This window comes from Delphinus delphis, chromosome 17 (genome assembly GCF_949987515.2).
Source record: "Delphinus delphis chromosome 17, mDelDel1.2, whole genome shotgun sequence".
Classification (NCBI taxonomy): domain Eukaryota; kingdom Metazoa; phylum Chordata; class Mammalia; order Artiodactyla; family Delphinidae; genus Delphinus; species Delphinus delphis.
In genome coordinates this window covers 14,397,789-14,469,877 of record NC_082699.1, presented here as the reverse complement: position 1 = coordinate 14,469,877, position 72,089 = coordinate 14,397,789, and positions in this window count along the sequence as shown.

Here is a 72,089-nt window from a genome sequence, read left to right as displayed (position 1 = left end):
GGTGGACCCAGCCTTAGGAACTGCATAGCTATTGTGCTGCAGACAAACAACACGTTATACAGAGAGAACTGGGCCAAGGCTTTCTGAGGACTGAAGCCAAGTTGGCTTATAGCAGGTGTAGAGGAGACAGCTACAAACCCTCTGAAGACCAGGAAGAGAATATTTCAGGTTTCCATAGGAAAGGTCCAGTAGACCTGGGTAGGGACTGAAAATGTACGTTAAGCACGTAATAGGAAATCAATAAGTTTAAAACAAAAATGGATGAATGGTTGTTTTAGTGACTATTGTTACTTTATGAATGCCCCTAAAACTCAGGGGTATAAAACAATCATTTTATTACATTTCTGGGTTGTGAGGATTACCAATCTGGACAGGCCGCAGTGGGGATGGCTCATCAAAGGCTGGGTAGATCAAGATGAAGAGCCTGGAATCATCTGAAAGTGTTTTCACTTACATATCTAGAAATGGCTGTTGGCTGGGACCTCACCTGGGGCTGTCCACTGGAACGTTCCATCTGGCCTCTCCAGGTGATCTGTCCAAGGGGGCCACTTTGGGCTGCCCCATGGCATGGCTCCTAAGAGCATGGAACCCAAACACCCAAGCAAAGCTCTATCGCCTCTTATGACCTAGCCCCCGAAGTCACATGACATTACTTCTACCATAATCACAAATTCAAGGGAACGGATCACAGACCCCTCCTGGCACAAGAGTCAGACTCGTATTGTAAGAAGAACGTGTAGGATAGGAAGTATTGCTGCAGCCGTTGTTGGAGAATAACAATGGTCATAATTCCAAGTGCTAGGGAGGCGTGAGACAGGAGTCTCTAAAGTTGGTCTGGAAAGGTCTGAAGCACAAGGGAAGAATCTTTGGAGTGAGGAAAGAGAGTACTTTCTTTTTCCAGGTTATCATTGCCGGTCTTAACATTACCCTTCTATGCTCCGGGCTGGAGATGAGTCTAAGCAACTCAGCCCCAGATCCAGCCTCCATGGAGAGAAGGTTCTAGCTGAGAGGGGCTACTGGGTAGCAGCTAATAAATGAAGTTTCAGGTATTAGCAAATAGAGACAATGCTGAAGCAAACTTATTAAGAACCTAGAAAATTGTCATTTTTCTCTTGCTCTAATGATAAGGGGCACTAATCTTTGAAAGATTAGTTTGTCTAGTTTTGGGGATGGCAAGGAAATGTCAGGTTGGGGAGAGTGTTCTACTCATTCGTTCATTCATCAACAAACATTTGGGTGCCATTATGTGCCAGTCTCAGGGGAGGAGAGAACTTAAAGAAAAAGTGTTGCTAGTGCCTAAACTGACAGGTGAAGGGAAGCAGCTGAATCGGGAGATCAATGGGAATAAGAAGAGAGGGCCAAGACTCGTCTAAGGAAAGAACCTGGGGGCTCAACTAGCAGGAGGCCTAACACCTGCCATATTTATACTCTGGTCGAAATGACCAGTCAAGGGACTTCCCTGGTGGTCCAGTGGTTAAGACTTCACGCTTCCAGTGCAGGGGGCTTAGATTCGATCCCTGGTCAGGGAACTAAGATCCCACATGCGGTATGGCCAGGAAAAAACCCACAAAAAACAAAGCCAGTCAGGACTCCCAGAAAAGCAGAGCTAGGCTAGATCCCAGTTGGCGTATGCTTCGAGCTGGAACTCCAATTAGTTCCACTGCAAGCATTTTTGACCCAATGTTGTGACTCAGATTCAAATATCCCTTCATGGCCCTTTGTCCCTCTTTTTTTCTTTATGCTTTAAAATGTCTATTGAGAAATCTATTTTAAACTATTTTACTCAAAAGCCTCAACATTTTTTATGCTTTGGGCGTCTTTTTCCATTTTCTTAACTATTTTATTGTTGATGGAAACATCACAGTACGGAAACCGTCAGCCAATGCTCAGTTTTTCCCTGGCTGGTTATCCAATAAATGAGTGACTAAGTGTTTTGTTTTTCTCCCTGAAAGCTGTCTTCCTTTCAGCTCTTTTACTACTTATTAGGGCACTATGGGCAAAGGCATGCAGAAACAAAAATGAAACTCAAAACACTTTGCCAGTCATTGAATACCATCTCCGCTAAAATGATCAAAGAAAGGAGGTAAGTTCTAGTTACAATATTTTCCCCCAATTACCTACAGACTTCAGTTATCCATGCCACCTTGTTTGAGCTCTCCACACAAATAAATGAGATTCTTTTGTGATCGATGTCAATTTGCAAGTCATATCTTTTACATAGGATTTCTCATTTTATATAGTCCAACCTCCTTCCGGATGCTCTTCAGCTAGGATTCTGGGTGGCATTTAGGTTTATCAATCAGATGCTCAGATGCCCTTAAGTTAGAAGCAAGGCAACACCTATATGTCCCCTGCTTCTGCTATTTTCCCTTAGTTGACCTTGAATGACATTGATCTTTGGCAGCTTTACGATTGTGGCAGTAGTGGCGTGATTCTAGAGTTTTCCAGTCTTTCACATGCCTTCTTGATCGTAGAGAACAGCTTCTCCCTTTGTGGTGTGATTCTGAGGAACATCTGTCTGTCTAGACCCATGTTTCTTTAGCCTTTCCAGAAATTCCATAAACCATTAAATAACCATTAATCAACCTTTCAGTAAGCCTTTAATAAACTAGCTAGAATAGATTCTGTTCTCTGAAATAGGTGGGAAGTTTGGCTGGCTGACGTAGGGAAATCAACTTCCTACAGTGTCCTGGATATACAATAGTATTAACGTAGGCTTACATCTGGTATTCAGAAAATGGATTTTAATGCTAGTTTTCTAGAAAATATCAGCCTACCCATCATTCTATAGAGGTTCATCATTTAGAATCTGTGATGGGGTTGACTCCAAGGACTTGTTCTCCTCCAGAGTGAAAAAGCCTGACTTGTTTTCAGGTAACCATGTAGCCTGCATTTCCTGGTCTCCCCTTGGAGCTAGGCATGGACATGTGACTAAGTGTCATACAGTGAGATGTAAATAGAAGTTATTTTGTGTGTCCTCTGGGAAATTAATTTTAAAAGATGGCTTTCTTACAGCTGCCTGTAAGAATAGAGCCAACAGGATGTGCTAACAGATTCGTTGTCAGGTGTGAGAAAGAGAGAACCAAGGAAAACCGTGTGGATTTGGGTCAGGGCTACTGCAGGGATAGATATGTTATCAGCTGAAATGCCTTAGGAACTGAAGGCTGTGGATGGAGGTTTGGAGAAGCATCAGTTCAGTTTTGGACACGTTGAGTTAGAGATGTATACTGAGATCCGGGTGGATATAGCAAGTAGGCAATTTGATATATAAGCCTGGATGGAGTTCAAGAGAGAGGTCTGGGCGAGGCCGGGGATATTTTTGAGAGTCTTTGACATTTAGATGGTATTTAAAGTGAAGAAATCACATGAGATCATCATGGGATTGAGCATAAAGACAGTAGAGAAAAACAAGGACTGAGCCCTGGGAGCTAGACATTAGAGGCAGGGAGAGGAGGGGAAACTAGCTAAGGAGACACACAGCAGAGAAAATAGTGACCTCAGAGGAAAGCCTAGAGAATACGGTGTCCTGAAAGCCAAGTGGAGAGAGAAAGAAGGAGTGATGATCTGGGTCAGATGTTGCTGATATGTCTCTAAGGTGAATACTGAGCATTGGCTGCTGGATTTCCCAGTGTCGAGGGAGTGGTGAAATGACAAGAACAATTTAGGTAGAATGGTGGGGATAAAATCCTGTTTGGAATGAGATTACAAGGATTCCCATCCTTGCCTCATGGGTTTTCTACTGACTTGTGTCTATCTAAAATGTGGGAGGATGTCATGGGTCAATAATTCCTGTGCTCCCCTTTTTTGTGTGTTCATTGTATTTGTCTGTTATGGTTGTTTTTCTATGAGACTCTGCTATTGCGTAGGACACTCTGTTTCACAGGGTTTACTTTCTTTTTGTCCAACCCAACCCTACTAGATAAGCACTTCTGTTATCTCCATTTAAAATGGAGAATCTAGGATGCAAAGCCTTGTCCAAGCTCATACAGCTCAGAAGGGGCAGAGCTAACATTTGAACCCAGGCAGTTCGGCTGCTGAACCCAGGATGAAAAACTCCACTCTCAGAGGCACCTCTGATGATGAATATGACACATTCCCAACAACCAGAGGAGAGGAGACGTAAACAGATAACTACCATGTGGCTGGAAAGAGAATTTCGGCAGGAGCCTCTAAATCAGCCCTGGATGTTCTAAGTAGTCTTTCTCTAGAAGGATGGGCTGACCTGGGTTCTGAAGAGCAAATAAGAATTAGATGAAGAAGGGACCATGAAGGAAGTCCCTTCCAGTAGGGGCAGCCAGTGATGCAAATGTCCAGGCGTATCAGAGAGCAGGGCACATTCAAACAAGGGTCTTATCAGCAAAGGTCTCATAAGCTCTTTTAAAGATTCTAGATTTTATCTTGAGACAAATGGAAAATCATTAAAGGATTTAAGTAGGAGAATGATATGTTCAGATTTGTAGACCAAAAGATCACTCTCAAATGCTTTTGGGTAGAAGATAGCTGTTTACTGCAGTTTCTCCTACAACTAGAGGAATCAAACAAATATAAAAACAGTTTCAAAGACAGCAGAGAGATGAAGAAGCAACAGGTAATGGATGAATTGGCATTCCTGAGGGAGGGGTCCCACTGCAATTGGCTGAAGATGGCCGGGCATTTTCTTTCCCGGAGACATTTGCTAGTTCTAGGTTCATGTAGGAGAATGCTACAAAGGGTAAGAAGAGGCATTTCAGCTTTTACATCTCATCGATACGACAGACTGGAAATTTAGAGTCCCAAATGCATGGGGATACACACAAGAGGCCAGGAACTTGGCAAAGGGCTTCCAAGAGATAGAGTGAAATCTTCCATAATCTGGTGGAGTTTAAGAAACAAAGCCAAACTCATGGGAGTGGGCCTGCCTCAAACACACGTAAGGGTCTTCCTTTAAAAAATTTGCCTGAACCTGAAGCTGTAGGACTAGGAGGCTACAGAGATGTGCTGGGTAAAGGCAGCAGGAGGGCGGGGGCTGCAGGGTGTGTGATCAACTTGTGCACAAGTCCCAGATTGGTTGGCGTCAAGGTGAAGTTTTGAGCGTCACCAGTCTTCTGGTTTGTCTCCGTGCTTGCGGTTGGCAGTTTTCATCTGGTGGGTCGGCTTCCTGTAAAAACAACTTAGGAATGCGGGTCAGACCTTTATCTATATCCTTCAGGGAACTGGGAGTTCGGGGACTCTGCTGCATGCTTGGGTGGTTTATAGTCTAAATTGTTACCAGTCTCCCGGCCCAACAGCTATTTGTTTCTGTATCTTCACATTTCCTAATCATTAACTCTTGAGCCAGCCTTTGGAGACTCCAGGGAGGCCTGGGAGATGAAAGCAAAAGCCTTCTACTTCAAAGGACAGGGCACAGGGGCTTGTATGCCTGTTCAGCTATCTGCAGAAGATGTCAGGGCTTTGCTCCGAAATCCTAAAGGTCTGCGCTGTGGTTCACCACTAGGGGCTTGTCAACACCTTCATGTAGCTTTCCTCTCTGCCACTGCCCCTTCAAGCCCCACTGGGTCTGCTGGGTCACGTGGCCCGAGTGGCAGGGTGGCTGGAACACCAGCCAGGACCTGTTGCAGAGCCCTCTCTTGCTCTGGACTCCACTCAAAACTAGCAACTTTGGGGGTCACTCGGTCAATGGGTCAGAGCAACACATCGAATGAGGAATATGTTCCCTCCGCAAATCCCAAGAGGCCCCCTAGGTGTTCCTCTTCCTTGGCTGTAGGAGGGACCAGAGGCAAAAGCTGATCGTTTACTGTAAAAAGACCACCTTGACAAATCCCACACCGTCGGACCCCTAGAAATTTAACCGAGGTAGAAGGCCTCTGAATTTTAGCTTGATTTGTTTCTCACCCTCTGACACACAAACGTTTTACCAGTAAGTCTAGAGTACTCGCTGCTTCTCGCTCCCTGGGCCCAATCAGCACCACGCCATCGGTATAATGAAGCACCGTGACATCTTGTGGAAGGGAAAGGCGATCGAGAGCGCTGTGATCTCAGTTTTGCCGCAGGGCAGGAGAGTTGATATGTCCCTGAGGTGGGACAGTGAACAGGTATTTTTGGCCTTGTCAGCTGAGAGCAAACTGCTTCTGGTGGCCTTTTCTACAAGTATGGGGAGAAGTGGTCTGCATCTTTCAAATGTCTGCCATCACTCCAGGGATGCAGAATTGCTTTTGATTTGCTATTTCCTAGGTAAAGGCAGGTCCAGTGGCTTCCACTTGGCATTTCCCACTCTAATAGCCCGTACTACACAGGTCAGGAAACCAATGTGGGGATTCTGCCAGCAGCTAAGTATGTCTGTTCCAATTACACATCCTGGAGCTGGGGAAATAGCCACAGGACGGGCTTAGGGACCACTGGACCCACTGTGAGACGGACCTGAATGAACTCCATTGATCACCTGACCTCCATAAGCCCCTATTCCGACTGAAGAGCTACCGTAATGTTTTGAGTCTCCTGGAATAAGTGTCGGTTCAGAGCCAGTGTCCAGTAATCCAATAAAGGTCTGATTATTTTCATTTTCCCAAAGTACCGTGGCAAAAGGCTGCAGGTCTCTTTGGGGAAAACTAGGAGAAAGATTAACATTGTAAACTCTGGGTAGTATACTGGGGTCCTTCCTCAAGGGGACCCAGCCTTCTCGATTCAACGGGTTCTGGGTCTGTAAACTGGCTCACGTCTGGGAATTGACGGAGGAGCTGTTGACTCTTTGTTTTTATGAATCAAGTTAGATTTTTTTCACTTACTCTTGACATTTTATGTTTATACAGATCAAGTAAGAATTTAGTAAGCTTCCTGTCTATTTCACTTTTAGGAACACCATAGGTCTGTAGGAGTCAGACAATTCTGACTGCCGCTTTGACTCAGGTGTTCATTATAGTAACCACATCCACCCATCCCTTACTTTTGGAAGTTGACTCCAAATTGAGGAACCAGCTCATAGTTTTGTATACAATCCCTTTCATTACTCCAGAAAAAACTCATGCTCATCATCTTACATCCAGTGTCCAGTAGAAGCATTTGTGGGCTAAATGAATACAAGGATTTACAGAGAGTGAGGTCAACACAGAGGAAAGTGGAGATGAGAGAGAGAGACAGAGAGAGAAGGAACATAATTGTTGATATTTGAATCCTCGCATCTAGCCCCAAACTCTGGGGAGTGATTTCTGCGAACCAGTAAACTCCATCTTGGTCTAAACCAGGTTGGTTTGGGATTTTGCCCCTTGAAGCTAAGGAGTCTTAAATGATATAGTCAGATTTGTGTTTTAGACACAATTCTCTTCCAGCTTGAAGAGAGGATAGATTTGAGGAGGGAAAAACTGGAGCCAGGTTGACGGTGCAGCGCTCCGAGTGAAGGGTCATGAAGATTCAAGAATCAGCTCTGATGCTAACAAGGTGATTTTGACTTGTTACTTAACCTCTCTGAGTTTGCTTCCTCTTAAGTAAGTGAGAAGTAATAATATCTTGCTGGATGGGAGTATGGTAAGGATGAAATGAGATCACATATGTGAACGCCAGAAAGTGCCTGGTGCTCCGCAGCTGCTCAGGAAACACCTTGCCTGTCCCTCGTTTGACATCAGGAGGAACTAGGTTTTCTCTTCAGGCTCCTTTTTTTTTTGCAGTACGCGGGCCTCTCACCGTTGTGGCCTCTCCCGTTGAGGAGCACAGGCTCCGGACGCACAGGCTCAGCGGCTGTGGCTCACGGGCCCAGCCGCTCCGCGGCATGTGGGATCTTCCCGGACTGGGGCAGGAACCCGTGTCCCCTGCATCGGCAGGCGGACTCTCAACCACTGCGCCACCAGGGAAGCCCCACTGTTAATTCTTAATTTGGGCCTGTGTGGTGTTGCTCTGATTCTTAGAAAATACTCTTGGTTTTTATAAAGGCTTTTGAAAATCCAAGCAAGATGTAGGTTTTCACAATAAATAAAATACCCTCCACATACAAAGCTCACTTAAAAACTGCATCAGAAGGTAAGACTTCCTGTCCACAGGTCCAAGTGTTGGACATCCCCTTCGGTTTATCGTTAAGGCTAATACGAAGTCAGAACTGATAGTGTTTATAGCAAATATTTTAAAAATGGTAGACATAAAGACCATTTAGATTTGGATTCATTTCAAACTCGCTGATTTTAAACCAAAAGAAATGGAAGATGTTATCATCTTAGGTAAGAATGATTCATTTAATTAACCTCCATTTGTTCATTAAATTCCTACTTGGTTAAGTTCTGTGGAAGTGCAAAAATATAGTTTATGTAAGAATCTAACATAGAGGAGTTTACAATCTAATGGGAGGGGTATATGTGAAAACATGTAACCTCCGATTTTTTAAAAAATTAAAGTATAATTGATATACAATGTTGTGGTAGTTTCTGGTACAGCAAAGTGATTCAGTTATATATATATATACATATATATATACATACACACAAATATATATGTACATATATTGATATATATAACTGAATATATTCAGATTCTTTTCCATTTAACTTATTACAAGATATTGACTATAGTTCCCTGTGTTATATAGTAGGTCCTTGTCGTTTTCTATTTTATATAGAGTAGTTTGTATCTGCTAATCCCAAACCCTTAATTCCACTTCCCCCTTCCTCTTTGGTGACTGTAAGTTTGTTTCCTATGTCTGTGAGTCTGTTACTGTTTTGTAAATAAGTTCATTTGTATTTTTTTTTTAGATTCCACATATAAGTGATATCATATGATATTTGTCTTTCTCTGTCTGACCTACTTCACTCAGTACGATAATCTCTAGGTCCATCCATGTTGCTGCAAATGGCATTATTTCATTCCTTTTCATGGCTGAGTAATATTTCATTGTGTATATGTACCACATCTTCTTTATCCATGCGTCTGCCAATGGACATTATTTTGCGTCCATGTCTTGGCATCTGTAAACAATGCTGCTCTGAACACTGGGGAGCATGTATCTTTTCCAATTAGAGTTTTCTCCAGATATATGCCCAGGAGTGGGATTATTGGATCATATGGTAGCTCTACTTTTAGTTTTTCAAGAAACCTCCATACTGTTCTTTATAGTGACTGTACCAATTTACATTCCCACCAACAGTGTAGGAGGGTTCCCTTTGTAACCTCTGCTTTTGATCCAGTACTAATCCATTTATCTCCTCCAAGGATTTTGTTGCATAAATTAACACCCCCGCAGCCCTTCTGTGTCTTTAACCTCTCACACTTTACTAGCATCTTACCCCAGGTCTGTCAGCTTGTCTTTATCATCTAAAAATGGACTCTCTTTTCTGCGTCCACTCTAGCTGTAGTCCAGTCTCTTTTCCTCCCTTCCTAGGCATGTTTCTTGCAAGAATTGTCTCCAATCCTTTCTCCTACCCCAGCTGTCCTGCATCTGACTCTACCATTCAACAAAGAATGGTTTCTGTATGTGTTGCCTTGACCACGCACAACATGGTCACTTCTTAATCCTTACCTCACTGGTGGGTTTTGACACTACGGGCCAATAAGCCCTTGAAATGCTACTTCACTGGCTTCTCCGACCCTACCTGGTTCTTTGCTTACCTCTCAGATCATTCACTTCTAGTCTTGTGCATGCGACCATTTATGTTTATTGATGTTTTGGAGGATTTTATTCTGCTCTTGTTTCTCAATGTATTTGTTTTAGGCAATCTGATTCGCTCTCTTGGTGTGACCCATGATACAAAATAATTTATTCCAGAGTCCAAATACCAGAGGCATCCAAGCAGGAGCAATGGTCTAAAAGAATTGTTTAATGATTTCCCACTTTTTGATTATACCTTTTTAATGAACAAAGGACAGTTGACAATGTGGTAACAATGTGATCCGATTGGCCTGGATGCAGATGGACTGCTGGTCATGACAATTTTCTCTGATCCACACGATATAGACAAGTGGCACAGATAATAAAGGACAATCACAGCGGCAAGAAGGCAGTCTCATTGGAAACTTACAAGTAGTAATGATTTAGTCTGGTAACAACAATCCAAAGTATTGAGTTACAGTTGTGTATACTACATAGATCACAGCCCTAAATCCGTGTAATGGAAACAGAACTCTAGTGTCTACAACCAAAAGACGTGGGGGCTGAATCAGATCCTGTTTGTTTTTGTTGTTATTATAGTCTTTCAGAGTTAAGGTATTTAAAACTATGTCCTCTGCTTGGAGTGACGTCTTCAGTCATTCAAGCTGTTTCGGACTCAGAGATGACGGTGAACAACAGAGGGTTGCTGTTAGCTCAACATGACCGAGGAACAATGCCAAGGGAAAGGTCTCAGATCTCTTTTATACTTTTTCCAAGACAGCCATTGAGTAACTGTAGTATAATCTAATCCCTACTCTCATCTTATTTTGGGATGCTGAGGCAGGTTTCTCTCTCTTTTTTAAAGATATAATTTACATACAGTACAGTTTACCTGTTTTAGGTGTACAGTTTGATGAGTTTTGACAAACATATACAGTTTTTACGTAACCAACCCCGGAATCAAGATATAGAAAATTCCATGACCTCCATTCCTGGCAACCACGGATCGATTTCTGTCCCTATATATCGCTTCTTCTAGAATGTCATATAAATAGAATCATACAGTAGAAAGCCTTTTATGTCCGTCCTCTTTCACTTAGCATAATACTTTTGAGATTTGTCCATGTTATATGTATCAGTAATTTGCTCCTTTATATTGCTGAGATGTAGGCCGTTGTATGGATGTGCAATTTGTTTATTCCTTCACTGATTGATGTACATTTGTGTTGTTCCCAGTTTTCGGCAGTTCTGAATAAAGCTACTGTAAACATTGGTTTGCAGATCTTTATCTGGGCATGTGTTTTCATATCCCCTGTGGCTAAATATCTATTGATAGAAATGAGATTGCTGAGTTGCATGGTAACTGATATTCAACTTTTTAAGAAACTCTCAGTCTTTTCCCAAAATAACTATACCATTTTGTATTTTCACGAGAAATTGTTCTGCTTCCTTGCCAGTACTTAATAAAGAGAGTTTTTTAAAAAAATTATCCGTTCCAGTAGGTGTTTAGTGGTATCTCACTGTCATTTTGATTTGCATTTTCCTAATGACTAATGGTGTTGCGCATCTTTTCATGTATATAGTTTATATTTGCATATTTTCAATAGTAAAGTATCCATTCAAACTCATGGTTTTCATTTTGTTTATTTATTTATTTGTAATTGGGTTGTTTGTTTTCTCCTCTTAGATTTTGAGAGTTCTTTATATATTCTGGGCACAAGTCCTGTGTTATATCTATGATTGCAAACATTTTATCCTGGTTTGTGGAATGTATTTTCATTTTCTTAACAGTATATTTTGATGAGCAGAAGTTTTAAATTTTGATCAAGTCCAATTTGTCATTTTTTTCTTTTATAGGTTTATGAGTTTTTTTTTTTTGTCTTATTAAGAAATCTTTGTCTAAGCCCAGGTCATAAGTATTTTTTCCTGTTCTCTTCTAGAAACTGTATAGTTTTAGATTTAACTGTTAGGTTTGTGATTCATTTTGAATTAAATTTTGTATATGATGTTAGGCAAGCTAGTTTATTTGTTTTAATATGTGTATCTAATGAGTCTAGCATCATTTGTTGAAATGACTATCTTTTCTCCACTGAATTACTATGACACTTTTGTCAAGAAATCAATTGGCCATATATGTGGGTCTATATCTGTACTCCATTCTGTTCCATTGATTTATATACATTTTGTTTGTTTGCTTATTTTTTCCACTATCAGATTGTCTCGATTATTGTAATTTTATAGTAAAACTTGGAATCAGGTATTGTAAACTCTCCAACTCTGTTCTTTTTCAAAATTGTTTCAGCTACTTCTATTTTAAAAAAAGCGTAAATAGGGCTTCCCTGGTGGCGCAGTGGTTGAGAGTCCGCCTGCCGATGCAGGGGACACGGGTTCGTGCCCCGGTCCGGGAAGATCCCACGTGCCGCGGAGCAGCTGTGCCGTGAGCCATGGCCGCTGAGCCTGCGCGTCCAGAGCCTGTGCTCCGCAACGGGAGAGGCCACAACAGTGGGAGGCCCGCGTACCCCACCCCCCCCAAAAAAAAGCATAAATAAGCACACTTTGTAAAGTAAGATGGACTTTTACACGGGCACCTGTAGACGGTATACGCTTCCTCTTTTTAGTAGGTAAGCAGGTTATGTCTGAAAAGGGAGACAAAGATCTTAGAACTCTCTTAAGAACAAAAGCTGCAATCTTTTGAAGTCCTGGGAAGGAAGGTTGTTAAGGGTGGTGTCTGAGTGCTGAAGCCCCAGTAGGGGTGGGGTGAATCTTTCCTGAAGAGCTCCTGGAGCTGTTTTGACTGTTTGATGTTCCCTGAATACACCTGACTTTGTCACCTTCTATGTCTTTGCACATGGCCCTTCTACTTAGAACGTCTTCTCCCCTTACCTACTTGGTAAACTCCAAGTAGGTAATCATTTATTGATTGATCATTATTATTATCAATAATCATTTATTATTGATCATTTATGACAAAGTTCAAGCATCATATTAAATTGAATCGTCTCTGTTCCAGATGACGTCCCGTGGGTCCTCATAGCTCTCTATGAAGCCCTTTCTTCTTTTTTTTTTTTAATAAATTTATTTATTTATTTTTGGCTGCGTTGGTTCTTCGTTGCTGCGTGTGGGCTTTCTCTAGTTGCGGCGAGCAGGGGCTACTCTTCGTTGTGGTGCGCGGGCTTCTCATTGCGGTGGCTTCTCCTGTTGTGGAGCACGGGCTCTAGGCACGTGGGCTTTAGTAGTTGTGGCACGCCGGCTCAGTAGTTGTGGCTCGCGGGCTCTAGAGCGCAGGCTCAGTAGTTGTGGTGCACGGGCTTAGTTGCTCCGTGGTGTGTGGGATCTTCCTGGACTAGTGCTCAAAGCTGTGTCGCCTGCATTGGCAGGTGGATTCTTAACCACTGCACCACCAGGGAGTCCCATATGAAGCCCTTTCTTAGAGCAGCTCCCACCTGGGATTATATTTAGTTGCATGTCCCATTCCTTGATTGATTGACTCAACATTAAGCATCTACTATGTATCCAACAGGTCTCAGTGTGGTGCTGGAGACATGAAACTAATAGGTCAGATTCTCTGCTCCCAAAGCAATGGAGTCTAATGCAGGAAGCCCACCATATAGATGAACATGGATATGCAATAAAGGCTTACAGACTGGGGCTAGAGGGTGCAATTCTGGTAAAAGAAGGGAATGATGAGGAGAGTCAAGAAAGCCACATGTGGACTTCCAAGTGGACAGCTCCTCGCACTTGCTTAGTCTGAATTACAGTATAAAGGATTTCATTTATCTAAAATATTTTATAATTTAAATGTCTTAGTTATTAGATTCACTTTCTCTTCTCCCTCCATTGTTTTAAATTGTTAATATTTTTACAATACTGGTATATTAGTGGGGGATGTGCAGTTAGGACTTCAGTAACTGTCAGTTTTAATTGAGGCCATAAAAAAGACTTGCAATTATATGAGAGATCTATTAAGCACCTAATACTTTTGAGGCAATGTACAAGGCAATATAGGAAAAACAGTAAACAGTGTAATAAAGAAAGCTTGCTGGGTACTTGATGTGATAAGCCACAAATATAGACAAATGCTTAAGAATTTATAACATAAACATTTCAATGACAAAGGGATCTCATAAGGCAATGCATTATTATTCATCAGTTAAATTGCCTAATAAATAATTACTGCAGGAGTTCAGAGGATAGAGGTGGTCAGCAAGTTTTTTTTTTTAAATAATTTTTTTTTATACAGCAGGTTCTTATTAGTATCTATTTTATACATATAAATGTATATATGTCAAGTTTTTATGAAGGTGGAGGAATCAGCTTCGTGCTGAAGGACAGGTAACATTTTGGATAGACGGAGAGGATGAGGAATTTATGACAGTGAATGGTGCAAACAGCTTTGACTTTGGATTCAGAAAACTGGTTTTTCTCCTCATTTTCAGAGTTCATCTCTTTATGAAGACTTTAAAATTTTTAAAAAACAATTTTAAAAGTTTTTATACAATTTTTTAAAATTAATTTTTGTTGGCGTATAGTTGCTTTACAATGTTGTATTAGTTTCTGCTGTACAGCAAAGGGAATCAGCCATATATATATATATATATATATATATATATATATATATATATATATACCCTCTTTCGGATTTCCTTCCCATTTAGGCCACCACAGAACACTGAGTAGGGTTCCCTGTGCTCTATAGTAGGTTCCCATTAGTTATCTGTTTTATACATAGTTGTGCTTTTTACACAATTTTTAAAGGTTACCTTCCATTTACAGTTATTACAAAATATTGGCTATATTCCCCATGTTACATCTTTGTAGCCTATCTTATGCTGGATAGTTTGTACCTCTCACTCTGCCACCCCTGTATTCCCCCCCACGCCCCTACTGGTAACCACTAGCTTGTATCTGTGGATCTGCTCTATGAAGTCTTTATTAACACTTCCCTCCCTCTTCCTCCCACAGGGAAGAAGGGACTCCTTCCCACCCCCTTGCATTCTCACCATGCAGTGTATGCACATCAGCTACAACACTTTGTAGCATTTCAAAAACTTGTCATTCTGTTACTTCTTTGCTCTGTCACTTTGAGCAAGTAACCATACCTTTCAGCCTTAGTTTCTTTTTAAATTTTTTATTTATTTTTATATTTTTTAACTTTATTAGAGTATAATTGCTTTACAATGGTGTGTCAGTTTCTGCTTTATAACAAAGTGAATCAGTTATACATATATATATATGTCTCCATATCTCTTCCCTCTTGCATCTCCCTCCCTCCAACCCTCCCTATCCCACCCCTCTAGGTGGTCACAGAGCACCGAGCTGATCTCCCTGTGCTATGCGGCTGCTTCTCACTAGCTATCTATTTTACGTTTGGTAGTGTATATATGTCCATGCCTCTCTCTCATTTTGTCCCAGCTTACCCTTCCCCCTCCCTGTATCCTCGAGTCCATACTCTAGTAGGTCTGCATCTTTATTCCCATCTTGCCCCTAGGTTCTTCTGACCATTTTCTTTTTTTTTTCTTTTTTTTTAGATTCCATATATATGTGTTAGTATACGGTATTTATTTTTCTCTTTCTGACTTACTTCACTCTGTATGACAGTCTCTAGGTCCATCCACCTCACTACAGATAACTCAGTTTTGTTCCTTTTTATGGCTGAGTAATTCCATTGTATATATGTGCCACATCTTCTTTATCCATTCATCTGTCGATGGACACTTAGGTTGTTTCCATCTCCTGGCTATTGTAAATAGAGCTGCAATGAACATTTTGGTACATGGCTCTTTTTGAATTATGGTTTTCTCAGGGTATATGCCCAGTAGTGGGATTGCTGGGTCATATGGTAGTTCTATTTGTAGTTTTTTAAGGAACCTCCATACTGTTCTCCATAGTGGCTGTATCAGTTTACATTCCCACTAAGAGTGCAACAGGGTTCCCTTTTCTCCACACCCTCTCCAGCATTTATTGTTTGTAGATTTTTTGATCATGTCATTCTGACCAGTATGAGATGATATCTCATTGTAGTTTTGATTTGCATTTCTCTACTGATTAATGATGTTGAGCATTCTTTCATGTATTTGTTGGCAATCTGTATATCTTCTTTGGAGAAATGTCTATTTAGGTCTTCTGCCCATTTTTGGATTGGGTTGTTTGTTTTCTTGATATTGAGCTGCATGAGTTGCTTGTATGTTTTTGAGATTAATCCTTTGTCAGTTGCTTCATTTGCAAATATTTTCTCCCATTCTGAGGGTTGTCTTTTCATCTTGTTTATGGTTGCCTTTGCTGTGCAAAAGCTTTTAAGTTTCATTAGGTCCCATTTGTTTATTTTTGTTTTTATTTCCCTTTCTCTAGGAGGTGGGTCAAAAAGGATCTTGCTGTGATTTATGTCATAGAGTGTTCTGCCTATGTTTTCCTCTAAGAGTTTGATGGTATCTTGCCTTACATTTAGGTCTTTAATCCATTTTGAGTTTATTTTTGTGTATGGTGTTAGGGAGTGTTCTAATTTCATTCTTTTACATGTAGCTGTCCAGTTTTGCCAGCACCACTTATTGAAGAGGCTGTCTTTTCTCCACTGTATATTCTTGCCTCCTTTATCAAAGATAAGGTGACCAAATGTGCGTGGGTTTATCTCTGGGCTTTCTATCCTGTTCCATTGATCTATATTTCTGTTTTTGTGCCAGTACTATCTTGATTACAGTAGCTTTGTAGTATAGTCTGAAGTCAGGGAGCCTGATTCTTCCAGCTCTGTTTTTCTTTCTCAAGATTGCTTTGGCTATTCATGGTCTTTTGTGTTTCCATACAAATTGTGAAACTTTTTGTTCTAGTTTTGTGAAAAATGCCAAAGTAGTTTGGTAGTTTGATAGGGATTGCATTGAATCTGTAGATTGCTTTGGGTAGTAGAGTCCATTTTCACAATGTTGATTCTTCCAATCCAAAAACATGGTATATCTCTCCATCTGTTTGTATCATCTTTAATTTCTTTCATCAGTGTCTTATGGTTTTCTGCATACAGGTCTTTTGTCTCCTTAGGTAGGTTTATTCCCAGGCATTTTATTCTTTGTGTTGCAGTGGTAAATGGGAGTGTTTTCTTAATTTCTCTTTCAGATTTTTCATCATTAGTGTGTAGGAATGCAAGAGATTTCCGTGCATTAATTTTGTATCCTGCTACTTTACCAGATTCATTGATTAGCTCTAGTAGTTTTCTGGTAGCATCTTTAGGATTCTCTATGTATAGTATCATGTCATCTGCAAACAGTGACAGCTTTACTTCTTCTTTTCCAATTTGGAATCCTTTTATTTCTTTTTCTTCTCTGATTGCTGTGACTAAAACTTCCAAAACTGTGTTGAATAATAGTGGTGAGAGTGGGCAACCTTGTCTTGTTCCTGATCTCAGTGGAAATGGTTTCAGTTTGTCACCATTGAGGACAATGTTGGCTGTGGGTTTGTCATATATGGCCTTTATTATGTTGAGGAAAGTTCCCTCTATGTCTGCTTTCTGGAGGGTTTTTATCATAGATGTGTGTTGAATTTTGTCAAAAGCTTTCTCCACATCTATTGAGATGATCATATGGTTTTTCTCCTTCAATTTGTTAATATGGTTTATCACATTGATTGATTGGCGTATATTGGAGAATCCTTGCATTCCTGGGATAAACCCCACTTGATCATAGTGTATGATCCTTTTAATGTGCTGTTAGATTCTGTTTGTTAGTATTTTGTTGACAGCCTTACTTTCTTTATTTGTAAAATAGAGATTCCTACGTCTGGGGGTTGTTCTGAAAGTTAAATCGGATGGTGTGTACAAAGTGACTCAGATAGTGTGAAGTCCACACAAAATCTCCACAAATGTTATATTTCTGTCCATTGATATGACCACAGGCTTGGAGAGGGAAAGACAATAGCGTATGTTAGGAGCAAGGGAGAGGAACAAACAGACACCCCAGGGCTCTGTGGAGGACGATGGGGGTAAGCGGAAGTCCTTGCCCGTATGACACATTTCTAATCCTTAAAATCAGTGTCTTCCTAACATCAAAAAAATTGTAAAGTTACACCAAACAGATGAGGCTTATATCAGCCTTTAAAAAAATCCTGTTCAACCTATCAGCATTAAAAAAAAAAAAAGAGTTATTATTACTCTTTTCTATGTGAATACTTCCTATTGAAAATCTACAACTGATTTATTTTTAAGGTTAAAAGAATCAGATGCTCATTTTTTGACCGTAAGTTTCACCATTTGTAAATGTAATCATGGAAAAAAGAAAATAAAATGTTGTAGTTTGGGAATCTGAAAACATTGAGAAAAAAAATGTTTATGTTTAGAAGAGTGTCCAGAAATGTTTAAAATTAACTTATTACTGATTTTGATCATCTCATTTCAAATCATTTAAATTTCATGTGTAGCTTCATCGAACTCTGTGCAAAAATTTTGTTTCCAGCCAGAGATGCTCATGAATGAAAAATAGTTAATATATACATTTATAGGTATGAAAACCATAAAGTAGCAAAAGGAATGTTCTGTTGAGGTCTGGTCAATGTAGACATTGTAATGGAGGGAATATGCAGTAAGTAAGAGAAATTTCAATTGCTTGGAGCCCACAGACATCCTGTAGTCAGAAGAATGTCAGTTGATATCTGTGCAGCAGCTACTGTATACTTGAAACTTTACTTGTTGTTTTCACTATTTATCCAAAAAAGCAAAAATAAGAAGAGCAGCGAAAAGAAAAGAAGAAAACAAATTGCCCTTTTTTCCATGCTAGAAGCTCAGAGGACAGTTCATGCTCTCAGCCTGCAAAGATGGTGGGCACAACCTCTTGAAGAGAGATTGTGTATTAAAGGACCTAAAACTGAGCAGAATGACACAGTTGGGCTACCTCCGAATCTCTTAACCATCTTCTTTAGATGGAAATCTAGCCCTTTCCTCAAAGACCAAGCTGTTGTGCTATAGTTTGACCCACCATCATTAAATACACGTGCTTATACACAAAACAGACAAGGAATCTTTTTCCTTATCCTTCATGAAACCGTCCTGCATTGAAATAAAAAGGAATCATTCAAGAAAGCAGAGCTTTATTAAGACCTATTGTTCCCACTTGGAGAGTCTAAGCCAGGGCCCCTGCCTTTTTAATTTCCCTAAAGAGGATCACAGTAGAGGTTCTAACTCTGCAACGGGATTAATCTGTAAACTCCGCACAGGCTGGAGAAAGGCAGGAGTTTGATTTAGGTGTTAATTATAGGAACATATTCACACATGGTACACGTCAATCAACGTTCCTAGTGGGTTTAAAACATCCACAAGAAAATGCACTCCAGAGAACTCCCAGTTCTTGCCTTAAAGTATGTATATCAAAAAACTTAAAAAAAAAAAATCAGTTTCTCGTGGGATTGATACACGCTTGAAGCAGCTGGCTGGGACCTATAGCATTGCCCTGTGATGGTGTTTCTTTCAGGGAGGGAGAGAAAATGGGGAGTTTTTCATGCTTTTCTGAATTTACAACATCCGATTCAGGGCGGTCATGGCCCAGTTAGGGTCTTGAAAAGCAAATGGTGCCCTGACAGCTGAGGAAATTTCTGGAGAAGAGGGGAAAAAATCTCTGTGAGGACTCAGCGTTTGAGAGCAGCAGCCTCTAGAATCCCAAAAGTGCAGTAATATTTTTCAGCAAGAAAACCAGAAAAATAGATTCATTAAGTTACGGTGATGTCTCTTTTACTGTATCAACAGTCTTTTAATCTGACAAAGGACTCAAGGCAAGAAAAGTGGTACCTGAGTGTTTTGATCTATTGCAGCTAGAGTTGTAATTAGTAGTTCTCTTTGCTCGAAGTTCCCTAAAAAGGCGAGGAAAAAGGATGGGCAAAGATAGTGGTAGAGAGAAGACGGTATGTGGAGCTGTCTCTTCTTTGTAAACCTGTTGCTGTCGTACAACCAAGAATGGCTGGTAGAGAAATGCTGATTTATCAGAGGCTGCACACTTCCTCCCATGATGACTGAATACTGAGCTGGAAAAAGAATTAGCCTAATTATTAAGTCCTAAGTAGTAAGCTAACTCAAAACAGCTAGCTTCAGGAAAATTGTTGATATACTGACCAAGTCTCTTTCTCAAAGTACTGATGAAAATGTGAAGGAAAAAGCAGACCAAGTTTTACTTTTAAAAGAATTTCAATGTATGTGGAGGAGTGGGGATGGGTGAGTGAAATAGGTGACGGAGATTAAGAGGTACAAACCTCCAGTATATAATAAATGTCACGGGGAGGTAATATACAGCATAAAGAATATGGTCAATGATCATCATAATAACTTCATGTGGAGACAGATGGTTACTAGACTGATCATTTCATAATGTCTGCAAATATCAATCACTAGGTAGTACACCTGAAACTAACGTAATCTTGTACGACAACTATATTTCAATTTGAAAAATTTTAAGCAGTAACTAAATATATGTGGGTCACATAGTTTACAGAAGGGTGAAAAATCCAACTGGAATCTGAAAAATGCATTCTCCCCTTATCTCCTTACAGTTTTAATAAGCCCCTAAATGTTAATAAAACATGGTTATCTCAAAATATACTTTTCAGAAGACATATTCTGTGTCAGTTAAAGAGTTTAGCCCATGAGCACTTTAAAGAGATTTATCTGAATTTTATAGTTAAAAAAAAAAAAGGCCACGCTTATCAGTTCTGCACCTGTGATGAGAAAGGCCTTTGTTCTACGAAAACCCACAGTCTCAGGCGCAGAGAGAGATGGGCCACAGCCAAGGATGCTGTGCTTCCAGCCACTTTTGCTTGCCGCCAGGTACCCAGAAGCTCCATGTGGAAATGGCAGGACAGACCCTTTCCCTATGTGGGAACTCCAGAAAATGTGAAACCTACCTCAAGTTAATACCGGGATTTTTTTTTTTTTAAACTAATCATGACAAGATTAATACAGAAAATTCAAACAAGAAAAAACAGGGTCTAGCTCATTCCCCTGAGGTAATAGAGGGGAAATTTCTAGGGAGATCGGGTTTCGTTTTTGTATAATTACACACTCCATTGAATTTAATTATTTCATAGTTAAATGCCTAAAAGACAAATGTCTCCGCAGTATCTACCTTCATTTTCTTTCTGGTGTAATCACATTTTTCTAGATTGTTTGGATGAGAAAGTGGGTTTTAGGTAACGTTCGAAGTCTGGCATGAAATGAGAGCTCTATTTGCAAAGTGTTTTCATCATCTATTATTTAGCTAAGCTCATTTTATGTGAAAAATTAAAAATTGGTTAAGGCTCTTTATTTGAAGGCCACAGGTCCTTATTCTCAATCCAGCTTCCCGAGGCTACTGTTGGACTTTTCCAGGTCTGATCGTTAGACCATTTAAAAGGTCAGCTCCTGCCTGAGCCACCCCACTGGGCTGGTCACATACTGGAAAGAGGATGAGGTTTTGAAAGATTTATCTCAGAGGCCAGAGATTTCAACCCAGCGTCAGACATTCTGTAACTTTTCTCCATGTGAGTTAGACAACGTCGTCTGTCTAAATTAGGTCCAGAGTAGATTTTTGCCAAGTGTGGTCATGGGAAGAATGTTGGTGGAAAGACCTGCTTTCTTTCTAAGTCTAGCTCTGCCACTCACTTGCCACTGGACTCATACTTTCATTCTACGTTTATTCAACCTCTGTGAATGCCTGTCACATGGCCGACTGATGGCGCGTGGTTGGTTTTCTTCTTACATGTCAGAAAGGACTATAGCTGACGAGCTATGAGCAGGTCTCTGGACTCAGATAGTCCCCGCTTTGTGACTAATGCGTCCTTGTGTATTTGCCTCCTCTCTCCAGGCCTCAGTTTCCTCATTTACAAAAGGGGGATCATAATTTATATTTCACAGATTTGACTGGGATTCAGAAGAGCCACTGAAGGCAAAGTGTGTGGTACAACACCAGGCCAACTGCAGGTGTCCTTCAAAGAGCAGCTGTTGCTGTCATCACGAGAAGCAGAAGCCAGTAGGGGCCAGTGGATTCTCACTGGAATGAGAATCAGAAGATCTGGTTAGAGTCCTTGGTTTACCACTTGGCCTTGGGCAAGTAATTTAAACTTTTTCAGCCTGAGGCCATATCTGTACAGAGAAGACAAGGGAGTCATGCCTACTTCAGGGTCCTCTAGTGGATTAAAATAGATGAGTGTGAAAACAGTTGCCTTTCGTCTACCTCTACTGCCCATCCCTCAGCATCTAGAAAGAATGTTGTACAACACAATTTTGGTCTCACTGAACATTTGTCAGGACTCCCAACTTCCTCCAGAATTAAGTCCATATTTATGAGCATGGTGTGCTAAGCTGTGCACCCCAGTCTCTTGCTTAGGCTACAACTGCTATTCCAACCCACCTTTCTATTATCTCTAACTAATTTCTTTTTTTTCTTTTTAATTGATTTTTTAAATTGGAGTATAGTTCATTTACAATGTTGTGTTAGTTTTTGCTGTACAGCAAAGTGAGTCAGTTTTACATACACATATATCCACTCTTTTTTAGATTCTGTTCCCATATAGGTCATTGCAGAGTATTGAATAGAGTTCCCTGTGCTATTCAGCAGTTTCTTTTATTAGTTATCTATTTTATATATAGTAGTGTGTATATGTCAGCCCCAATCTCCCAATTTACCGCCCCCCCTCCGCTTTCCCCCCTGGTAACACAAGTTTGTTTTCTACATCTGTGATTCAATTTCTGTTTTGTAAGTAGGTTCATTTGTACCATTTCTTTAGATTCCACATATAAGCGATATCATATGATATTTGTCTTTCTCTGCCTGAATTCACGCAGTATGATAATCTCTAGGTCCATCCATGTCACTGCAAATGGCATTATTTCATTCTTTTTCATGGCTGAGTAATATTCCATTGTATATATGTACCACATCTTCTTTATCCATTCCTCCGTGGATGGACACTTAGGTTGCTTCTATGTCCTGGCTATTGTAAATAGTGCTGCAATGAACATTTGGGTGCATTCTAACTAATTTCTAATCCCATGGAACCAACACACATTTCCTCCAGCACGCTTTGCCTTTGCACAGAATATTCCTCCTACTTAAATGTCCTTTTCCTTTTTTACGTAGCAAACCCCCCTCATCATTTAGGGTTACGCTCTCGTGTATTTTCTGCCGACTTTCCTGACTACTCAGTGGGGAGTGAGTTCATCCTTCTCTCCTCTGATCTAGCAATTTGTCAATGCCTTCATTCTGGAACAAACAGATGGCCTTGGGTTTTTATCAACATATATATTTTCTTAAGAATAAGAATAGTGTTTTATTCATCTTTGCATCCCAAGAGGCTAGGACAATGCCTGACATGTCTTTGGCATTCGGTAAATTATTTTTAAAGAAAGGAAAGGAGGAAAGAAAGAAAGAGTTAAAGTTATTATTGTTTAATTCATTTTTACCGTAACAGGCAAACCCATAGTTTTTTAAGTTAAAAAAGGAAAAGGCCGTAGGCACTTGGAACACATTACTCCAAAGCGCCATTCTGAGCTGAGCTGGCCCTCCAGGCAAGAGGAATCTCTCAACTACTTTTAACAATTGTAATTTCAATATTTTTTGGTATTAAAACAACAAAGGGGTCAACCTTTTCTTTCTTCTAGTACATATCAATAATACAGAGGTATTCCTAAGGAAAAATTATTAACTAATTTTAAAATGAATTACATGTGCCTATGTAATCAATGCAAGGATTTTTCTTGGTTTGGGTCTTCCTAGAAAAATTATAACTGGTCATAATAAGAATTGGAAATAAATCCTAGTCAGGTGTCATAAAATTTCAACATAAATGACTAAGAAGTAATTACCAACCCAAGACAGAAAAAAGAAATGGTAGGAGGGGAGGGAAATAGATAGAAGAAAAAAACACGATTTGGAGGCTTTGAAGCTTCCTTAATATGGTGGTCAGCTGGGTCTAGTCTGACTTCCTGACTCCTTCACAAGATATAACTAAGTTTAGGGGTAAGATTCAGTTTGCATTGGGACTATGTCCAGTTCCCTTTCTTATCCTTTCCTTCACATCCCAGTGTCCAGGTATTTTTGCTGTTGGTCTCGCCATCCTCCCCTGGTCTCAACCGGTCTGTGAGCCTCTGGAGTGACCCAGGCCCACAAGTCTCCTTTTCTCCGCATTACAGCTTTACAGACCAGTGGCTTTCCAGAAGCGCTCATCTAAAGCAAACTGCTAAGCAAATCCACGCTAGGGTGCAGCCCTCCCAGGGGGTTTCACATTTGAAAAGAGGTCAGCAAGTTAACCAAAATACATTTCTGAGGGATAGAATTTCAAGGGGTGTGAGCAAGTGAAGTGTGAAATTTCATGTCTCTGGAGGGAAGCCGCGTTAGCCTTGGAAGTCTTCTCAGTTCAGGCACTTCTCAGCCATGGGTTGTTGCCGCCAGGTTTCCTGTCACCTGGGGAAACGGAGGGGACCGGAGGAAATAGCGCTGCTGGAGCTGGTGGGGCAAGACCTGGCAGCAGATGGTTACAGACACGTGGTAAAAAGTGGTAGCACACAGTGAGGCATGCAGCGCTTAAATCGGCTCGATGTTGGCATCTAAGCATTTCGTCTACAGTTATAAATAATATTCCCTGAAGCCCATCTTTTAAAAATGGTTATTGGAGTATAGTTGATTTACAATGTTGTGTTAGTTTCTGTCGTACAACCAAGTGCATCGGTTATACATATACATATAAACACTCTTTTAGATTCTTTTCCCATATAGGTCATTACAGGGTATTGAGTAGAGTTCCCTGTGCTATACGGTAGGTCCTTATTAGTTATCTATTTTATATATAGTAGTGGGTATATGTCCATCCCAGTCTCCCAATTTATCCTCCTACCCTCTTCAGCCCTGGTAACCATAACTTTGTTTTCTACCTCTGTGACTCTATTTCTGTTTTGTAAATAAGTTCATTTGTATCATTTTTTTTTTTTAAATTCCACATACAAGCAATATTATAGGATATTTGTCTTTCTTGGTATGACTTACCCTGAAGTCCATTTTTAAGGCTGTCAATACACACTTTAAAAATTCACTGTTAAAGTTTTAGTGAAAATTCACTAAATTTTTATGTTTAATGAAAATTCACTAAATTTTTAGGTTTAATGAAAACAAAGCCACTGGACAGTCAGCTTCTGATTACTGCTGTGGAGCAGAAGACATAGGGGAATGGTCATACGTTCTCAGTGAGCCATGAGTTTTTATTTTAACTGGAGTGTAAACTATGCCTTTTTCAATGCCAAGCAAGTCTCTTAAAAGAGGGATGCAAAATCATTGTAAAAAGACCTCGAGGGCTTCCCTGGTGGCGCAGTGGTTGAGAGTCCGCCTGCCTATGCAGGCGACACGGGTTCGCGCCCCGGTCCGGGAAGATCCCACATGCCACGGAGCGGCTGGGCCCATGAGCCATGGCTGCTGGGCCTGTGCGTCCGAAGCCTGTGCTCCGCAACGGGAGAGGCCACAACAGTGAGAGGCCCGCGTACCGCAAAAAAAAAAAGAAAAGTAAAGAAAAAAAAGACCTCGAGATGTTGACTAGGATAAAATCATAGGATCTGGTGTTGGGAGGCAACTTAAGGTCATCCTCCCTCTGACTTTTACAAGTTGCTCTCACTTGAAGAAATGAGAGCACAGGGTAAAGGCAAGAATTTTGCTTAGAAACCCCAAAACCTCAGTTATTCTCTGTGTCGCACTTCTGTTTGCATGATGTCAGACAAGTCACTTTTTTCTATAAGGGGTGGTAAACTGGTAGTGAAAAGCCAAGATTCAGTGCAAACACATGTTTTGGTTTTCCTACAGCATTTCCTCCTAAAAATCTGGATATCCAGTTTCTGTTGGGAAAAAAAAAATGTGTGTGTGTGTGTGTGGGTGATAATCAGTTGATCTTGGGTCTCATTTTCTGTGACACTTGACCAGAGCTGAGTAGTACCATCCCTTTGAGCTTTGTGCCATCTTGGTGGCCACTGTCCTCACCACTCTCTACTCTAATCCTGGCCCATCCCTTTCATTCATTATCTGTATTTGAAAGGCACTGAGATAGCTGAATTAGACATCACGTATCAACATTACTGTTTGTAAAATGGGCAGTGGGGAGGGTGACAAGTGATGCTAGTAAAGGAGTTTCCAAATTTAGTTGATGATAGAAATAATGGAACATCTTGATAAAAGTACAAATGTTGGGGCCCAACACGTGCAGATTCTCAGTGGATATGGGATGCAGGGAGGGGGATCTCTGATTATGTTTTTTGTTTTTTCAAAGTCCCGCAGTTTACGCCAGCAATTAGCTAGGGTTAGAATCCTGACTTAAGCCATCTCTAAAATTCTATCAATCGAACTCACCCCAGAATTCTAGTTTGATAATCTTTTTCAGGTCAATGGACTTCAATGCATTTAAGGCTCTGGTGTAATTATTAAATCCAATTAGCCACTGAGTTAAATTATTTTCAATCAGCTTTAGGCTATTTACCATAACATCCCCCAACCTGAGATCTGAATAGGAACAAAGGGCCCTGGGAAGTGAACACCACTCATCTATCACTGCCACATTGAAGTGACTCATTCACACAGCAGGTAAAAATTCCCACAGCCTGCTCCCTCTTCTGAGGATATACATGTTAAAAAAAAAAAAAAAGTCAGGGAAGAGAGGAACTTCTTATCGATGCACCATTTGAGTGTAAATAACAGAAGGGATATCCAGGATTAAGGGTACTCTGATAAAAGGCACATTCTTACACGGGCCTTTTTAACTTGTGTTCAGGACAGTTTCCTAGAAACTTGAAAATCACAGGAAGGATTTAAATGTGATGCAGTGGGGTCTTTAAAAATTCGGCCCAAGTCTTTCTGTTCTTTCAACTCGCCCTTCAAGGTATCACAATGTGAGAGAACGCAGACTTTGGGTTCAGACTGCCTAATATCAGAAAACTGTGGACTGATGTCTGTAGACAAGAGGCTTGGGGAGCTAAGTGGTTTCTATGGAGATGGGAATTAGTGAGGGAGTGCTTTCCTTTTGATTATTCTCCATCTTAATAGGGACTATTTATCTTTTTCTGAAGGAATAAGGACATCTTTGGGAACAATAGCAAGGCTTGAGTGAGACTGTTCCATGTTAACTATCTTAAAATATCAAACCCCTGCTTCTTTCAATAATAAATCATGAGGTCTTGGATGGTGGCCTTTGCCCAAGTAGTCTGACTTGATTTTGTCTCATGACAAAATCAGGAAATCCATCTGAGTTTGGTATGATTTATAATATTTCAAATATTAGTATATTATTTTAAAGCTGAGATGTATACTCAGTATTTGTAATGATAATCGCTTGAATTCATATTTAGTCTCTGGACAATACATAATGCTTTCAGTTATATCTGAGAAGTAAGAGATATGAACCAACATTCCTATTTTTTCAAATGGAGAAACTAAAACATAAACAACGGACGTGATGTTTTTCATAATCTGTGGAAAATGAATGTGAGGATATATATAATGTTTCTGGAATCCAAATTTAATGACTTTTCTTTTTGCATTCCCATGAACATTTTTTCTTTTCTTATTCTTTGCTAATACATAACTATAACACAGTTGAATTAAATAAAAATGTATAAAGTAAAAAGTGAAAGTTACACAAATTCCACTACCCAGAGTTAGCAACTGTTGTCTCTTTAACTGATATCTTCCCCAATATTTTTCTTAGTCTATATATATATATATATACACAGATATATGGATGGTTTATTTCCTTACATTTTATAAAAATGAGCTCCTATGCAGTTCTGAAACTTTTTATCTTGACAATATATCATGGACTTTTTTTTTTTCTTCTGTGTCAGCACATCTAGGTCTACATCTTTTTGCCTTTTTTTTTTTTTAATGGGTGCCTGATAATTCATTACACGGTTGTACCATTATTTATTTAATCATTTTCTTATTTTGGACATTTAAGTTGTTTTCTCTTTTTTTTTCCTTCTCTTCTACTCCTCTTCTTTTTGTTTTCTAAGAATATATTTTTAAAAAATTTAAAAAATTTTTATTGGTGTATAGTTGATTTACAATGTTGTGTTAGTTTCAAGTGCACAGCAAAGTGAATCAGATATACATATACCTATATTCACTCTTTTTTAGATTCTTTTCCTATATACCTCCTCTTCTTTTTTACAAACAATGTTGCTTTAATTTACATTTAGAAGTTTGATAAGTCTATCAATATGTCCTTTAAACAGGAACCAGTTTTCATTGCAGCAAAACCTCTAAGAAGGTGCATTCTCAACACGCTGACGTAACAATACACTGGATGGTTTTAATGAAAAAAAAAAATCCTTTTAATGGTACGGTGAAAAGTGGTAACTCATGGTCCCAATATATACTTCTTTGAATATTAGTGAGTTCTTTGATTCACTTTGAACCCTTTTTTTTCCCACTTTAAAAAAAATTGAAATATAGTTGATTTACAATGTGTTAATTTCTGCTGTTCAGCAAAGTGATTCAGTTACATGTATATATACATTCCTTTTTATTTTCTTTTCCATTATGGTTTATCACAGGATATTGAATATAGTTCCCTGTGCTATACAGTAGGATCTTGTTGTTTATCCATTCTACATACAATAGTTTGCATTTGAATGCTGGAACCTTTTAATCCCAGGGGTTCTCAACCTTCCTTTCACATTGAATCTCTTAGAGGATTTGTAAAATTTCTGATGTTCAGGCCAAGGCTACAATTAAATCACAACCTCTAGAGCCAACTACCAGGCATCAGTATGTTTCAGAGCTCCTCAAATGAGTCCAACGTGCGTAGCTGGCTTCATGGCCCAGTGCTCAGAAGGCGCCCAGGCTTGATTCAAGGCTCTGCTGTCACTGTCTTGAAATTCATGATAATTTTATCTTTGACACTGTGTTTTTTATGTTAAGTTTGATGGGACCAGGGAGCATGCCATTCATGTATAACCTCCCTGATGCTCCATGAGCACTGAACTCTGGTGGACCCACGAGGTATGGGAATTCAGTGACGTGTGAGATACAAAGTGAGTACAGGTTAAGCGTGTAACCTGTAAGTGTGTTACATCTACTCCTGAGTAAGTGGGGGAGATGACAGCCCAGAGAAGCTTCTCTTTCCAATCGAACCAGAACTTGCTTCAAATGCAGAGGAGAATAATGATTTCTTAAGAACTACAAGGAACCCTATCACACCATCTCTTACTTACATCACTTCCCTATATTAGCCATCTCATTTACACTGCAACTTTCTCTTACTTGGAAGGAAAGGGAATGATAAGGCAAACCTTTTCTTTTTAGACCTTCCTTATTCATCAGGAGATAGAGAGTGTTGGTAGAATGTGTGTGAATCAAAAAGTGAAATAAAGACAATTGATTAGTTTTGTGCAGCATTTCCACTGTTCTAATAAAAATCAAATATGTGCTATGAAATACAAATTGTGTACTTTTGGTGATTCTCCGTATGAGCTGAATGCTCTTATATTTGCTTTTAAGCCTAGCATTGTACAATATAAAGAAAATGACAAAATGGTATAGTAATTTGAGATTTAAAATTTTCTTTACTTAGAACATCGTTAAATACCAAATAAAAAGCACCTTTACCGGTCAAGAGAGAGAATGTGGATAAAAACCTCAGTGCTTTAGTGCCCTTTTTCCTATGTTTGAACAACGAGCCCTACATTTTAGTTTGCATTGGGCTCCACAAATTATGTAGCCAGTCCTGCCAATGTATAGTCAAGTCTGAGAATCCATTTAGGACCTAATCCTTACCTTACACTGTATAAAGTTCTCTTCCCCTTCTACTTGGTCTCCAGTGCTATAGTGTTTTGTTGTACTTCAGTTGTTTATGGTTTACTTTACAGGAATGTAAATTTTTCCACCCTAGAAGACACCTAGAAATCTAGGAGCTGTGAAGGGTCTAGAAACATATGTGTATAATTGCTTTTCTGAAAGAAAGATAAATTGTAGAATTCAAAGTAATTCAGTTTATAATTTTTAATATGGTTATAGGAGATATCCTATCACTCTCAATACATTATAAACTTTGTAAAGGCATGATTTTTGTCCCCCTCCCAAGAGTTACTAGCATGCCAACCATATAGCAGATGCTCCAGAAATATTGCTGAATTCATTAATCACCAAGTTTGCAAAGATCGAGTTTTTTAATATTTAAGGTTACTCTTCTCACACATTGTGCATTCCAGTGATAAACTAACTGCTATCTGATCACCAACTCATCTTGACTACTGCTTTTGCTGTGCGTTCTTAGATCTCACTCTGTATCTTGAAGTAGCTATATTATCTCTTATTGACACTTCATTCCATGGCTCACCTCCTGTCCTTTGTGGTCATGGTAAAGTCATCTTTGAGGAGTATTTTTAAAGGTCTTATTGGTAAAATCTAGTTCTTTATTTGGATATTTGTGATGAGCTTGGAGATCTCCAGCAGAGGAGGAGAATCAGATGTATACAATGAACATTAGGAATGTTGTCCCAGGGAGAAGTCATGGGCCATGGACCACAGGTGACCTTGTCCTGAAGCTGACCCCTTTGTTGGGAAGACCTAGAGTGGAAGCAGCCAGGTAGGACTCCCCGCTCCTGCACCTGGGCCTGTTTCAGTAGACTTGTAGCTGGTGAGAGTAAGGATAGCAAAGACACTTCTCTGGGAAAAGGTGATAAGGATCTAAAGCTGATTCACTTTGTTATGCAGCAGAAACGAGCACACCATTGTAAAGCAGTTATACTCCAATAAAGATGTTAAAAATAAAGTGAAGGAAATTTGTAGGAAGTGTGGGAATCTATCAAACAAAATGATAGGCCAAATATATATATAACACACACACATATATATATATATATATATGATATCTATCTATCCATCTATATGTGAGTAATTTCCAAAATTCTGAAGTAACAAAATTAAAATGTCTCTCTCTTTTGGGCTGCCTGTCCCTAAGCATATTTTCAGAACCTCCTTAAAGAGATAGAAGTTGAATTATTGCCTAAGACTCTGTCAGCATCAGGACATGGAGGCCCTATGCACTTAGACAGTAAACTTGAGTTTGGGGCATTACATAATCAGATCAAGTGGTGCTGGCCTCATGGAAATTAAAGAGAAGAGGATTACATTTAGCTTATTTTTAGACTAATCTTAGTGAGCATCACAGGCAAGGATATTAATTTTTTAAATGAAAAGTAGACTGTTTACCATGCACAAAAGATCATTTGTGCTACCCAAATCTATGCTAATCTCCATTCCAAATCCCTTAGCAACTGTTACTTGGTTGGAAAGGTTTAATTTTCATGAAAGGAAGAAAACTTTCAGAACTTGTTGCAGTGAAATGTAGTTTGGGAGAATTGAGTTGTTATTAAAGATATTAAAAATTACATAAAGCGATAAAATGGTTGTTTAACATGAGTTTGAATTATTCTTGAAATGCACCAAAATCTTCCTAAATCTGCTACTCAACTAAGGTGCTTTAATCCCTGCATTGTCATACAACATAGTTAATAATAGAAATAGAAAAGTATAGCAGAACAGCATGTGAATTGGAGATTAAAAAGGCTTCCCGGAGTTTTCTTTAAGTAGACATTCCTTCATTCATTTTCTCACTCAACAAGTGGTACATGAGTATCTCTCATGTACTAGATTCCAGGCATAGAGAAGAGAATAGATCTAGTGCCAGGCCTGAGAGCGTTTATAATCTAGTGGGAATATGAATTTATAAACTGATAAAGGTATGAAATATAACCATTGTTGTGATGGAGTTACGAGGAATTTTACACAGCTGAAAACTTAAGTGGAACTGGGCATACACCCAGAGAAAACCATAATTCAAAAAGACACACGCACTCCAAAGTTCATTGCAGCACTATTTACAATAGCCAGGTCATGGAAGCAACCTAAATGCCCATTGACAGACAAATGGATAAAGATGTGGTACATATATACAATGGAATATTTCTCAGCCATAAAAAGGAATGAACTTGGGTCATTTGTAGAGATGTGGATGGATCTAGAGACTGTCATACAGAGTGAAGTAAGTCAGAAAGAGAAAAACCAATGCTGTATATTAACGCATATATGTGGAATCTAGAAAAATGGTACAGATGAACCAGTTTGCAAGGCAGAAATAGAGACACAGATGTAGAGAACAAACGTACGGACACCAAAGGGGGAAAGCGGTGGGGGGGTGGTGGGATGAACTGGGAGATTGAGATTGACATGTATACATTGATGTGTATAAAATGGATAACTAATAAGAACCTGCTGTATTTAAAAAAATAAAATAAAATTAAAAAAAAACCCAAGTGGAATGGAAAATTTCTAGGAAAAAAATATAACATACTATTATTGAATCAAGAAGAAACAAACCATATTGTATCAGCAGTTAAAAATATAACAACAAGAAAAACAAAGAAAAACAACCATGCAAGATCCAGGCCATTTATAGGCACATTTTCCCAAACATTTCAGGAACAGATAACTCCTATATTTTGCAGCATGTTATAAGTATTTGTTATATATATTCATTAGTGAATAAATAAAGAGAATAAGCAAAGAGGGAATGCATCCCATCTCTTTTTTTGAGGCTGATATAATCTCGATAACAAAACCAGACAAGAACAGAGCAAGAAAGGAAAATTACGATCTAATACCATTTATGAAATAGATGTTCATATTAGATTCATATATATATGTTTGTGTATGGATGTGTATCTGAGTATGTGTGTATAATATAATGCTTCATAATCAAGTTGGGTTTAGTCTGGGAATATAAAGAAGGCTTAAAATGAAAGAATTTATTGATGTAATTTTCTACGTTAAATACTCAAAGACACTAAACAATGGATTATCTCAGTGGATGCAGAAAAATCATCTGATAAAACTCTGCTTCCTTTCATTATAAAAACTCTCTGCAAAGTAGAAATAGCAGTGAATTTCTTTTACTTGATAAAAAGTATTCATCAAAATTCTGTAGCATACTTAATGATGAACAGAAGAATTTCCTTTGAAGTCAGTAAGAAGAGCGGCGACCTCGCTCATCATTGTACTGGAGGTATAAGCTAGTTGTAGTAAAACCAGGAAAAAAAGGCATGAAGGTTGAAAAAACAAACCAGCACTTCCAACATTTACACACTATATTTACATATTGGTGATTAAAACCCAAGAGGATCAGAGAGAATCTTATTAGAACTAATAAGCAAATTTGACAAAGATTCTGAATAAAACACCAGTATACAAAAATCATTTATATTAACATACCAGAGCCACAAATAAACAGAAAATATAATTTATAATGTTCTTTTTTATAATAGCAATAAAAACTCTGATGGGCCTAGGAATAAATCTAACAAAAGACATGGAGTGGTTTCAGCTGCGAGAAAAAGAAAATCGTATCTAAATCATGAGGACATTTATTGTTTAGTGAAGAAAATGTCTGAACGTATGCTCTGGCAGCTCAACGCCGTTGGCCGTGTTCTGGGTCCTTTGCGCTGGTTTTGCTCGGCCATCAGGGCTGGCTTTGTGGGCATGAGATCTGTCAAATCAAACAGGGGTCCACACTCAGAAGGTCTCTGTGCTTGGTTTAGTGCTCTGCTGTTTGGAAAGTCTTGATAATTTTATATTTGAATTTGTGTTTCGTAAATGACATCCAGTGGGACAGTGGCACAAGTGTGTGAGCAGAGGAGTATGTGTAACTTGCGTGTCTCACTCCTTGCATCATCTCTGTGATATCCCGCAAGCACAGAATTCCAGTGGACCCACAATGCATGGGAATTCGGTGAGACTCGAAGTGAGGACCAGTTAGCCGTGTTCCATCTGACTGAAGCAGGGAGATTACAGCCCAGGGAGGCTATACTTTTCCATTCAAACCAGAACTTGCTTCAGATACAGAAAGGAAGCAGTGACATTCTGAGAGACACGGGTCTCTATCATATCCTCTCTTACTTCCGTCACTTCCCTGTATATTAGCCATTTCATTTATACTGAAAAAGATGACATAGGAGAAAAGCGAAAGATAGGGCAACCCATTGTATCTTTTCCTTTCAGTCCTTCCTTACTTATCAGTAAGTCCAAGGTAGAGAGTGTTGGTTGAATGTGTGCAAATAGAGACATGAAATAAAGACAACTGAGTTAGTCTTGTGCAGAATTTCTACTGTTCTGGTAAGAATGAAATATGTATGCATGTCCAAGCTATGAAATACAAATTATGTAATTTCGGGTTTCTGCAAATGAATTGAATACTCTTATATTTGCATTTAAAACTGGCATTGCATGATATAGAGAAAATGGTAAAATTCATGCTAACCACTTGAGGTTTTAATTTTTCTTTACTGAGAACTCTATTAAACTGCAAATAAAAAAATACCATGGCAAAGCAAGAGAGAGTAGTACCTTTAACAGCGCTTTATCGCTGCTTTTTGGACAAGGGGCCCTGTGTTTTCAGTTTTGTATTGGGCCCTGCAAATTATGTAGCTGGCTTTGTCTGCCATCCTCAGCTTAGTGCTTGCCCTCCATCTTCCCCCCTGTAAGAGTTGTCCCATAATTGCCAGACTGCTTTCAAAAGTCCAGGCATCAAGTCTGCAGCTGAGGCAGAAAAAAGATGGAAGAGTTGGTGACAGCAAGCTTTTCTATTATAGTCATTGCCTTTATCAGGAAGTTAAAAGTCTTTCCAGAAGAGTTCAGCTAACTCTGGACCCCATGGATACTTTAAGTTGCAAAATGAATGGGACAGACAGCATCTGGAAAACAGGATAGAAACAGCCAAGCTGATATCTGGCTACAAATACTGCCGAAGCCAGGGGCTGGTAGACATTTTTTGTAAAAAAGCTAGGTATAATTCAGTGGCCATCTCTCTGGTCAGACACTTGATGCAACGAGTCATGTTTGCTGCTCTAGTGTGCAAGTAGATATAGACAACATGTAAGTAAATGGGCGTGGCTGTGTTCCAAGAAAAGCTTCTCTACATAAACAGGAAGTGGACAGATCTGGCCTGTGGGCTGTAATTTGCCAACTCCCGCATAGAGCTTCATTTTGCTTTGGTTGCTGAATGGTGGACCACGGGGTGATGATAGTAAGTAGATGCCATTTGCTGACTATCTACCGCACGTTCATCACCTGAGGCTAGACTTGTTGCCATCTCTAAAAAATATTTGTATTTTGTTATCAAGGAAGAAAAGATAGAAGTTTGCTGGGAAGGCAAGTAGCAGAATCTGCTACAACATAAATGAAGACTTGATTGAAAGGAAATTTACAAATGCATAGGGCTTAATATTATAAAGATGCCACTTTTCTGCAAGTTTATCCATTAATATCATGCACTTCCAATTAAAATTCATGCAGATTTCTCATGGAATGTGACCAGCTGACCTTAAAATTCATATGGAAAAACAAAGGATTAAGAATAGCCTATACAGTTTTGAAAATGGGTAATAGAATTAACGGGGGAATTTGTCCTACCAAATGTCGATACTTGTTATAAAGCTGAACGAATTAAGATAGTGGTATTGTTTCTGGTCTAGAAAAACAAACACATCAGCAGAAGAGAACGTTCAGGAACAGATCTGTGTCTATTTGGTAGAGGAAGCATTACAAACAGGGAAAGGTTGGAGGATTCACCATATAATGCTGGGGAGAATTAGTTATTTCATCAGAAAAAAATTAGATTCCTACCTTATCCTAATCACAAAAATCAACTCCAGGTCACGTAAAGACATATATGTAAAAAGCAAAATGTTAATGATCGTGGTAGAAATTGAAACTTGAAGTTAAGAAAGATTTTGAAAATAAGAAAGAAAAAGGAGTATTTTGATGAATCTGTTTGCATTAATATGAAAAACTCTCATAGAATGAAAGACATCAGAATCAAAGTAAAAAGACATTACAGGGAGTGGTGGACATTAGTAAAGCGTAGAATGAAAAAACGGTTAGGTCTGGAATCTATAAAAACCATTGGATAAAAGTGGGTGAATGATGTGAACCAGAAATTCTCCAGAAGAAGGACCCTGAGAGGCCCACAAACATATGAAATTGATTCCCAGTCTTGCTAGTATCAGGGAAATGGCAATTAAACAGCAATCAGAGTTCATGTCATACCCATTAGATAGGCAGGCAGTTTTTAAAAAGTGACAATTCAGGAGTTGGCAAGCACGTGGGACAAAGTTCTCAAGCACTGCTGGTGGGATTATAAACGAGCACAACTAATGGTGGTGATTGTTTTGTAATGTATAGAAATGGCGAATCACTATGTTAGGCAACAGGAACTAAAATAGGGTTGTAGGTCAACTATACCTCAGCAAACAACAGACAAAATTCATAGAAAAAGAGATCAGATTTGCGGTCATCAGAGGAAGGGTGTAGGGGGAAGAGAAATTGGATGAAGGTAGTCAAAAGGTACAAATTTTCAGTTGTAAGATAAATAAGTACAGGGAAGTAATGTACAACATGATTAATACAATGAACACTGCTGCATGTTATATATGAAAATTGCTGAGAGTAAATCCTAAGAGTTCTCATCACAAGGAAAAAGCATTTTCTTCTATTTTGTATCTGTATGAGAAGATGAATCTTCATTAAACTTCATCATGCTTATTCATTAAACTTATGCAGTACTGTATGTCAGCTGTATCTCAATACAACCAGAGGGAATAAAGAGGCAAAAAAAAAAAAAAAACCAAACTAGCATAACTACTCTAGAAGGAAAATTGGTAAAGATAGTAATGTTAAGGGTGTACTTGCTGGTTGTCATATGTATATAGTACACACACACACACACACACACACACACACACACACACACACACACACACACACACACACACACACACACTAAGGGTAATGATTCTCTGTCTGACACATCCAACACTCTCACACTCTCTCTTTTTTTTTTTTTTTTTTTGCGGTACGCGAGCCTCTCACTGCCGTGGCCTCTCCCGTTGCGGAGCACAGGCTCCGGACGCGCAGGCCCAGCGGCCATGGCTCACGGGCCCAGCCGCTCCACGGCACGTGAGATCCTCCCGGACCAGGGCACAAACCCATGTCCCCTGCATCGGCAGGCGGACTCTCAACAACTGCGCCACCAGGGAAGCCCAACACTCTTTTTATAACAACATCACCCTCTTTTTGATTCCGGACAGAAGTCAGTATAATGCCATTACCTAAATATAAAGGAGAAATAACATCATAAAATATGTATTTCAATATGTATGTGCTTGGGAATAATGAGGAAGTACATGCCTGCATAGATCACGTGATGGGATTTTTTAAAGTACCGGTTTGTTTTGGCCACTCAAAAGTTCCGTTACTATTGGTGATGAAATTTTCCAAAATGGCAAACGACTTTTTTTTTTTTTTTTTTTTTTTTTCGGTACGCGGGCCTCTCACTGTTGTGGTCTCTCCTGTTGCGGAGCACGGGCTCCGGACGCTCAGGCTCAGCGGCCATGACTCACGGGCCCAGTCGCTCCACAGCATTTGGGATCTTCCCGGACTGGGGCGCGAACCCGCGTCGCTTGCATCGGCAGGCGGACTCTCAACCACTGCGCCATCAGGGAAGCCCCGCAAACGACTACTAATGAAGCTGTGAACAAAATATAATCTTGCCTCAATTTACATAGTAGTTATATTGAACATCCAGGATACATGAACAATAGTTTGTGTTCATACGTATAAGAAGGAATAAGGTTCTAGGCTTGGATTACTTATAGACAGGTTTTTCATTTACACAAAACTCTTACTGTAGGATACATGACAGGTCTTTGTGCTCTTGACTTCAGCACAGGAAATGCCAGGAGTGCCACCCAATCATTGTGACAACCAAACTGTCCCCGACAAAATGCTGAATTGTTTCCTAAGGGGTGATCCTGCCCCACTGGAAACTACTGCTCAAGGAAACCTCTTATGTGGACGCAGGGAGAAACGTGAAGGCATTTTCGTTGCTATTAATACATTCTTAGTAATAGCAAATAATTGGAAACAATCTAAACATCGATTGACATAACAATAGTTTATCTATCTCCCTATCTATCTATCGTCTATCTTTCTATCATCTATCTTTATCTATCATCTATCTCTCATCTATGTGTGTGTGTGTGTGTGTGTGTGTGTGTGTGTGTGTAGTTTTGGTATACTCATATAATGAAATTTCACATTTTGAAATAATAGAGTTACATTAGCACAATGGATAGAGCTCAAAAACATAATGTGGTAAGAAAAAACAAGTTGCAGAGTACTACAAATAATATGACACCCTTTATATAGAGTTTTAAAACATTTATAACAATAGTGTATTTTAACGTATAACCGATATTTAGCAAAACCATAAAAAATGTGCATGGGAATGGAAACGTCCAATTCTGGGTAGTGGTTACATCTGGGGAGGGAGGAAGAGAAATGTGATGGGTTAGGGGTGGATAAACAGTGGAATTTAGCTGCATTCCCTAATGTTTTACTTCACAAAAACAAATAAGAGGTTTAAAACAAATATTGCTAAATATATCTCTGTATATTTGGCAAAACTGATTGGTGTTATTTTTTCTCTATGATTTGTTGTTTGTTTGAAAATCGTTCATAATACCAATTTTAACTGCCCTATGTTGGTAGCCTTTGACATCGTATAGGATGTAACCACGTCTTGTTATTTCTGTGGGTGCAAAATGATACAGATTGTGAGTCTCTTTCAGGCATTCTTCATTTTTGAGCCTCCAGCTCGAGAACGAGGCTCATTTAGACCCGGCAAATAGAGCGCTAAGAATCGCACTGCTTCCCATAACTAGCTGAGGTTTGGGATAGTTTGACTGTCTTAAGCTGTGTGAGGGTTCCTCATGGGACTGCGACACTTGGGTGTCCAGTGACTGGGACTGCACTTCCTCTCTGGTTCCCTGACTGCTGCTGGGATGGCAGCCTGTCCTGAATCCAGCTTTCTTGGCCAGACCCTGGTGTTGCAATGTCTGTTCTCTCTGCTCTGCACTGTATTGCACCAACCCAGATGGCTCTCCTGCCATCCCATCTTCATAGCTAACTCTACTTAGAAACTCTTTTGCCCCACCTTTAAGGTAGACCGTCTTGTGCTGCAAAACCAGCCAGGATCAAGCCTGATTTGTCACACTCCTCAGCCCTCTGCCACAGATCACCCTTCTGGAACCTACTTACCACTTTGTTAGTTTCTGTGTCTATTCTTATCACGCTCCACAATCAGACTGCCTGGACCATCCATTATTACAGCATCATTATTAGAATACCCCCTTAAGAATGTCTTAGTTTGGGGCTTCCCTGGTGGCGCAGTGGTTGAGAGTCCGCCTGCCGATGCAGGGGACACGGGTTCGTGCCTGGGTCCGGGAAAATCCCACCTGCCAAGGAGCGGCTGGGCCCGTGAGCCAAGGCCGCTGAGCCTGCGCGTCCGCGGCCTGTGCTCCGCAATGGGAGAGGCCACAGCAGTGAGAGGCCCGCGTACCGCAAAAACAAAACAAAACAAAATAACAAAAAGAACAAAAATGTCTTAGTTTGGATGATGAATTGTATGATCCCTTGGTTTATAAATCGTGGCTGATTATGCGTCTTTACAAAAACATACTCCGAGTTCTCCAAAGTAGTTTCCAGTTAAAACAATAGCTTAAAATAAGCTTGCATTTGGGGAACACAGAGGGCTCATTTATTCTTTAGGTCTCCAAATAAAGTACTTGCAGAAAAATCTAAATGTGGTGTTATGTACATTGGGATCACAACTATCAATTGTGAGGAATGTTACATGTACTTTATTGTTTAGTGGTCAAGAAATAAAAACTTTAAAATATTATTTTATTTTATAAATTAGAATTAACTACAGGTTCTCCACTATCATCCTAGAAAATGCTCACTTGCTTTACAATGTCATTTCTTTTTTGTGCCGTACGCGGGCCCCTCGCTGTTGTGGCCTCTCCTGTTGCGGAGCACAGGTTCTGGACACGCAGGCTTAGCGGCCATGGCTCACGGGCCCAGCCGCTCCACGGCATGTGGGATCTTCCCAGACTGGGACACGAACCCGCGTCCCCTGTATCGGCAGGTGGACTCTCAACCACTGCGCCACCAGGGAAGCCCTCAATGTCGTTTCTTTATAAAGGAGGAAAAGTTGTAGAATTACAGTAGTTGGCGATTCTATTCTTCTAGCTCTTTGGGTTAAAAACTTGGAATCATCCTTGACAGTTCTCTTTCACCCATACCTCAAATCTAATTCATTAGAGAATCCATCATATTACATCCCAAATCTGACCACAACTCACCATGGCCACACTGCTGCCCTGGTGCAGGCCGCCATCATCGTTCTCCTGGGCTATTGTAGCAGCCTTCTCCTAGGGGCAGCCCTGCCTCAGCCCTTGGCCTCCTAGAGCTATTGCTCCTGGGTGGATAGATCATACCACTCCTTGCTGTGAATACTCCATTGGATTCTTACCTTAATCACAATTAAATCTCAAACCTCGTCTCCTCCATCTGTTCTGTAGGGCCACTGGCGTCCTCGTTCCTCCTCAGACACATGAAGCTCCTGCTTCAGAGCCTGTGCTCTTGTTTCCTCTGAGCTCACCCCCCTAGATGTCTGTGTGGCTACTTCTTTTCCTTCTGGTCTCTTCTCAAATGTCACCCCATCAGAGTGGATGTGCATGGTGACTCTGCCTAACATAGCACCCCACCGCCCAGAGTCCCCTCTAACTCCCATCCCTGTTTAATTTTTTATAACACTTTCAACTCATGACATGTTACATTTCTATATATTTACGTCTTGTCCCCTTAGATCAGGGTCTTTAGCTCCTAAAGCAGAACCAACACACAACAGCAGTGGGTGAGTTTGGCGAATTGAGTACAGTCCTGGATATATCCTTGAGTCAGGTCTCCCACATGAGTGACAGCTAATTTGTGTGTGTATGTGTGTTCCAAACCGATATATAAGGTAGTATGCAGCAGGTGCTTTATTTGATGCCAGAGAATCTATGACTCTTTCTTTGTTTCTAAGTGACAGTACAGCAGGTGGATTTATTGGCTCCGAAGGCATCTAGCTGATGTGCCCTTCCTGCCACCCCCACTGAATACTCCTGGAAGCATAAAAACTGACGTAGAGTTCCAGCAACGCTGGACACTAGGAATATCAAATAATGAATTGCCACACACTGGGGAGAATTTCAGGAACCACAACACAGATGGGGCTGAATTGACAAACCATTAGTGGCTGACACATACTTTGAAATTGCTGAAATAGAACAGCAGGGTGAGACAGGAAAAGGTTAGGGTAGCCAGGTGTCCAGCTTGGAAGCTGACAGTCCATATGCGCTTTCTGCCCATGGAATAAAGATGAGATATCAAAATGCCCGTTTAAAAAATTAAGACCATTTCATCATAATATGATTTACATTCATTGCCATGCAGCATATTGTTTTATTTTGTCTGATACTTATAAGTGTAGAAGATATAATTATAATATGTAACATATAGTATTTTATGCAGAAGCTGTAATATGGGCTGCTCTTAACATAGTTTGTAGATTGTGTATTTTTTTTTTTTTTTTTTTGCGTTATGCGGGCCTCTCACTGTTGTGGCCTCTCCCGTTGCGGAGCACAGGCCCCGGACGCGCAGGCTCAGTGGCCATGGCTCACGGGCCCAGCCACTCCGCGGCATGTGGGATTCTCCCGGACTGGGGCACAAACCCGTGTCCCCTGCATCGGCAGGCGGACTCTCAACCACTGCCCCACCAGGGAAGCCCAACTCTGACATCTTGATCTTAGACTTCTGCCTCCAGAACTGTGAGAAAAGTATAAGCTGTTTAAGCCACCCAGTCTTCAGTACTTTGTTATGGCAGCCTGAGCAAACAGATATACTCACCATGTTACTTCCCTGTATTTGCCAGTCACTTATGCTGAAAATGATGATATAGAGGAAAGGGAAAGATAAAGCAACTCATAGTTCCTTTTCCTTTAAGTTCTTTTTCACTCATCGGTAAGCCAAAGGGAGAGAGTGTTAGCTGAATGTGCATGAATCAAAGAGTGAAATAAAAACAGCTGAGTTAATTTTTTCCTGCACTTCCATTGTTCTGATTAAGATACACACACATGCACGTATTGCTTTGTTAATATTAAGCATTCAATGATGCAGTAAATGTAAAATGCTTCCTTCAGCGTCTATACAAAATTGGTGATAACTTAAACCATGTTAATTTGGGCTTGGGTCTAATCGATAAAAATGAATGAAAATAGAAAAAGTCTCCCTTAAAAGCAAATACAGATAATGTTAAGTGATGCAATATTAAGTTTAAAGTCATATATCATATTAACAGAGATTTCGAAGCTAATGGAAGGAGTAGGTTAAGAAAAGGTTCTAACACTTTTCTTCTTGTATGAGGACTATCAAAGATTTTTTTTTCAACCTTGATTCAGATAAACAGAGAATTTTATTACCTCTTTCGCTCTAGATCCATACCTTCTTGCCTTTCTAAGTATGTTACTTTATTTCCCTCTCTCCTAAGCTATCAAGTGTGTTCTTTCTACCGGATAATTTCCCTCAGCAGGCATGTGCATTCTAGTGCCTCCATTCAGAAAGCAGACACAGGGCTTCCCTGGTGGCGCAGTGGATGAGAGTCCGCCTGCCGATGCAGGGGACACGGGTTCATGCCCCGGTCCGGGAAGATCCCACATGCTGCGGAGCGGCTGGGCCCGTGAGCATGGCTGCTGAGCCTGCACGTCCGGAGCCTGTGCTCTGCAGTGGGAGAGGCCACAACAGTGAGAGGCCCGCGTACCGCAAAAAAAAAAAAAAAAAAAAAAGAAAGAAAAAGAAAGCAGACACAAAATCAAAACAAAGCAAGTGCTCTCTTGACCCAGCATCCTCATCAGTTTCCTTTGATGGCTTTTCCACCTTTACCAACCTTTAAAGTTTAAGGCCCCTCGACATCTGGTCTCGATCCCTCTTATGTTCCCTCCTTTCCCCCTGCTCTCCTCCCTTCTCCTTTCTTTTCCTTTCAGTTTCATCTCTCTGGATGATTTCAGATAGTACGAGGGCTTTGAATGGCATCTAAAGGCTGATGATTCCTAAGTTTTATACCTACAGTGTGGGCTTCATCCCTGATATCTGACTGACAATGGATAAGTACACTTGCGTGTCGCGTGGGCGTGTCACGGTAATATGTTCGGTGCAGAGCTCTGCATTCCATCCCCGCCTTTACCTCTCCCTCTTCCAGTGGATTCCACAATAAATAATGGCACCAGGCCACAAACCTTGCTTTCATCTTTCTTTTTCCTCTCATTTGTCGTTTTGAAAACCCTCCCCTTTCTTTCCATTTTCACTGTCACCATTTTAATCAAAGCCACTATCATCACTTAACTGATAACTTGAAAGTCTCAGATCTGGTTTTCCTCTTTCACTCTTGCCTCTCCCCACTGCATAAGAATAACCTTTTAAAATAGAAATTCGATGATGTTATCTTTACTTAAAACACTTCGGTGCCTTTCTATCATACCTAGGAAGATCCAGACTACTTACGTTGGTTTGTGAGTGAGGTGACCTGCATCCTAGTGGCCTGATTTAATCCTGGTTCATCCTACAGTCACCCGGCATAATTATCAGCAACTCCCCCTTTTCATTCTCAGAAGTGTCCCTGTTTGGATGATAAAGTATATGGTCACTCTACTGATCTGGCTTTCCTTTCCAGCCTCATCCTATACCACTTTTGCCTTACCTTTTACCTTTGCTGTCCTAATTTCTCCTGAAGACGCTGAGACTTCTCTCTTCTGGGTCTTTTTTATTCTGCATGCAATGTTCTTCCCCCAGCTCTTCTCATACTTTAGTTCCCAGTGCAAAAGTCAGCTTCTCAGAGACTTCCTTATGAGTGCCGTATAACGTAGCTTCCCCTATTTACTTCCTTTCTAGCTCATTATTTTGTTTGCTTCCTGTAGCACTTAGCACAGTAAGCATCTTGTTCACTTTTTCACCTGTTTAGTACATGTTCATGTATATCCCTTCCTCAAAGGCAAGTCTCATAGGGTAGAACTTTGTCTTATTCTCTCTTGTACCTGCAATCTGGCATTAACATATAAAAGAGAGAAATATAGTTAATATGTGGATTCTAAAATCAAAAGTTGATAGCAAGCAAAATTTAAAACATACTATTTCACTAAAGAAAATTAAATAAAGAACCAAGTTATAGTAAGGTACAGGAAATAAAGGTAAGGATAAATGAGAATAAAAACAAAAAGCATAAAAAATAAGACACATTTGTAACTAAACAAATTAGTCATTACAATGAGCATAAATGGGTTAAATTACCTAAGATTCAGAATGTGTCTTAAAATTTTTCAGTTATATTTGATTATAAGAGATATACGTAAAACTAAAGGATGTGTCTGATTACTTCCTTTGATTCAGGTTATGAGGTTTTTCACTTGACAGGCATTTTGAAAAGGTCCAAACAATTCCCCTTTGAAGTAATGCTCTCCAAATAAATATAACAGAAATATTTTTCATTTGCCATCAAACTGCTTCCTAAAATATCTGAAGCCACTAGGCCATAAGAAGAATGGGTTATATTAAATATAAATTCATACTTGAATGCATTTTTTGATATGCAATGGTGTGACTGATTTTCAAGTGTGTAATTTCAAAGGCTTAGTAGCGGCTGGTGAACCGGCAACCCATCCCTCTTTCCTGGTCACTCTCAAGTAGCTCTGAGGAGCCTGCCATCAACATCAAGCCTGTGGCTCAGATGAAAAGCCTGATAACAAGACAGGCCTCTAATCCATGCAGTGTGTCAGTCCTGCTTGTACTCACAGGGAATATTTCTACCAATCCCTTGAACAACAAGTGGACCCAGGAATGTTTCAGGAATGAGGGGGGTGATGCCTTCCGCTCAACCCCATACTAATGAAATGGAACCTGTAACCCTTTACTCTTCCTTGAAGTAGGGATCCTGGTCTTCCTCCACAACTAGATCTGTGATTAGGAGGTGTCGTTGATCTTGCTTTTCTTTTACGCTGTACTGGTTTCCTTTGTGGGGACACACTCAGAGGAAAAGAAGGTATTTTAGTTGCTCTTTTAGAAAGAGTAGTAGGAGAATAATGCCCACTATTCCACTTCCCCAAAGATATCCATGCCCTCATCCCAGAACCTGTAAATATGGTAGGTTACATGGCACAGGGGAGTTAGAGTTGCAGATGGAATTAAGGTTGCTATTTGGCTGATCTTAAATGGGGAGATGTTCCTGGGTTATCTGGGTGGGCCCCATAAGGGTCTCTAAAAGTAAAAGATGGAGGAGAAGAGAAAACAGAGTCAGAAGATGTGACAATGGAAGAAGTTCCCATATAAGGTTCCACATAAGGACTGCACTCACGGTTGCTGGCTTTGAAGATGGAGGAAGGGGCCACAAATGCCTCTAGAAGCTGGGAAGGGCAAGGAAATGGATTCTCCCCCAGGTCCTTCAGAACGAATGCAGCCTGGCTGACATGTTGATTTTAGTCCAGTGAAAGCAGTTTTTGACTTCTTACCCACACAACTGTTAAATAATAAATTTGTGTTGTGTTAGGTCACTAAGTTTGTAGTAATTTGTTACTGCGGTAATAGGAAATGAATACAGCCTAGAATCAGAAAATAGAGAATGCCCGTGTTCATTAGGAAACATTCCAGACCCAAGGCTTAACTTTTCACCATAAAAACTACTATTTAGTTTTCACGTCCATTTACAGACATGTCATCCTTTTACAAATACTGATGTGACCTTCCGGTAAGAAAACCTGGTTTTGCGGAGGGCTTCCTTTTGTACTTTTTGATTTCTCATATGTGAAGAGGAAGTGTTAAATCGAGGTAGTTATCTGTAGGTTTCAATTTTCACCTGGAGTCTCTTGAAAACTGAGAGAAAAGTAATTCCTTGGGGGCTTGAATGGTCAACATAAACACTCTTGCTTTAATTCTTTATGTTCTCTTCTTGGGTAGATAGTCTCCAGAAGGATAGAAAAAAGTGAAGGGAGCAGATATTATGCAAATTGTCTCCAGAGAACATATTATGTGCGTATCATTTTTGGAGCAAGAAGGAAAACTGGGTACCCTGCCCCCCAGGACCACACCTGACCCATGGACCAGCTAGAACTCTCTTTGAAGAGGAAAATCACATAGCTCCTCTTGTAACTCAGGGGATTCTATCCTAATGTGCCTTTCATGCTGCAAAGTGTGAGTAAACATATTTTAAATTGCTCCTAGCTACCATAAATTGCACCCCAGGGGGCCTCTATCAATGAAAGGTCATGCTTAATTAGAGTAGCACAGAACTGCTACTAGATGTGGTCCATTGGAAAAAAAGAGAGAAAATAATTCACCTGCAATTTTTTAAAATTGAAGTATAGTTGATTTACAATGTTGTGTTAGTTTCAGGTGTACAGCAAAGTGATTCAGTTTATATATATATAACTTTTTCAGATTCTTTTCCATTATAGGTTATTACAAGATATTGAATATAGTTCCCTGTGCCATACAGTAGGTCCTTGTTGCTTATCTGTCTTATAAACAGTAGTATGTATCTGTTAATCCCAAACTCCTAATTTATCCCTCTCCCCAACCTCCTTTCCCCTTGGGTCACCTGCAAGTTTTTACAAACAAGCACAATGTAGTGTATATAATGGTACATTGCCTCTACTTTCAAACCTACAAATTATCTATTAGAACTGATCTGTCCATAGTCTCAGCCTCCTCTCTTCTCCTGAGATATCTGGGTTTACCAACCGATACTGTCCTCAAACTCTTATAAGTGTTAACTTCTTCCCAGCTGAATCCTGAATCCAGGTTACCTTCTCCCCCATACCTGTGCCTGTCCGGGCAGCAAGCGTGGAAGATGACACAGTCAACAGCCCTGGCCTTGGCCCCAGGTTCCCACTGCTGTGACTGGGGCTTTGGCTCCTCCAGTGTAGGTCCCCCTGTCCCCCTTGCCTGGCCTGATTCTCATGCTTAGGCCTGCTGACCACTAGACATAACTTTATCCTCTGTCTTGACCCTCTGGAGAGATCAATTTGCCCTACCTTCTGCAGCCTTGATCGCCCCCTCGCCCTGGTGTGACTGATTCCTGCCTGGTGGTCCTACTCCGCAGGCCACCTCTGTGACAGTGCCACAGCTCAAGGATGCCATAGAACAGGACGCCCGACACTCTCCCAGCCTGTGACTATGACTAGGGTAGCCGGTACTTTGTCACATTGTGAAGGGTTTTGAAAATGTTCAGCCTCTTGAAATCAACAAAGTTTCCTTAGAAATTTTTACTGGCTTCTAGCAAAAGACAATTTAAAACCATTGAAAACCAGTTGAGGGGATTAAGAGGTACAAACTATTAGGTATAAAATAAGCTACAAGGCTATATTGTACAACATGGGGAATATAGCCAATACTTTATAATAACTATAAATAGAGCATAACCTTTAAAAATTGTGGGGCTTCCCTGATGGCGCAGTGGTTGAGAGTCCGCCTGCTGTTGCAGGGGACACGGGTTCGTGTTCCGGTCCGGGAAGATCCCATGTGCCGTGGAGCGGCTGGGCCCGTGAGCCATGGTCGCTGAGCCTGCGTGTCCGGAGCCTGTGCTCCGCAACGGGAGAGGCCACAACAGTGAGAGGCCTGCATACGGCAAAAAAAAAAAAAAAAAGTGATGAAATGCAAGATTTTAAGGATAATCATCTCACCAGTTAGGTACTGCTCTAAGGGAGAGGAAAACAGCTAACTTTTTTTCATAAGCTAGGCCTGAAAATCTGAAAAGGCAAGGGAAATGACTGTGAGAGTGGAAAACTCAACACTTTGGTTGAATTTGAGAGACCTTATGGAAAAACGTTTGTAAAGACTTTATTACAGAATTATTTCGAAGTATGTGGGAAACATTTTCAATTTTATTGTGACACTATTATCTATAACATAGTATTTTAGAGACTAAACTTTTGCTGCTCTTTAACAATTAAATTGTACTAAGATTCCCCAAATAATACCACTTTTTTCTTTTTTTAATTGAATGAAACATTCCTTAAATTTTATAGTGCTTTACAATCTTTGAAAGTTTCACACACATGACTTCATATACAGTAATCCCATAATAACCCTTTTTTTCCTCACTACCCTTATATTGCCCCTCCCCCTCCCCTCTTCCCACTGGTAACCACTGGTTTGTTCTCTATATCCGTGAGTCTGCTTCTTTTTTGTTGTATTCACTAGTTTGTTGTATTTTTTTTAGATTCCACATATAAGTGATAACATACAGTATTTGTCTTTCTCTGCCTGACTAATTGCACTTAGCGTAATATCCTCCAGGCCCATCCATGTTGTTGCAAATGGCAGAAATCTCATTCTTTTTTACAGCTGAGTAATGTTCCATTGTATGTACACCACATCTTCTTTATCCATTCATCTGTTGATGGACACTTAGGTTGCTTCCATATCTTGGCGATTGTAAATAATGCTGCCGTGAACATTGGGGTGCATGTATCTTTTTGAAATAGCGTTTTCGTTTTTTTTTTCAGATATATACCCAGGAGTGGAATTTCTGGGTCATATGACAGTTCTATTTTTAGATTTTTGAGACCCCCTCCATACTGTTTTCCACAGTGACTGCACCAGTTTACATTCCCACCAACAGTGTATGAGAGTTCCCTTTTCTGTACGTCCTCACCAACATTTGTTCTTTGCGCTCCTTTTTTTTTTTTTTTGCGCTCCTTTTGATGATAGCCATTCTGACTGGTTTGAATTGATATCTCATGTGGTTTTGATTTTCATTTTCCTGATGACTGGTGATGTTGAACATCTTTTCATGTGCTTCTTGGCCATCAGGCATCAGTTTTCAAGATCTCCAAGTTATGAATTTAAGTGATAAAAATAGCAGTAAAAAGTGGTGGGAAGGAATGCTGACTAGGGAAGTAAAATAATGTTCTGAGTTTTCCACATGCTAGGCTCCGTATATTGGTATATACCATTCATTTGAAGTGTGACACAGGTGCAAAAGAGGCATGAGAAATATAGATTTGGAGTGAGTGAAAACACCCAGACTTATCTAATCATCTTTGAAGACTTAGAAACAGAATTTTCTGGCCAGCCTCAGTTAAGTGATAGAAAGTTGAAGAGAAGCCAACAGTGGAAAAAGAAGCAGAGTAATCAGAGGAAAACAGCATAGTGAAAAGAAGATTGGATTTTGAGTTACTCCTGATTCTGCCATTTCCTAATTGCTTGACTTTGGGCAGTTCTCTTAGGCTATCAGTAGGAAGTTTTCTTCTAAGTCCATGGAGTTGGACATGATGAACTTTAGTTCTTTTAGGGCATGAAGATTTGATGTTCCCAGTTAGAAAGTGTGGGAGAGTTTCAAGAATAACATATTGGTTAAAATTGTCATATACAGACATTCCATCCATCCCCTCCCCACACCCTTGCCTTTGCCACCCCACTTCAAAATTCGAGTACACAAAAGAAACACTGATGATCGTGTCACTAAAAGTAACTTCATAACAAATAATATGGGATGCTCCATCAGAATTTAATGAAATAATTAAGTTTTATAGTCTGGCAAATTTTGCTTCTCTCATCTCCTTCCCAAGTTTAAAGTGCATAAGTCACAGATGGGCAGACGTAACATTCCAAATGCAAAAATAAATAAGGAAACCATGTTTTCTACATACAGGGTACTGTCCACTTGGAGATATAGCAGAAAGTCATAGGTGGCAGGCACTTTGACATAATAGTACCTTTGAGAACTTAAAATAATATCTCTTTTGACTATAGAGGATTTCATTTTCATATGAATGGATTTGATTTTGCTGGACTATCTCTGTATGCGGGAGTTTTCCAGATCTAAGTGCCTTGGGTTTTTTTCCCTTTTTCAAAATGAAATTCAAGGGCCTAGTGTGTAAACATGATATTGAATCTACCTACTTCCAAACGCTAGGGCTCTAACACATTAATCCAATTCCCTTACCAAAGAAAAGAAACTCAAACGTAGCTAAAATAGTGTTTCATGGAAAAATGAAATTGTTCTCAGCTAAATGAAAAAAAATTTTGTTAGCAGCCAGTTTAACAATGCATTAATAAGTTCTTAGGAGCCATTTCGTCTTAATTTTTCATGGAAGGATAATTTTTTAATTTAGTTACTTTTTTATTTGGGAAGAGAAATTTGACTTTGGTTTCTCTGTTTAGTAAAAGAATCTTGCTAATTAAAACAAACATTTCCCTCAAACTTGTAGATATTAAATGGTTTTATTTATTTTTTTAGGAGACAAGAATCCTATTTTTGAGACAATAAAAATTAAACTTAACAAATTCTTCTTTAAAACATTATCTTAAAAGTATAACCGTTGGTACTTGAATCTGTATAAAAATATTACTTGTTAAGGTTATTATTATATGCTTTGGAGTCAGAGATTCAAATCCTGGCGCCATAACTTTCAAGGTGGGTGACGTAGGGGAATGTACTTAAATTCTCATGGCCTCATTTTCCTTGTATATAAAATTAAAAAAAATAGCATCTATCTCATTGGCTTGTTTTGAGAATTGAGAGAATACATGTATGCAGTTGGCATAAAAAAGTACCACTCTAGTGCTACTCTCATGACTGTTATTGTTATGATCTTAAGTAAGCAGAAAATTAATTAGGAACATTATAAAACCCAGAGAGTCAAAGCTCAAAACAATCTCTTCAAGCTAAACTGAACAGACACTGGACACAATAGTTTTGTTTTTTCTTATATCTGGAACGGTCACAAGTGAGTAAATGTTTCACATTTAGATTCCTTATTATAGTTGTCATTATACTTTTGTGAATTTCTAGAGAACATTTGAAAAGATGCATCATATATCTGGGATAGAGAAACAAGGGTAGTTGCATAATTGGTTGGAGAATGTTTTAATAAGAAAAATATTTAAGAATATTTACCTGTTCTTTTGTTTATTTATATACCTATTTATGTCTAGCCTCATTCTAAAAATAATGTGAGGTAGTAATTAGAAGATTAAAATTTGGCTAGTTAAACTTAACCATTGGAAATAGAAATAAGATGTTGCGACAAAAAAAGGCTAGGATAGGGAAACTATATATTAGATATCTAAACACGAAGAGTTCTAATTCACTTAGGATGATATGTTGAATTACTCTATGGAAAAACAAAACTTAAAATCTGAAGAAGGATCTATGTTAACAAAGTTCTCTTAACTTTGTAGCTGTAAAGTTTAATTTGGAACAAGACACAATTTTCCTGGGAACCAAGGAAATTTAGCAAAATACCTCGCTATAAACTATACAACAGCAAAGACCCTCAGATAACTGAGATATCAATGTGATAAATATTTCTGATAAACAAGTTTTCCTTACCAGATGAATAAAAACAGATCTAACAAGAAGGAGAACTTAGTTGTACACTTAGTAAAGATTCTTTGTCATCTTTAACTGTGACCAGATGGTACTATTTTTAAAAAACAACCGACCAACAAGGATGAGGGATCTTATGTGCCTTAAAAATGCTTGTGAGATTCTTGGCATACTGACCTAAGGTACAGTTGGCCCTCTGTACCCGAGCGTTCCAAATCTGTGGATTCAACCAATCTCAGTTGGAAAATATTGGAAAAAAATTCCAGAAAGTTCCAAAGAGCAAAATCTGAATTTGCCACATGCTGGCAACTATTTACATTGCGTTTGCGTCGCACTTACGGGACTTCCCTGGTGGTCCAGTGGTTAAGACTCCATGCTTCCACTGCAGGAGGCACAGGTTCTTATCCCTGGTGGGGGACGTACGATCCGGCTTGCAGCACAGCAATTTTTTAAAAAACTGAAAAAAAAATACATTGTATTTACGACTATATACATATCATTTACATTGTATCAGGTATTAGAAGTAATCTAGAGATGATTTAAAGTATAAGGGACGATGTGCTAGGCTATATGGAAATACTAGCGATTTTATATAAGGGACTTGCGCATCTTCAGAGTTTGGTGTTTGTGGGGATCCTGGAACCAATTCCTCATGGATACAGAGAAACAACTGTACGTGCTTTTGCAGAAGACACTGTTGGAGGTTCTGGGGAATGCCAAGATGAAAAAAAATATTCAATTTTAAAGTTGTTGGAAACAACAGCAAAATAGGAACAATCAGTGTGGTAAGTGCTACAAAACTGAAGCAGTTACAGGCAGCTGTCACACACATGCACACACACATACACACACAGACACACAAGTGCATATACGTACAATAAATTATATAGGTTCTGACTCTGACTTCCTTTGCGAATTTCAGGTAAGAAAGAATTTCACATCTCAGTACTTTCAGTCAATTACTGTCCTACATATAGCTGTTAATATTAGCAGAATAATTTGTGAGGAGCATCTTTTTAAATACAAAGCTAAGCAATTAATTCTTTATGTGGTGATTACAGATGACTTCTCTCTCTGGGAAGATTTCTTAGTATTTCCTAAGATTTTCTAGCTGGAATTCACAGGGCAGGTTTTCTACTTTAGTTGAAAACACTGTTCCTCAACCTAATTTGTTGTTATTCCTCATCACTAAGCTAGTGTGTGGTTGGGAAATTAAAATCAATTAAACTGTTTATTAATTATTATAATATGCCAAGCACTATTTTTTTTGAAGTTTATTTTATTTATTTTTTATACAGCACATTCTTATTAATCATCCATTTTATACATATCAGTGTATACATGTCAGTCCCAATCTCCCAATTCATCACACCACCCACTCCCCTGCCACTTTCCCCCCTTGGTGTCCATACATTTGTTCTCTACATCTGTGCCAAGCACTATTAAAACAATTTTCACGTTGTCCTAACCTAAGCCTACTCCACTGGTTTCCCAACTGTCTTCCATGGTCAAGTCAACTGGTAAACATCCTCTATAACCTACCTCTCCAGCCCCGAAGATGTGCAATGCACATTAAAATATTAAATGCTTTTATAAATATTTATTTAAAAAACTGGTTTAACTTGGGGTTTCCCAAGCTTAATAAAGAAACAACTTTCAAAGACTATTAATATATTATTGGACTCTGGGCTTTTGTGGAATAGAATCTGGATACTCTTGCTAAAGAAAACAGTGCAAAAATAGCTATCCTCCAAAGTCAAATATAAATGACCTTTGGAAAACATGCCATTCTATAATATGGGCGCTCCTGCCCTTCATGGTTGCAATTAATCAAATTGAAAGAAGCATATTCCAGTAGAAATAGTAATGTAGCTTCAGACCAAGGAGCAGGTATCTGTGTTACCAGGAGGCTGAGCGAACCCTACCAACGGCAAGTTCTTTGAGGGATTTTGTAAAGGAGAAGGAATGTCTATCCACGAGGTGGTTTGCTATGCTTGGTCCTGAGGGAACAATTTATTGTTCAAATTGACACAGTTTTCAGAGCGAGGGAACACTATTACTAATTGCACAGACCCAGGACTGCCCTGTGCAAAGCGCAGCCACGCTTCTCTCTGTACCTGTGGGCTGCACAGAAGGACCACTGCTTTCTGGGCCCCTCAGGCAATGAAGAGGGTCAAAAGTGCTCCTGTTCTTTAGTTCCATGAGTTTGTTAATGAAAGAAAAATCAAAGAATAAACTATGGAAAGATCATTTATAATTGCATGCCTCTTCTCAGTTTACTAATCTAGTTTCCAAAGAGAATTCTTCGATACGGTGACAACTTTTTCAGATGAAGAATATGAAAGAGGCATGAAAACAGGGAAGTGAAAAGATGAACAACTAATGGAATAATAAAACAGAGGTTTTTATTTTTAAAATAAATTTATTTATTTACTTTTGGCTGCGTTGGGTCTTCGTTGCTGTGCGTGGGTTTTCTCTAGTTGCGGTGAGCGGTGGCTACTCTTCGTTGCGGTGCGCGGGCTTCTCATTGTGGTGGCTTCTCTTGTTGCAGAGCATGGGCTCTAGGTGCATGGGCTTCAGTAGTTGTGGCTCGTGGGCTCTAGAGTGCAGGCTCAGTAGTTGTAGCACACAGGCTTCGTTGCTCCGCGGCATGTGGCATCTTCCTGGACCAGGTCTCGAACTTGTGACCCCTGTGTTGGCAGGTGGATTCTCAACCACTGTGCCAACCCAAAACAGAGGTTAAAAAAAATTTTTTTTTAAATTGAAGTACAGTTGATTTTCAATGTTATACTAATTTCTGCTCTACAGCAAAGTGATTCAGTTATACATGTATATATACATTCTTTTTACATATTCTTTTCCATTATGGTTTATCACAGGATATTGAATATAGTTCCCTGTGCTATACAGTAGGCCCTTGTTGTTTATCCATCCTGTATATAATAGTTTGCATCTGCTAATCCCAAACTCCCAATCCATCCCTCCCCCACCTCCATTCCCTCTTGGCAACCACAAGTCTGTTCTCTATGTCTGTGAGTCTGTTTCTGTTTAGTAGATAAGTTCATTTATAAAAGAGAGGTTTTAAAGTTGATTTTAAAATGCAAAAGAAAGCCAGGAGCCAAAGATGCTGGGAGCTCCCAAGTTAAAGGATGACTTGGGTTTTCTACATGTGGTATCACAATATGGCAGAAAGTGTGCAGACTGGGAAACGCAGAAGCTAGGTTTGAATCCTATTAGTTGTACTGCTTTAGCTAGATCCCTTCTTCAAATCTCTATTTTCTTCTCTGCGACATAGAGCCTTGATACCTCACAGGGTTGTTGTGAGGACTGAATAAGGCAATGTATGTGGAAGTGCATTGAGAATCACATAGGCGCTACATCCATACTTGCCATTTTATCTAACATTTTACACTAAGTAATGACACCACCACCTCTGAGGATTCCCTAGTGGCCCTTCTAGATTACCTACTTTTATGAGGCAAGCAAGGAAGTTGAGAGTAAGTATCCCACCAAGTTCTACATCTCTGCTCCTGGTTATCCCCAGAGAGGAGCTTTTTAAAAGTTTTCTGTGCCTAGGGGCTTGAAACAATCTCTAAAAACTAGGCTTTAACAAGGAAGCAAAACAAAGAGAACAGTTCCCTGGGCAGACACTAAACTGATAAATAGGCTGTGTGTACAGGACAACCACAATCTAGATGGCGAGCATCGTGTTTTCATTCCAGATGAGTTCCATTCAGAGGACTCAGCGTGGTCCTGTTAGAAGGCACTCCACTCTCGACGACATTAATGTGTCAATTCCTTGCTAAAACTTGGGCTTGTTGTGTAGAGTAAACCAGAGATCGTCTTTAATGACTGCCTTAAATAGCTTGAAAAACAATATCAACGACTTAAAAAACGAAGAAGCAAGCACAGTTTAATATATGAGCTTAAATTAACTGATTTTAAACATGTTGGCCTTTCCTGTAACATGTGTGTCTAATGGATATCTCCTCCCCCACTCCACCCCTTCCGAAGCTTTCTGCTCCGCCCACCGCTTCCTCACCAAGACAAAGAAGCTTTGCATTAATTTCATTTATTTTGATCATTTTCCACTTAACTTTTGTGATTTTCCAGATCCTGGCAGGTATTCTAAAGCTTGTATTTGTCATCTTCCTGTTTGATTTGCATCTCGATACAGGATGAGAGTGAGTGTGATGAGTGAGGATGAAGTTATTTTCTTTAACTTCTTTTCATGACTCTGGAAGGAAGGAGTAGCATATAGTGGTCATAGTGTGGGAACAAAAATAAAGAGTATGAAAGGGTCGTTTTGGCTTGAGGTACTGGTAAATACTTCCAAAATGTAATATCTTTTTTTTTTTTTTAATTTCAATACTACCAGCTATGCAAGTTCTGTAGGACAGACTCTTTGCAATCATTGTGTATAAATACCCTAGGGCTAGTTCTCCCAAAATGTTAGCAAAATCTCTTCTTTGCCTCAGTTTTAGTTCTCTACCAGCCTCTGGCACTATGCCCTGAGATCCCCAAAGAGAACAAATTTTTTTTTTTAAGATCTTAGGATTACCGTGTAATAAAAGAAGACCAAAGCAAGGAAATCTCAAAGTGATTAAATTCTACTGATGGAATGTGAGACATTGTGGAATTGGGATTTTTAGAAAACTGGATTGCTTCACATCACATCACATAGGTAAACACTTACTCTGCCTACACATAGGTTGAGATTTGACATTTCACAACACAAAACATATGGTGTAACCTTTACGTTTAAGGAGTTGACATTGGCCAACACTGGGAAATGTACTTGGCCCCAAGTTTAGGGTTAGAGATTGAAAAATGAATGAGGCATAGTCTCTGTCTTCCGTGGATCAAAATCTAATTAAACAGTAACATGAGACTATAAAAATGTTCTAAATGATTGCCGTAGAAACTATATTCTACAGAGGGGAAGGCAAGAAACATTTAGTGGAGGTCCAGCTTGTGTTATATGCTGCAGTGTGTCGTCTTGCAAAACACCAAAAACTACAACATAAGTATGATATATATGTGCTGTCCTTAATTCTTATTTGAAATAAGATATTTAAGACTGAGTGAGGTTCAGTTATTCAATTTGAGTTTTATGGCACACTCATGAATGACTTAGGTTCAATTAAGAAAATCCATAATCTTTGGACAAAACGATGTTTCAAGAGAGAAGAGTTGGGCTTTCAGAAAACCTTTGAAGGAAATAAAATACTGCTTACTGCTTTCAAAATCTTTAATCTGGTTCCAGACATCTAAACGTTGTCCATGCAGATGCTTAAATGACTTCATTTATAGTCAGTAACTAGGCTTAATTATTGTGAGGGGAAAAACTGGCTTTAAAAATTCAAATCCAAATTTTTAATCCATATTTCCACAATACTTGATAAGGATTAACGTGTGGTCCTTTTGTATAGCAAATGTAATATTGAATGTGACAATATTGAAAAACAATTTCATAAGTACCATAGCTAATTAATTAGCAATGTCCAAATATTTAAAGTTATAAATCAAGTTGTTAATCTGTTAAGTAAAGTATATTCTAGCTTTCTACCTTAACAAATAGGACTTAATATAACAAAATAAAATATATGTGTGATGTTACATTATTAATATGAAATTTGGCAAAATGATGACAATTTATTCTTGTACTTGACTAAATGTTCTGTTGATGGGCTAGTGGTAGTTGGATAAGTGATCAAATAAAAACATACACAATTCAAAAATTATTAAAACTTAATGCATAATTCATTTCTGAGCAAAATCACTGATTTATGTTATTTTTGCTCAAACTACGAAATTTCCTTATGCAAGAATCTATTGCATTTGAGTTATCAGAGAGGAAGAATTTGACAAATTAATTAATTTGTCCTTTTTCTTACCTAAAAGTTTCTACCTCTCAAATCTTGCCCACACTCTAAGTCAAGGTTATCTCTGACACCATCAGAAACCCAACATAGAAAACTTCATGGCATTTGGACAGAGTCATCTTTTGTTTAGTAGACAGAGGGCAAGAGATATAGAGATAAGCTTGGCAGTATTAGTCACAGGAGGGTATGGTCAGAGGCACGGACGATGCTGGGCTGGAGCCAGCTCACATGGGCTTGAGAGAATCCATTAACGGCATCCTTCCCAGTTCTGGGGTCAATGACGTCACATTGGGAGTCTGAAACCCACGATGGGTGGGAGTATTTACACCTTGAAGATCAGCACATACTACAAATCAGGTTCCCCCTACCACCGTGAGCTGGTTCTTAAACATCATACAGCACTGGTTATGGGTGCTCTGAGCACTGGTTTGTGAGTGACAGAGATGTGCATGTGCCCGTTAATAAATTTATTCTGTGCGTAAGTTTGGGATATACAGAGCCCTCTAAAATACTCCTGCTTCTCTTACTTGGGTCTAATGGCAACACTGATTTTATTAGGTTGTTCTTCTCCTTGAAGCTGTCATTTTCTATAATTTTCTAAACCAAAAAATAATCTTAGAGAGATCCTGATTTTTTTCCCCTCAGAGGAGACTGTACGTTTTACCCATTTGATACTCATCCTATAACTAAATAAAGCTATGAAGTTTTGAGTTTGGGCACCACATTGTGACATAAGTATCTCTTTTCTTAGTCTAAATTGATATAATGCTCTTAATCTGTTTCTTCTTTTCCTCATTACTAGAGCAGATTTTATGTTATAAGCATTGATCCAATTAAGAAAATGAAATCTTTCTGGATAAAAAAAATAAGGAAGTTGTGTGTTTGTTTATGTGTGTGTGTGTGTGTGTGTGTGTGTGTATGTATGTCACTAAAGTGGCTTAATTGTTTACCTCTTAGAAAGATGGACTTTAAACTTGAAAAAAAATCTTGATTAGTGAAAAGAAAGATGTCAATAAAATGATGGAACATTGTAGGAAAAATAGGACTGGTCAGGTTAATTTTGTTAAATTACACTAAGGTGTAATTTAAAAATGAAAAAGTTCACCATATAATTCTTGTTCTAGGTAATATAAAAAAGACAAAATAGCTTGGGTTGCCAGGAATTCAGCATGGTAATTAAGAAGCTGATATACAAAGCAGAGAAGGAATTCATGTAACTACCCAACACAAAGCAGATCTTCCAATGTAGAATTATTTCCATCTTGGTCTTTACATGATAAGTATGCTTAGACCAGAGCCCTGTCAACTCTTATAACATACTCAACTATTCATCTATTTCCCTCCAAGACAAATAGATTAGTAATTCATACTTGGGCTTTATGAGAACAGTATCATAAAAATATCCTGCCATCTGTTGACTATCAAAGCCAGATACTGTATCTTTTCCTCTTAGAATGATTTCAACTTGGCTGATTAAATATGTTTAATATATTGTAGGGTTTACATTTATAAATTAATTTAGTTCAGAATGCTTTTCTGCGCCTATTTTTGTTTATAAAAATAAGCTTGGATAAAATTATGCTTTATAGTTAAAAATTGGATAGGAAGTGAGTGTTTTACAAAATTCCTGTCTTAACAGCTTTAATGAGTTGCTTATAAATTTTTCTTTTGTGAATAATGTACATATTAAGATGTATTCTTTTCCCTGAGTCTAGTCCTCTATCTAAATGTTGAATAGTTTTCAGACTTTATGATTCCGGAGTATTCATATCTCTCCCCATCACCCATCCTTCTTTCCTTCCTTATACCACTTTCAGTCTCCATGGGCATTGCCTCTGTCAGCTTCCTTCTACACAGCTACCACCTCACCCCATATAAAACATTGGACTTAAGTGCAAGATTTTTTTCTTATTTTCTTTTATGCATCCTAAGGTTTTCATGTAAAATGTCTATTCCTCCACCATATAATTTATCATTTTCCAAACTTCAGTTCTCTTTTTGGAATTATCACCAGTAGAAGTAACTTGCAATTCTAGCAATTTACATATATGGGAACATAACTTCTGGTGAATGTCAAAAAAATGTGAAGAAGTAAATTAATGTACTCTGGTATTTTACAAAGAAGGAATTTTTAAACACATGCATGTTCTTTCTCTTCTTTGTGCACACAGTGTTAATTTTGTGTAAAACTCACTTATATATGACCACTTCTTTGAAGCTTCTCTCACGCCCTTCTACTTCCCTACTCTATTCATGAGCTATCTTTGCGTTGTGTAGATGTTATTATGATGGCAGCTATCTCTTGCATAATAATAACAGTAACAATAATGATTATTGTTATTATTATTTTACTTGTCTTTTCTCCTAATAGACTCTAGGATTCTTGAAATCAAAATCTATGTACTAGTCATCTTTATATTTCTAATCTTTAACCTAATGAAGAATATAGATAAGATGATCAATGAATATTGGTGAAATCTTAAGTAAAGGCATGTCTCATTAAGGTAGTGAATGAGACTATTTTATATTACCTGGCAATTTTCAAGATGGATTAAATTCTCATGATTACAAAGGGCACATAAATAGGAAGAGATCACTTTGAATTAGTTGATGATAAATACTCTTGTTTAAAAACACCATTCAGAAGCTAGCTGATTGAAAAATAGTAGTTGCCCCGTCATAAATAAACCAACATTTTGTACTGCATTTACTATTGGTGACTCCTATCTAAAACAGTGGCTACAGAAAACATCAATTTTGGAAAAGCTACAAAAAAGAGAAATGGAGAATTAGGAGAGACTGGACAAAATTCTAAAAACCCACCCTCCACACAGGATAGTTTTATACTCAGAAATTACCTAAGAGGGACTGCAATCATATTTTTACAGATGTTAATGTGTTCCTATACCCAGGAGTAATAGATTAGTGCAGATAATGGCTCTTGTCTTCTCAGGTTTAGCTCTGTACTCTGCTTTGCTTGGCTTTCCTGCTCTTTCAAAAGGAAGACTGCTCACAGCAGGAGAATTTGATGCTAAGAAGCTGACAACACGTGCTTGTCTTTCAGTGGAATTCTGTTCCATTAAAAATAAACCAGGGCTTCATCCTCATTATAATTCTCCACGTGGGCCATAGACCACAGGTACAATCCCATATTCATCTTTAGTCTTGGTGAGACAGTGTCATTGTAATTTATGGAAAGATTCAGGAGATTCTTTCTTGCCTGCTAAATTTATTCTAACTGGATAAATCAACTTTTTATATCATTAAACTCATTTTCTTGTTTGATGAGCAACCAGAAATCTAAAATGATTTAATAACTGATACAGGGTTGTAGAGATGACACTGATGTCAGTGCTCTTTCTATTACATCAAGTTGACTAGGTCATGTAAACTTTTATTTCTCTTTAAGCACTGAGATAGGCTGGATCCTTTGGAATGTAGTGTCTAAATTTAGAAATTATTTCTATTATGACTGATATTTTTCTTTACCTGTGTAGACAGAACAATGGCCGCCCAAAGATGTCCACACCCTAATCCTTAGAATCTGTAAGTATGTTGCCTTACATGGCAGTAGGAACCTTGCAGATGGAATGAAAGTTAAGGACCTTAAGATACAGGGATAACCTGGTGCCTCCAATATAATTGGAAGGGCCTTTAAAAGTGGAAGAGGAGGGCAGAACAGTAAGTCAGAGATGAGATGGAAGAAGTGGAAAGTGACATTTGAAGCCCCAGAAGGATACTGTTGGTGGCTCTGAAGATTGGGGGGAATCCATGAGCCAAGGTATGCAGGTGGCCTTGAGAAGCCAGAAAAGGCAAGGAAACAGATTTTCCCCTAACACTTCCAGAAGGAGCACAGCTCTGCTGACATCTGAGCCCACAAACTTCTGACCACTAAGTCTGTGGCAATTTGCTACTGTAGCAACAGAAAATGAATACAGCTGACCCTTGAGCAATGTAGAGGTTAGGGGCATGGACCCCCGTGCAGTCCACATATAGCTTATAGTTGGTCCTCCATATCTGAGGTTCCATGTCCAGAGATTCAACCAACCTTGCATTGTGTAGTACATATTTACTGAAAAAAATCTGCGTATAAGTGGACCTGAGCAGTTCAACCCCGTGTTGTTCAAGGCTCGACTGTACATCCTCTTCTCAATTCCCTTCATCTCCTCAGTCTCCTAATGGCCATCATCTCCATCACCATCACCATCACCATCACCATCACCATCACCATCACAGCTGTTTTTTATTGAGTGCCTGTTATGTGGGAGGCCCTGGGCTTAGTGTTTCATATCAATTGTCTCTGATCCTTACCACAATCCTAACAGGTAGTTAACTCCTCTTGACAAGTGAGGTGATTAAGTGCTAGAAAGTCAAACAACTTGTCCTACGCCACACAGGTAATAAGTATAGGAACCTAGAGAGCTATCTCGGGATGAAAAATTATTTCAACTTTATAGGGAGGCAAAAACTATAATACTGTACTGTTTATTTCTGATATAATTTCTTCATGAGGGGATTAGGAGAAAAAAGATTAGGAGAAACCTTTCGAATTGATCCAACATGTTCGCAAGTGATGATCAGCAGGGTTTAGCGGTAGCAAAAGAGGAAATACATATTTATAAATAAGAAATTAAACAAATATTTTAGCCATAGGTGTCTAAATTAGCATAGTATTTTGAGTTATCTTATTCCATTAACGTATGCAATGTTGTACACATTCCACCTACAAGCCTAGACGTTATTAAGATTATTTTATATGATTTTGAAAGAAACTTCTGCTGCTTAGATGACTGAGGAGATTTTCTAATCTCTTCATTAACTAATCTATAATTAAGTTCAAATTAGCTAAGGACTCTGTGGGTTTACATCATCTGAATTAGTTGGCTGAAGTTGTGTTTCTAGTCTCAGTGTGTTGAAATGATTAAAAATATGCTGGGATTAGATGCTTACTAAATGCCATTTGCTGGTGGTTCTAAAGCTGCAGGTTGCAGGAAGGTCTGGAAACTGAGTGAACATGTGGTACCACATTAGGGCACTGGGGTGAGGTGCCAGGAGGAATTCAAGAATGTATGGCCCTCTAGAGCCCTCGAGCCACAACTACTGAAGCCCGCACACCCTAGAGCTTGTGCGCCACAACTACTGAGCTCGTATGCTGCAACTACTGACGCCCACGTGCCTAGGGCCCGTGTTCCGCAACAAGAGACGCCACCACAATGAGAAGCCTGCGCACCGCAACGAAGAGTAGCCCCGCTCACTGCAACCAGAGAAAGCCGGTGTGCAGCAACGAAGACCCAAGGCAGACAAAACTAATTCATTAATTAATTAAAAAAAAAGAACGCACGGCAGTGTTAGTGGAGGTTCGAAAGGGTACATGGTGAACATCCTAGAAGGTCAGGGAACCTAGAAAAAGAGAAAAAAAAAAGGCAGGAAAAAAGGCTCAGAAAAAGCCAAAACTCAGGGAGAGACTGATAGAACAAACCTAGAAAAAAGATAAAAAGAACACTGGAAATATTTTTTTTATTTAATTTTTATTTTATATTGGAGTCTAGTTGATCTACAATGTTGTGTCAGTTTCAGGTGTACAGCAAAGTGATTCAATTTTACATATATCCATTCTTTTTCAGATCCTTTTCCCATATAGGTAACTACAGAATATTGAATAGAGTTCCCTGTGCTATACAGTAGTCCTTGTTGATTATCTATTCTACATATAGTAATGTGTATATGTTAATCCCCAACTCCCAATTTATGCCTCCCCCACCATTTCCTCTTTGGCAACTATAAGTTTGTTTTGAAGTTTGTGAGTCTGTTTCTGTTTTGTAAATAGGTTCATTTGTATTATTTTTTTTTAGATTCCACATATAAGTGATATCATATAATATTGGTCTTTCTCTGTCTGACTTACTTCACTTAGGATGATAATTTCTAGGTCCATCCATGTTGCTGCAAGTGGCATTATTTCATTCTTTTTTATGGCTGAGTAATATTCCGTTGTATATATGTGCCACATCTTCTTTATCCATTCTTCTGTTGATGGACATTTAGGTTGCTTCCATGTCTTGGCTAATGTAAGTAGTGCTGCAGTGAACATTGGGGTGCATGTATCCTTTCGGATTATGGTTTTCTCTGGATATATGCCCAGGAATGGGATTGCTGGATCATAGGGTAGTTCTATTTTTAGTTTTTTAAACTAAACCTTCATACTGTTCTCCATTGTGTCTGTATCAATTTACATTCCCACTAACAGTGCAAGAGGGTTCCCTTTTCTCAACACCCTCTCCAGCATTTAATGTTTGTTGACTTTTTGATGATGGCCATTCTGACTGGTGTGAGGTGATACCTCATTATAGCTTTGATTTACATTTCTCTAATAATTAGCAATGTTGAGCATATTTTCATGTACTTTTTGGCCATCTGTATGTCTTCTTTGGAGAAATGTCTATTTAGATCTTCTGCCCATTTTTTGATTAGGTTGTTTTTTTGATATAGAGCTGCATGACCTGTTTGTGTATTTTGGTGGTTAATCCCTTGTCGGTTGCTTAGTTGCAAATATTTTCTCCCACTATGTGGGTTGTCTTTTCATTTTGTTTATGGTTTCCTTTGCTGTGCCGAAGCTTTTTTTTGTTTTTGCGTTACATGGGCCTCTCACTGTTGTGGCCTCTCCCGCTGTGGAGCACAGGTTCCGGACGTGCAGGCTCAGCAGCCATGGCTCACGGGCCTAGCTGCTCCGCGGCATGTGGGATCTTCCCGGACCGGGGCAGGAACCCGCGTCCCCTGCATCGGCAGGCGGACTCTCAACCACTGCACCACCAGGGAAGCCCTGCCAAAGCTTTTAAGTTTAATTAGGTCCCATTTGTTTATTTTTGTTTTTATTTTCATTACTCTAGGAAATGGATCCAAAAAGACATTGCTGCGATTTATGTCGAAGAGTGTTCTGCCTATGTTTGCTTCTAAGAGTTTTAGAGTAGGTCTTTAATCCATTTTGGGTTTATTTTTGTGTATGGTGTTAGATTTCGTTCTTTTATGTGTAGCTATCCAGTTTCCCAAGCACCACCTATTGAAGAGACTAAGACTGGAAATATTTAAAACAGAAGTGTTAGGAAGGGTGCCTGTAACTTAAAAGAGAGACAAGTTTGATGTTTTAGGGTGTGAAGTTTAGGATTAGTTAAGTTAAAAACCAAAGAGATTTAGATTATTATTATTTTTACACCCTACCCCATTTTTTAAGTGTTCAGTCCTTACCTCATGTGAAAATATCAAGCCAATAGCTCACTCTCGTTTATTGAGCACTAAGTATGTGTCAGAAAGGCTTAATTTCTTGGTCATTAGTTCACACCATTAGTCAACAAAAGAGCTGGGATTTGGTTCTAATTATTTCTGACATCCAAGTTCATTCATTTTAAACCACTATGTTGTAATTTTGAAGACACGTAGAATGTATATCTATCTTCAGTTAGGATGATTAAAGGCTCACTTATGCCCTAAAATCCTGAGTCTAGGTCTGTGAAGAATTAAGGAAGAAAGGGATTACAGGGTCATTGTCCTACCTCTTGGGCAAAGATGCATAAGGTTCATGGTCAGGACTCCTCAGAGATCCAGACATCATCCTGTCTCTCAACATCTACATGAAATGAAGAAGGAGAGTAGGGTGGAGGAGACTGAGAATTGCCACAAATATCCATGCTTTCATTTTTCTTTAGTAATAGAACATCCAGTTCTATTACATCCAATGTAATAGAACATTCAGTGCTATTCTGGATGTAAAATGCATTTTAGTATTTGTAGCCTCCCTTGCAGCTACGTATGATTATGTTCTAGCCAATGAAATAAAAAAGGGAAGTTGTGTGGAACTTCTAAGAAGGCTCTTAAAGAGAACTGGATCATTAGGAGGCATACCATTTTGGTCCTTCTGCCATTTCTTTTTCCTGCTGCCTGGAGCAGATGGGATGATTGGAGCTCTAGCAGCCGTTTTGTTCCATGAGGTGACCTTGTGGATGAAAGCCAGCATTAATTAGGATGGTGAAGCAAAATGATGACTCCTTGGTTATACCAGGACTTTCTACCACTGGACTTGAGAGAAATAAAATCTGATGATCTTTGAGACAGTGCTCTTTTGGGTTTTCTAATATACTTAAGGTGATATAGTCCCAATTGATAACAAGAGCTATACGAATCTGAGCTCTCATAGAAGCAGACATCAAGACAGGATTGGACATGTAAGAGAGTTATTGGGGCGGAAGGTCAGTGAAGGAACAAAAGGGGAGGGAGCCAGGGGTGGTGAGGAGAGCACCGGAAAGAGAGGGAAGAAGCGGGGTGGAGGGTAGGGTACAGCCAGAATCTCAGTCTGCAGGGCAGGTTTTGGCCAGGACAAAGCTGCCCATTTGAGGTGCCCTGCATCTCCCAGGCAGGGATCTGCAGGGTGTCCCGGTCTTTGGCTTGGAGCAGTGAGTGCAATTGTGGATGGATTCAGAGCACAGAAACTGGGCATTCGTCATCACATGTCCCACAGCAGAACTGGCTGAGGTGCATTTTCTTGGCCAAAAAACAAATTTTGTTTATGTCTGTTTCTGTGTAGACTCCTCTGCCTCAAAAATATTCTCAGAGATAGCCATGGTGGCAAACTGTCCAAAAGCATTTTAATTAGGACAAAACCAAAAACGATGTCATCGGTGACATCTTTTTTCTAGCGTCCCTCAATGGTTGTGGTACCTGTCATAGGCTAAATCCATTTCAGAGGGGAGAGTAACAAAGCACACTTTTGTGATTTCTCTCCGTTTGGAAAATAAATGAGATCTGAGAATTCAACATCGGTGAGGCCACAGCCAGCCCAGGCTGGCTTGGGGAAGCTTGAGTCTGGGTGGTGGAGGCTGCTGGTCTCACTCTTGCTGCATTGAAGTCCGCCGGGTGCCACGACTCAGAGCCACCACTCAAAGCAACACGCTGCCAGAAACGTCAGGCCCATGAATGCATTACAAGGGCTATAAATGGAAAATGTGCCTTTCCTATTGACTTGCTTATATAAATAGCTTAGAGATGTTGTCCAAGTGCAAATCCCTAACACTTAAAAAATTTTACTTCATCCAGTGGGAAGAAAATACTCATTAAAGGAACCACAAACCTCAGCTTCTTGGCAGGAATTTTCAGCTCATTACATGGTAATTAATACTAATCTATATGCTAAAAAGTAAAAAAAAAAAAAAAGCCTTTTTTCTTTGTTCCAGTTTTTATTACTGCTGCTCTGCCAGACAGCCAATAAAGATAAAACAGAATCCTTCCTTTTTTTAAGAGGCTATAATGCAAATGAAAGTTTTCAGGCTTCAGGGAAGAGATCTTTACATTTCTAGGTTCTCGATGATAAAAAGTTATTGTTATTTTTTAAATTACAAACATCGCTACAATACATTGCAACAGCTCTAGACACCACAACCAGTAAAAATAATGCAAAAGTGCTAGGAATCTCAAAGCTCTTTAAACCCACTTTTTAGATATGGCTTTTTTTCTGGGTTAGATTACGTAACCATGGGATCTGACTGAGATTATATCTCATATTCTCTATGGTATCAGATACACATGGCTCGTTATGGAATTTAAAAGCATAGTCTCTGATGATTATTGCAAACTAAACCATCCAGAATAAGTGAGAGACGAATAGCCAGTTTCTTAAAAGTGTGAAATATGGAATGTTTTTGCCTGTATTCCTGCCATTATGTTTTTTGGAAAAATTGGATATATCTTTCATTTTCATATAATCTCAGGGAATAATACTGGTGATGACTATGGTGATAAATAAGGAAATGATTAAGAAAGTAAACAAACTATAATGATAGATAGGAGGAGGACTGGTTGGGAAGGAAATAAACACCAAGAACATATTATAAATAAGGTGCTGGATGTGGGCATTGCATTTACTGTGAATTTAAATGACGTAAATTTGAAATGATATGATATACATATTAAATTTCCACTTTATGCAAAATTGAAATGATGCAAGGTCTCCCAAATTAAAAATTCTTCAAAATATTGTATATTTACAAAAGTTAAGGGGTTGGTAAAATGTATTTATGCTACTGACACCTTGTCTGGAAACAAAGATACCTGTCATTCTTTGTTAAGATTACTTTGGTTATTATGGTAGTTTTGAGTTATGCCAACTCTTCAGAAATCTGTCTCCTTCATGCATTGTGAGGGCCATCCACTGAGTTTCAGGGAGGCCAATTAGAAACACACATCAGTCAATGCCACTGAAGGTCTCCCAGTCCAGTGAGGGAGATAGAGAAGTAGATAGATGAGTGAAACAAGGTGAGATGTGGAATGACTGAGGCATGAACAGAATGCTTCCAAGGCCCAGAGAAAAGATACCTGACCCAACTTTAAAGGCAGGTAAGACATTCAAAAAGCAACTGTCACCTGAGTTGATTCACCTAGAAAAGTGGAATTTCTCCTGGCAAATAATTTGAGTGGATGTTGAGGCGACTGTAGGAGGAAAAGCAAATTCAGATTCGAGAGAACAGAATATGCAAAGGTATGCAGAGAAAGAAGCATTGTAGTAGTCAGTCCAGAACACAGTAGGCAGTGGGTCTGGAGAGGTGATTGGCAGTCATATCATCCAGGGCTGTGCTAAGGAATGTGGACAAAATGGAGCTACGAATACTCACTTTATAGGCTTTGAGTAGCAGAACGACCCAGCCAAATTTCTATTTTATAGGAATCATTCCGAAAGTAATATGGAAGATGATTGGGGGGATGCAGAGCAGGGGCAATATAAGACGTGACGAAGTTCAAAGCTAAGGCAGAAGAGGAGAGAAAGAAAAAAAATGATGAAATTGGGTGACCTTTACGCAAAAAATGATGAAATTGGGTGACCTTTACGCAAAAAATGAATATGTTTTGACAGCTAATTAGTTTGGGCTTGGGGTAGAAATCACTGGGGATGAAGATAAAGGTGTGGAGATATGGGTAAATATGGGCAGAATCAGCAGAACTTAGAGGCCAGTTGGATACGGATGCCGAGGGGCAGGGAGGGATTATTGACCCAGTAAGTGTTGGGCTGGAATAGTGTGCAGTAAAGGATGAATTCACCAGATCTGAATTGTTCAAACTCTGCGTGTTCTAAAGAAAAGTTTGGCCCTTGCCTATCCCCTGGGAGATAACCTCTAAGCCCTCGGACTATCTTGACTGTTAAGAACATCTTTGTTTACCTGAAGCTTTGGGCCATGCTAGATAGTTTATGGTAACAGCCTGATTTATGGTGGGAGCCTTGGGGTGTGTAGTACATCAGCTTGAGCTCTGGAGGGAACAGACACTAAGTAACTAAGATCAGCTATGTGGGCACTCAGCCTATGTGACCAGCCTACAAAAATCGTGGACAGAAATGCTCGGGAGCCTCCCTGGTGGGTAATACCTTATGTGTGTTGTCACACAACATCACCAAGAGAATTAAGTGCTGTGTGTTAAGACTTCCCTGGTAAAGACCAGTTGGAAGCTCATGCCTGGTCTCTCCTGGTCTCTGCTCTGTGTGTCTTTTACCTTCGAGGATTTTCATCCATATTCTTTCACTACTTTAAACTACAATAAACAGTGAGCATAACAGCTTTTCCAACTTCTATGAGTCTCTCTCTCAAATCACTGAAGCTGAGGGTGGTCCTTGGGACCTCTGAAAACAAGTAATCAATTGAGTAAATCGTGGCACCATTTATGGAGCTAGGGAATACATGAGGAGAAGCAGATTTGGAGTAAAAGATGAGTTTTATTTTGAATACGTTGAGTTAAAGTGCTTGAGGAACATGCAGGTGGAAATGCCCAGTAAGAATTATATATAAACGTGGATGGAGGAGAGAGGACTAAATCAGGGCTAGGAATCTGGGGACCATAACTAGAGATGCTATTTAAATCCGTGGGTAAGGATGAGATTACGCTGGGAATTTAAAAAAAAAAGGAGTTACAAGAAGAATTTTGGAAAACTCTGATCTTTAAGGGAAAGAGAAGACACCATCTAAGAACCAGAAAGAAATTGAGAAATCAGCAGTATCTCAAAAACCAACAGTAAAGAATATTCCAAGCAGGAGATTCGTCTTTTTGGTATAACAATGTCAAAAGTCACAGAAAGACCAAGTAATACTGGGAGTGAAGTGCATCACCTGGATTTTATTTTACTTATTTATGTTTTAAACATTCTTTTCAAAATATTCTTTTCCATAATGATTTATCCCAGGAGATTGGATAGAGTTCCCTGTGCTATACCATAGGACCTCATCATTTATCCATTCTAAATGTAGTAGTTTGCATCTACCAACTCCAAATTCCCACTCCATCCCTCTCCCTCCCCCACTCCCCCTTGGCAACCACAAGTCTGATCTCTGTGTCTGTGAGTCTGTTTCTGATTTATAGATAGGTTCATTTGTGTCATATTTTAGATTCCACATATAAGTGATATCATATGGTATTTGTCTTTCTCTTTCTGACTTACTTCACTTAGTATGATCATCTCTAGTTGCATCCGTGTTGCAGCAAATGGCATTATTTTTAAATTTTTTATGGCTGAATAGTATTCCATTGTAGTAGTTTACACTTAACAGATGAAGAAATGGAGAGAGATCTCTCAAGACCATATCTGAGTCTCACTTATTCTTCCTGAGCCACTGTGAGCCTGTGTTCTGCATGAAGCATTCTCTAACCGTGCCAACACTCTCTGCTTCCTCCCTCACCTTCATTTCCTGTATCAGACACACTCCTGCACATCTACTTTGGATGGAGGCATGCTGTCTCCCACAGGGAGATTGTAAGTTGTCAAAGGCAGAGGATTACGTTTCAAAGTATATCTGAACAAAGCTATGAGTTATGGCATGATTTCTAACTTCCTATCCTTGTGATGTTGCTTTAGATATAAAAAGGTGAATCTTACCCCAGGGGATGTATATTCTGTAAAGGAAAGAAGAATCAGTCTGCAGAGGTTTTATCATGCATCCAACCCGTAGATTATGATAACTTTTTTTTTTTTTTTTGCCTTGCAGACGTAAGTAGGAATTGTATAGCTAGACAACAAAACTGGTAAGGAAATGAACCGGGAGTGAAAACTTCACCTCTTTCCTCTTGTGGGGGAAGTGGAGCCTAAAGGGTGGTGAGGGGTTTGTAGGAGGTTAATTTGAAGGAAGTTCATAGGATAATCAAGGTAGACACTGAACAAAGTAGTAGATTAAGATTTAAAAAGATGGTGGTAAAATTATAAATGTCACCTGTGAGATAAGTAGAAAAAATTGGTTACTAGGAAATAAGAAGTTATTTTTCCTTGTTAATTTTCTTTATTGCTGGGGACCCCGAGTGTTTGCAGTCTGAGCTGGTGACGCCCCTCACATTTGTAATGAAGGCACTTGTTCATTTTTAGGAACTTGTGGTTCCTAGGATTAAAAATATTCCCTGTTCTTTGCGGTACGCGGGCTTCTCACTGCTGCGGCCTCTCCCGTTGCGGAGCACAGGCTCCGGACGCGCAGGCTCAGCGGTCCTGGCTCACGGGCCCAGCCACTCCGCGGCATGTGGGATCTTCCCGGACCAGGGCACGAACCCGTGTCCCCTGCAACGACAGGCAGACTCTCAACCACTGAGCCACCAGGGAAGCCCTCCCTGTAGGGAAGCCCTCCCTGTTCTTGCTGTCCCATTCTTTTTCACTTCCCTCAGACTGAGTTTTGAAGTTCTGAATGCATCCAGAGAAAATGAGGAGGTGGAGTTTTTATTCACAAAATGTTACCTGCTGATTAAATGTTTATGTATTTTCTGTCCTAGCGATCACTTTTATTAAATCCCTATCTTGTAAGTGCCTACAGTGTGATGGTGGGTGTAGTGTTCATGGGTGAAACATGACCACTCAGCTAAGTACTTCTTTCCAGTGGTGTTGAGAAGGAATAGGAACCGTTTCTGAAATTAGTGACCTGGCTTCAGTGAAATCATGATTTATAGTCTCAAATATGAGAAGTTGATATTAATGAATACTGATCCATTCAAGGTATCTTCTCTCCTCAAAAGATATTTATAAGCGACTTGGGCAAAACATGACGGCATTTGAATGCATTACAATAGAAATTCAGAAATCCTCTGCCATTTCTTATGCAAATACTTTAGTAAGTTACAACTGAATCATGAATGATGTAGTCAGACTTCCCAGAAGTGGGAGTTCCTATCCCTGAAAATGATTTATTGGGATGAATTGTAGCATTACCAATTTTCCTGTGATTTTAGGAGATAAATTAGGATTGAAGCTTCCCAAAAGATATTAAAATAATTTTAATTCTTTTAATTCATTTAGTAGCAGAGTAAAATTGATGTAACCAAAATCACTTTCAAGTTTTTGGAGCATTTCTAGAGAAAATTTCTTTTTGAAGTTTATTCATAAAAATGAAGTAGAATATGATATAATGCAATGAAAAATGAATATTTAAAGATAATAGTTTTTCACCAAGATCTTATTGCTTAGTGAAACTGGCAAGCCATAAAAACTTTTCTGAGTAAAAATTTTAAGCAAATTGTAAACTCTTAGAGTTATTTACTCTAATCATCTTACCTTACAGATGAAGAAACTTTGAGGTCCCAAGGCTAAGAAATTTAACCCGGATCATGTAGCAAAGTTCCTGGATAACTAGGGACCTCAATTCCCAGACTAGAGGTCTTTCACTTGATTAATTTAAGCCTCCATGTTCCTCAGAAAATTGAGAATTCTTCCCGACTTGAAAGGCTCTGTTTTCCCGTCACCCCAGAGTAGCTCTTTTACTAAGGCTGGCAAAAGTATTTAGCTGCTTGGAGCACCTGTGAAACATGGTGTGAACTTTAATCTTTAAACACCAGGTTTCCCTGGGAAAGAATAAAAAGTGAGCTAGCCTTCTACATTAGTCCTCTGTAGTTGTGCGTATAAATTTTATTCCATGATAGTGGGTAAAAGATATGTCATCTTACCTTTAAATAAATCAAATTTAATTTGTTACAAGCCCCCATCCTCTTGGGCTGGCAAGAAATTAAATATCAGTCATTACTGGGATACTTCCCCAGCAGTCAGGGTCAAGTGAAGGTTTCAACCATCCTAAGCTGAAAGTTCCCTTAATTTGGAACGTATGGAAGTTCCCTTAATTTGCAACCCTCCACCCTCACTTGCCCTCCCCCTCCTTGGTCTTTGAGAAGCCCTATACAGTAAGTCCCCTACATATGAATCTTCAAATTGTGAACTTGCAAAGATGCGAACGTGCATTCCATCAGCGTCAGGTGTGAGTGAAATTGCAGCTTGCCCTTGTCTCCTACTGCTCACAATCCTTCAGCTCTACCATCTCCCACCTCCTCTCCCCCCTCCACTCAGTAATTCTTCTTGCTCCATCACTCGATGCCAGCCCCTGTGTGCCAGC